At 45.9% G+C, this 53,697-nt stretch overlaps 1 pseudogene; it reads right to left on the bottom strand.

The window, feature by feature from the left end:
- Positions 1-20,152: 20,152 nt before the first annotated feature.
- LOC130472944 (zinc finger protein 345-like) lies at positions 20,153-53,251 on the bottom strand (annotated as a pseudogene).
- Between the last annotated feature and the right edge of the window lie 446 nt (positions 53,252-53,697).

Here is a 53,697-nt window from a genome sequence, read left to right as displayed (position 1 = left end):
ACACAGAAATTTTATTAAAGGTGCTAAATATTAGAGCTGTATAAGTAAGATACCCAATAGCCGATAACGTAGTCTAATGTAGCCTGATTATCGATTATAGACTATAGCATTATAAAATTTTGTAACAGAAGATAATGAAGAACATAGAGATTAATAGAAAAAGTTGAGGATATTATGAATACTGATTTTAGATTAAAAACGCAATGTGTCAAGTATCAGATGTGGTGGTTTGTCACAGAAATTTATGTTCACAGAAATATGTTTATTTTACTTTCTCTCCTTTCCCGTTTTATTTTGTACCACCCCAAAAACCCCAAAAAAAACCAATAAAAATTTTCAAAAAAATAATAATAATTAGAAACGGAAGGTGAGGCGGTTAAAAGATCCCTTCCAGTAAATCTCAAGCTTCCTCAAATGTTACTGGACCCTGGAAAAAGGAGGAAACAGTTTCTTCTAATGGACAGTTAATGCAAGTCTAATTAGAAAGGGAAGGTGAGGTGGTTAGGAGATCCCATCCAGGAAACTCAGACTTCTTGCAGGGTGTTCACGGTTTTTCTGGAGGGCATGTTGGACTCAAGCAAAAGGAAAGACTCCTTCAGCTGTAGGGCATAGTTCAAGAGACAGGAACAACGGGGTTTTCCAAGACCTTCTACCTAAAAATCCCTTCCATACCTCATCTGGGTGCACCAACAAAGCTTCTGCTTCACCATGAAGACAGGGAGGCCCAGAACAAGCAGGCAGGATCCTCCCACTACCTGTGAGGGTCAGAAGAGAGGTTGGAAGATACTGTTGCTGATAATTACCTGGATGAATTTCAGGGGCAGGTTCTTTTCCTCTAGAGGAGACCTCTCAGTTTCTTCCTCTTGTCCTTCTACATTTATTTCCCTTCCATGAAGGAAAGGCCTTTCCTAAGAGACCATCATAAACCACCACATTCCAAAACCAGAGGGGGAACATTTTAACCTTCCAGGACATTCAGTTGCTGATTTAAGAGTAACAGTTCTCTTACAAAGGGATTTCAAAGAGAGATTAGAAAGAGAGACTGTTGAATTACAACTAATGATGAAGCTCTAGATTATCCATCCTGCTGGATTGAATAGAGACCTGGAATTCCTCTCTCATTACCAATGCTAATTTCTCAAAGCCTACTACCCCTCTGCATATCACACGTAATCCAATCACTCCTGCTAATGTCATTTACTTGCTTTTGAGATTTACATTGCCATTGTGTGTCTAATTTACTCTTCTCTATTTAAGGATAGATGGACTCACATTCTAGATGCATCCGTAGCTTAGGAAAACTCATACTCTGCCAGAGGTTTTTAGTCTTTAAGGTGCTACTGGACTCTTGCTCTTTTCTACAGTAAGAGAAAAGAGTTTCCTCATTCATTATACTAAACAGAAGTTTAACACAGAGAGAGACACAAAGCGCTACTAGGGAGAAAATTATGTGAAACTCTAGGGAAAGGGACAATTCTGCAGCCACCACCTGAAAAGCCCCAGACCTTGTGGGAAACCACCTAACACCAGCACTGGAAGTCAAACATCCTTGGTGGATCATAATTCAAGGGAGGGAATCACAGAGGGCTGATGAGCAAAGAGGATTTCCATAAGATGAAGTCTAAAATAAAAAAAAATATTTTTTTCTCTCCTTATCCCTGCAAAAGATGCTTGCAGTCTTTGCCATGTTTGCTCTGTCATGGCTTTTATGCTGCAGAACTGCTTTCAGGTGCACCCACATGAATTTGACCTCTATTCATTCTGTTTCCTTGTTTTATCATTAACAGCAGAAGAAAATATTGCAACAACCTACTCATTCCCAGCTTTCATTTCTTGAAAAATTAAATCTCTAGCCCTTATTATTGCTGAGTTACAGCAGGGAATGTTGAGCTTGTACCTTCCTCCTAATAACGCTGTCTCTAAAAAACTATTCGATGACCACAAAGCACTCTAGGAGGGGCTGCCCTTGAAGAGTGTTCAGATTGATTAGTACAAAATGCTGCAGGTGCCCCAGAAGGTCAGACCAGACCCAACAGGTTGAAATTAAATCAAAAGAGTTTTTGGCTAAACATTAGGAAGAACTTCCTGACAGTTAGAGTGGTTACTCAGTGGAACAGGCTTCCTCAGGAGGTGATGGGCTCTCCTTCTTTTGAGGTTTTTAAGCAAAGACAATTAAAGGTGCTGGTGTTCAAATTCCTAAACAGCTCTTGAGAACTGTATATGTTACAGATCACCAATTCCCATATGAATCTACCTGACCAACAAGGTCACCTTTGGGGCCATGATTTAGGAGCCCATCACCTGGGGATAAATGGGTGCCAACCTGAGAAAGGGCACCAAACCTGAGGAACTCCCTCCCCTCTACTGTCATTTTCTGCTAGTGGGCAAAGACTTGGTTTCACCTGGCAGTCACTTGAGGATACTAACTGGCCAGCATAGTAATGGTAGCAAATCATCCTTACACCATTGTTGCACTATACTGATCAGTCAGGGATGGATATTTTTCAAAAGCTGTCCAAGTGGCACTGAGGTAGGTGGTTGGGTAAGTGCAGAAATGGGTGCCACATGGCCAGAAAAGTGAGAAAACCCAATTTAGATCACCAATTACCAATACCTCTGCAACAAGAGCTACATGAACCATCACTGCCATGTGGAAGCACCACATCCTTACTTCAGAGAAAGAGACCACCCTGAAACTGGACCTCTTAGTCCTTACCCAGAGGGGTGGCAATTCCATTACCCTCCAATGGAATCACCCCGAAGGGTAATCCTCTCCCCAGCTCTAATGGATCCTTCTCAGCTTCTGGAAAATCAGCAGTCCCTTCGGATAGCCCCTATAGGACAGGGCAGAAAGAGAGAGAGATGAGAAAAATAAGAGTGTCTTCTAAAGCTGGGAAGAAGGGGATCAGATCTGAACATCAGTTAAGCATTTAAAAAAGTGGGGATTTTTAGTATACACACTTTGGAAGTTTCCAAACGAAACACATGCTCACCTTCCCTTCCTGCTGCTTGGCCTCCGCCTGGCTCAAGAGAAACCCTTCTGCCAGGGCCACCGCCTGGGAGCTGGTCTCTGGCCTGCATTCTCTCACCCAGCTCTGCATCTCTGGGGGCAGGAAGCTCAGGAACTGCTCCAGGATCACCAGGTCCAGCATCTGCTGCTTGCCGTGCCTTTCCGGCTTCAGCCACCGACGGCAAAGATGGTGGAGTCGGCTGCAAACCTCTCGGGGCCCTTCAGCCTCCAGGTAGGTAAAGCACCTGAAGCGCTGGCACCCTGCATCTGAGCTGAATGTATCCTCATCGTTCTGGATCTTAGCTGCAGATCTCACCCAGAATGCCTCCCTCTTCACAGCCCAGAGAGCAGGAGATCCTTCTCCTGATTTAGGGACAGAAAATTCCTGCTCTTCCATGTTATCAAGGCAGCTTCCAACCAGGCTGATGGAATGCCTTGCTCTGCCACAGTTTTTTCTGTTAAGTCTAGGACTGGTGAACTGGGCAGGGCTCCTCAGTCCTGCAAAGGAAACCAGGTCTTTTGTGAGCAAACTGTGATCTCCTTAGGCAAGAGAGCATAGAGGCTCCTTTTTGCCACCACAACCTGTTGTCCATCAATCTGTCTAGCCCCCCCCCTTAAAACTATCTAAGCTAGTGGCCCCCACCCCTTCCCCAGAGAACAAACCCCACAAGCATAGAGAGGGATGTTTCTGTTTCATCTACTGCTTATCAACTGCATCGCATGAGGGACCTCAATTATTATTTGAGAGAGAGAGAGAGGAAGGTTTAGCCCTTCCCCACATCCTGCACACTTTACTGTATCTCTGTCCATCGCATTCTTCTTTTCCTTGCTGTATTCTAAGTGAGGCAGCCCTGTGTTCAGCTGCACTGACAGTTATGTAAAGAAATTACGTCACAATATGTTTCATTTTTCCTGACAGAACCTGTCATTTTTCATTGCGTCTCTGCACTGTTTTCACTGAATTTGCCTCTCAGCCTCAAGATTCCCTTTCTCGGGCAGTCACCGCCACCTCAGGTCACGGCAGCGCATTCATGAAGAAAAGAAAGTGCAAATAACGAACTGGGAACCAACCAGCCTCGCTTCAAAGGCGCTGCTTTTAAAGCAGATTTCTCAGGGATTCCCACTCCCTCCATGGGGAAAAAAAGTGGGCATCTATTCCTCTGCGTTCTGCTCTTTAGCAGCTTTAACCCATAAGCCATCTTGCCAATGGTCGATCCCTAGGAATCCCCGCTGTCCACGCTTCCTTCCCACCTTCTGCCTCTCCCAAAGATCCCATCTAGCATGGGGGGGACCCCCCCCCACACACACACACCCCTAAGTCTGGGCATGGCGGGCAGCCCTCTCGCCGCTGCTGCAGTCCTTGCGTAGAGGCCCCCGCACCACCTTGCAAACTTCCCATAGCTACAAAATCCCTCTTTGCCCAAATGCGTCAAACTCACAAAAGCTGCAAGGGACGGAGCAGCAGCTGCTCCTCCCGGGCGCTTGGGAAGAGCGACACCCGGATTCCTAGAAGGGTCAGGAAGTGACTTCGGAATCTTTCTTCCTCGCTGCCTCTCTAGGAATCCGCACCCTCTCCCTTTAACCCTTCCTCCCTCGCATCTCATCGCACCCGAAAAGGGAAGAGCCGTGCAGGCTTCGCGGCTACAGAGAGGGAGGGGGAGAGAGGGAGGGGGAGAGAGGGAGGGGGAGAGAGGGAGGGGGGGAGGGGGAGAGAGGGAGGGGGGGAGGGGGAGAGAGGGGGAGGGGGAGAGAGGGAGGGGGGAGGGGGGGAGGGAGGGAGGAGGGAGGGGGGAGGGGGGGAGGGAGAGGGAGGGGGGAGGGGGGAGGGGAGAGGAGGGGGAGGGAGGGGGAGGGAGGGGGGAGAGGAGGAGGGGGAGGGAGGGGGGAGAGGGGGAGGGAGGGGGGAGAGGGGGAGGGAGGGGGGAGAGGAGGAGGGGGAGGGAGGGGGGAGAGGAAGAGGGGGAGGGAGGGGGGAGAGGAGGAGGGGGAGGGAGGGGAGGAGGGGGAGGGAGAGGAGGGGGAGGGGGGAGGGAGGGGGGAGGGGGGAGGGAGGGGGGAGGGGGAGGGGGAAAGAAGAGGAGGAGGGGAAGGAAGAGGGGGAGGGGGAGGGGGAGGAGGGGAGAGGGGAGGAGGGAGAGGGAGAGGGGGGAGGGAGTCTGAAAGAGACTTGGCTGCTCCTGGTGTGGACATGCTTGCAAGGGATGTGTGTGTTGTGTTGCTGGGGAGGGTTGCGACCCCGTGATTAAAGAGAGGGTGTGAAAGGAGGTGTTTTTTAAAAATCTCTGTGCAACCAGAAGCTTCAGCTGCCCGTTCCCACACCTTAAGCCTTCTCTGGACAAGTACATTTTTTTCCTCCATGCGGTTGGCAATGCTCAAAACGGGGCTGGTTCTCTGAGGACAAAACCAATTTCCCCTAAGCCGTTTCAGCCTAGCCACACCTCGTCCCCACCCCCATGTCCCCAAGATTTGTAGTTCAACAAAGCCTGGGTTGAACCACCACTTTGCCTCTGGCTGTTGGGTGACAACTGTGTGATGACAGGGAACGCCATGCCCGTCTCGGCCCCACTCTCTGCCCACCCCTGCTGTGAGCTGCCCTTAGGGATGCCCAATGTCCAAGATGTCGGTCTTTGACCCAGGGATGCCCAGGCTTGGCTGGCTGTGCAGGTGCCACTGGTCCTCAGTTGCGGGCATCTGCCAAGCATTGCAAGGGTACAGCAACCCCTCCAGGACTGACCTCATACCTGCCCCCCACTCACCTTGCTGGTTCCAGTGTGAAGGGAGAATGGGCCAGTGGGTGGACCGGGTGAATGTCTTCTTGCTCTAAGAAGGGGGCTCTGTCACCTGGGGGCAGACATCTGGATGAGGGTATTAATGTGGGGGCAGCGGGGACACAGGGACCAAGCTAGCCCTTGGCCCCATAATGGCCCCAGGGGCTGGGTAGTGATGTGCCTATGGAAACCCCCCTTCTCCCCTTTCTCCCTTGTCACTTCAGTGCCTGAAAGCAGAAGCCCTCCAACCCCCCTTCCTTTTCTGCACCGAAGTAGCCCTCTCTACTTCCCCTCTCCAAGGAGAGCTCATTATCTCTTACCTGAAGGAAAGTACAGTCTGTAGCTGACTAGTGAAACTGACAAGCTACAGCCAGGGCTACACATCAGAAATGCTGATCTTTGCAGTATGTAACGCTGGTAGAATAACAACGCAAGCAATGACATAATTATGGGCTGATCAGAAATTGTATCTATTTGTAAACGTGATTGTTGGAAGTCTATAAACTTTGCTCTTGCCTATTTCCGCATGTGACACTTTCTCTCGACCTCTTGGTCGTGGGTTTTGTGCACCCAGCTTTCTGTTGTTTTCTGGCCAATAATAAAAGTAAGCTGTTAAGTTTCATCCGACCTCCTCTCAATTGTCTTAATTGGGCTCAAGAGAATTGAGGCACAACAGTAGCAGGGCATCAATTCCACCATACATGTTCCCGTACTCATGTTCAGTGTTGCCCCTGACATCTTGCCCCACTACTGCTTCCTCCTGCTGCCCATTGCCCTGCTCCCCAGTCCAGGGGCCCTCTGACACCTCCCTTAGAGGGTCCACCAGCAGCTGTTAACAGGTGGCCATGTTGTGGAGAGTGGCACAGATCTCAAAGAGCTTGGCAATTACCAGGGGCTGCACAGCCCTGTGGCCTCCTTTGGGGTGGAGGCAACAGAGACACATCTTCAGCCGGCCAAGTGTATGTGTCCGGCGGTGGGCTTGGTTGTAGGCAGCATGGTCTGGTGGCTCATCTCTGGGATACGGCATCAGTAGGTATGAGAGGAGGGGGTATCTATGGTAACCTTTCTAGGCATTTGATTTAATTATTTCACTTCCTTTATACTCCACTTTTTTGCCAAATGTAAATCCAGTATCACCTTAGAGACCATCAACATTTTTGGGATGTAAGTTTTCAAGAGTCAAAGCTTCCTTTGTCTATGTTTGGGTCTGCTAATTTTGCCCACGGTCAATTGATGGAGTTGAAGGAAGTGATTACATCTACAAATGCCACGAATATCGACTTGGTGGGACCCTTAATACTCCGTTGAGCCAGCTCATAAAGAGTCAAGCAACGATCAATGGTACCTAACCCTTTCCTGAAGCTTGTTTATTCAAGATGGATAACATTATTGGAGACCACCCAAATCTCCAACGTGCACAGCAAAAACTGGCTGTACAATTTGGAGGCTGCGTGCAACAAACTAATTGGACAATAGTTCTGTGGAAACAATTTGCAAGCAATCTCGTCAGATCTCAGAAGCTAAGTAGGATCGGCCTTGGTCAGTATTTGGATGAGAGACCACCAAGGAATACCAGGGTCATGATGCGGAGACAGACAATGGCAAACCACCTCTGAACATCTCTTGCCTTCAAAAGCCCACCAAGGGTTGTGCTGCGACTTGATGGCAAAAAACCAGAACCAATAAGACCACCAATCTGAGACTCTGAAATGGGGTAAGAAGAAGGCATACCAAATTCCTGGCTATATTGTGCATGCCAGTCTCACTCTGTCCTTACATCTCATGTCCCACAGTTCATCGTACAGCAATGCTTAGGGACTGCTGTAAATAAAAGATGTTTCCAACTGCTCTTAAAAATGAAGTCATTTTAATGTTATTCTAGTATTCTTATCTGGGCTCCCAGATATTGCTCATTTTCATCAGGCTGTGTGTTAAAAGACAAGGAGGAGTAGATGGGAAGCAGTTTTTCAGTACAAGAACTGAAGGACTCTTTGGCAGCATCCTGAATAATGCTTAGAGAAGCTCAAGGGATACATGGTATCAGGCTGCATCCTCAGCGTGCTGGAAGCAGGAAGCAAAACCTGGGAGGTCTACCAGCTTAAAAGGTCAAAGCGACTAGTGGATCTGTTCTCTCATGGATGCCCAATAGATCACACAGGGGCCCTTTAAAGACCCACTGAACAGGACCTTCCATCCTGCTATTTGATGTGAAGCTACATTTCCTCCAACAAACAAAATCCTCCTTTGGAATGATAGTTATGCTCCAGTAGAAAACAAACCATGTCAGTCCCTCTACTGACTCAAACATCTCATCACGCTTTTTATTAGTTCTCTTGTACTTTTTGACACGCTCATCAAAACCTATAAAAACCAGTTTGAAAACCTACAATATTATCTTCATGTCTTCATAACAACGCTTTTTGCACACTTGGAAGTTTTATGTGCTTTTGGCTGTATGTATTCTTCGATGGCAACCCAGGGTTCCCCTTCTGAGAGATGCTTTCCACATTCAGAGCAGTACTAGATAAGACTTTTCCAGGAAGTAAAAATTATGTCTCTTTTAATTTAGAGAAAGCAGTTTTCTCCCTATCCCATACTATTATGACCTGGGTCCCAAAAGAAGTCAACGGGCAATAGAATCAGGACAGACAAATTAATTCTTTACTACTAATTAAACTGGAAAATTGACTGTGTGTGTGTTAAGTGCAGTCAAGTGGCTTCCGACTCATGGCGACCCTATGAATGAAAGTCCTCCAAAATGTCCTATCTTTGACAGCCTTGCTTAGATCTTGCAAATTGAAGGCTGTGGCTTCCTTTATTGAGTCAATCCATCTCTTGTTGGGTCTTCCTCTTTTCCTGCTGCCTTCAACTTTTCCTAGCATGACTGTCTTTTCCAGTGACTCTTGTCGTCTCACGACGTGATCAAAATACGATAGCCTCAGTTTAGTCATTTTAGCTTCTAGGGTCAGTTCAGGCTTGATTTGATTTATAACCCACTGATTTGTTTTTTTGGCAGTCCAGGAAATCCGTAACACTCTCCTCAAACACCACATTTCAAAGGAATCCATTTTCTTCCTATCAGCTTTCTTCACTGTCCAGCTTTCACACCCATACATAGTAATAGGGAATATGATAGCATGAATTAATCTAGTCTTGGTGGCCAGTGACACATCTTTACACTTCAAAATCTTTTCTAGCTCCTCCATGGCTGCCCTTCCCAGTCTCAATCTCCTTCTGATATCTTGGCTGCAGTCTCCCTTTTGGTTGATGGTGGAGCCAAGGAATAGAAAGTCTTGAACCATTTCAGTTTCCTCATTGTCAACCTTAAAGTTGTGTAATTCTCCTGTAGTCATTACTTTTGTTTTCTTGATGTTCAGCTGTAGTCCTGCTTTGGCTACCACTGGAAAAATAATTGTGAGCACAGATGGCTTTAAAAGAAGGATAGATTCATGGATTAGAGTTTCATTTGTGGCTAAAAGGCATGGTGATTAAAAGGGAACTTCTGTATACGCAGCCAGCAAAACAGGCACCAGCACTAGGAGACAAACATCAGGGGAAGGTCTGGGCCTTGATACCCTGTGAGTTAGCCCTCCAGAGCAACTGGCTGGGCACTGGGTGAAATAGCATTATGGATTAAATGGATCACTGCACTGATCCAGCAGCACAGTTATTATGCTCTTGTCAAAGTGTTTACATTGGAACTCTTGTTCCAGATTAAATAATTGGAACTTTCCTGGGGTATAATGGCCTATGTGAGAGGCAACACCCCCCCTGGATGTTAGTAAGATTATTCAATTTAATTATTAAATTTATTAAATAATGCTTTATTTAATGCATTCAATTATTTAATATGGAATGAGACTTGGAGCTTGGGGGAGGGAAAGAGCTGAGTTTGGGGGAGGGGAAGAATGGTTTGGGAGAGGCTTTATCCCGATGCTGCACAGAGATGCTGATTTTCTCCCACTGCTGCCAACAATCATGGTTTTGAAGAAGAAGAGGTGGTTTTTATATGCTGACAATACATGAGTGGAGGGTTCACAGTGCCGCTCCTGACCGCTAGGAATCCAGGCAGAAGCTGGGTCAGTCACAACCGCTCAGCGGCAGAGTTGACAGTGGAAGAATGTCTCAGACTCTCTAGCCCGCCCCCCCTTGATTTGGACTAAGAGAGTCTCGTACAGATAACAATAAGACTACCGGCTTATCTAGAGATCAGGCACGAAACACTGTACTCTCTATTAACATACTGTTATACCATATTGTCGCCCAAACTGTTCATATGAAAGCAACATACATGTCCTTGATAATACGGTACCCAAGAGAATCAGTATTTGAATCAACAGGCCGTCCTGCATAAAGAGGTTCAGGCTAATCATTTTGAGTGAGTAAAACCTTGCCTTAAAACAATTTGCCCGTTACAATACAGAAAATATTTAAAAGAACTGGCATAATACTTCATAGTGGTTTGGTAATAGTTGCCCGAATGTGGTAATTTTTCCATTGGAAACAAACTAAGCAACAACCACTTTTTGTGTGTGTCGTCCAGTCACAGATAATTTATGGCAACCCCATAGGGTTTTCATGGCAAGAGACATTCAGAGGTGGTTTGCCATTGTCTGCTTCCACGTCATGACACTGGGGCTCCTTGGAAGTTACCCATCCAAATACTAAGCAGGGCTGACCCTGCTTAGCTTCTGAGATCTGACGAGATCAGGCTAGCCTTGGGCTATCCAGTCAGGGCAACCACAATTTAGGTCCCAGCAAACAGATGGCCCATCTTGATGGCCCAGATGGCCCAATTAGAAGGGTCTCCTTTTATTTGGCGGGATTCACTAAGGAGACTATGAGCTTCCCAAGAGGCTGGCGCTTGGGATCTTGGAAATCTATTTTTATGGGGATGAGCACACCAGTGGAAATACTGTCAATAAAGAGGCGTTTTATAAAGTTGAAGGGTTTTTAATTAAAGAACTTACACAGCATACACTTACACAAAAATGTACACCATAGATAAACACAAGGCCTAAGGGATAAAAGCGAAAAGGGGGGAAGTTATATTTACCTATCAGAGGAGGACGTGAAAAATGGCAGCTGCAGAAGGGGGAGGGAAAAGGACCCACAGCAAGTGGGGGTGCATGCAGAGTCCAGGACACACACAGTGCCATAGCGAGAGGGGAGAAACCTGTACCTCAAAAGTAACCCAAGGCGTAATGACTTTACCAGCAATGACAGTGATAAATTCTGAGGACTAAGTTATTAGTTAATACTGCTACCATTCAGAGGGATGAGATCGTTGATCATGGCTTATTGCCATTAAGATCAGTCACACACACGCACAGAAGACACAAGACGTCTGTCTTGGTTTAAAAACAATCTTTACTAGATTAAACTCAAGGGAGGGTTCATTGGGAGATAAAACAAATAAACCTTTCTACATTCTAAATTTCCTAAGCTTGCCAGAAGCCTCTGGCAGGCGCTACGCTTACTCTCGAGTAGGCATTCTTAAAGGACAAGATTGCCTCTCCATACTTCCAGGCTGGCATCAAAACTCGAACTGGGGTACTGCTTTCACTTCTTAACAAAGGATATAGGAAAGCAGAAAATGCAGATTATTTGTGTACGTGACAAGCAAACACGTCCGCAGTGGAAACTGTGCTGACCATTTGTTAATTAACATTAATCCTTGACTGTCGGACATGCAACAAAAGCTCGCCACTAAATACCCAACAATCCCCTTTTCGAGGTTCTGTTACATTCAGACATGCAAACACAATGCATCACGTAAGTATTCAAATTGTTGTCTAGGCAGTGGCTTCGCCAGAATGTCAGCCACCATACTTTCACAGTACTTCACTTTTACAAGTCCGCTTTCTTGTCTGTCCTTCACTGAGTCCATGCTGAGTCGAAGAAGCTTTTTTCTTTTTCTAGAATTCTCGCCTTTCAGTAGCGCTATGCATGCTTGATTGTCCTCATACATTGTAGCAGGAGTCAGTCCATCTATTCCAAAGTCGCGTAGCAGTTCAATTATCTCTTCTAGTTCTATACATGCGCATTTGGCTGCTATGCATTCAGCTTCCGTTGAAGATGTCGCTACAATTTGCTGTTTCTGGCTGGTCCAGGAGATCAGGTTTTCTCCAAAGTAGAACAGGTATCCACTTGTAGATTTGCTGTCTGTTCTGTCACCATCTAAATTAGCATCCTTGTATCCTGCCAGTTTCAGTTCAGCATTTGGAGTTATCTTCAACTTCAAATCGATAGTTTTCTTTAAGTATTGTGTGAGATGTTTAATTGCGTTCCAATCATGTTCTGCGGGTGTGCTGGTCCTTCTGCTTAGGATTCCAACTTCTGCACTTATGTCTGGTCTACTAACATTGCTCAAGTATAGAAGTTTTCCAATAGCTTCTCTGTACTTGTGATTGTTAGGCAATAGTTCACCTCCATCTAGATCAGTGGTTCCCAACCTTTTTTTGACCAGGGACCACTAGGACTTTTTTGTTCGGTGCAGGGACCCCAAGGTTCAAAATAAAAATTCTGAGAATTTGAAAATAAAGTTTAATCATAACTGTTAGTTAAACATTAAACTTAGAATAATCTTTGAATATATATTTTTATAATAGAGAACTTTTAATTGAAAATATTAATTTATTATGGGTTTATAACTTTGTTTCGCGGACCTTAATTTAGTTCTCGCGGACCCCTGGGGGTCCACGGACCCCTGGTTAGGAACCAGTGGTCTAGATCCAGATATGAAGGGTCAAGTGGAGTGTTCTTGGTCTTGCACTCCTTCATGTTCATGAATTGTAGAAATTAAAGTATTTTGTTCCTTTGACTGATTGAGAATCCGTAGTCTTGGTTTCTTTCAATCTCCATTCCAAGATAATTCTTTACTTGTCCAAGTAGTTTAACTTCTACTGATTCATTCAGTTTTTCTGCAATTTGCTTTGCAGATGTTTCAGTGTCACAACATATAAGAATGTCATCCACAAAGGTCAGTATGTATTGCCATCGATCATCCATTTTCCTTCTGAATAAACATTTTTCTATGTTTCCTTGTGTGAAGCCTTGAGCTTCCAATAATGAGTTAAGTTTGTGGTTCCATGCTCTTGCAGATTGTTTAAGCCCATACAAAGTCTTTTCAAGTTTACAAACTTGATTCTTAGTGTCACAGTCCTTTAATCCTGGTGGAAGTTCCATGTATATTTTCTCTGATAAGTCACCATTTAGGAAGGCTGTTTTGACATCCAGTTGCAGTACCACTTTATTCCTAGAGGCGGCTATACTCAGCAAAGTCCTTATAGCCGTGTGACTAATCACAGGTGCGTAGGTTTCTGTGTAGTCAGTTCCATACTTCTGGGTAAATCCTTTTGCAACTAGTCTTGCTTTGTATTTGTCAACAGTTCCATCAGCATTCTTCTTTACCTTGAAAACCCACTTACATCCCACTGCTCTCTTGTTTGGTGGAAGTTTGGTTAGTTTCCAAGTATTATTTTTCTGCAGTGAGTCTAATTCTTCTTGGATTGCGTTCAGCCATCTTGACTGCTCCCCATCGGGCAACTTTTGCAGTTTGCCCCAACTTGAGGGTTCCACATGGCTGTCCATTCCAGTGAAAAGACTCAGTTTCTCTGCTGGTATTCCTTTTGTAGACCTTGTAGATCTCCTTAAGGTTTGAGAGGGTTGGACTGTTCCATCAGCACCAAGATCAACCCCTTTTGTTTCTGCAGTCTCTTGACGTTCTGCAGGAGCAGGTGCATTGTAATCCCATGCTGTAAATGGAATCTCATTGGTTTCCTCTTCACAAACCTCTGGATCATCAAAGTTATTAATTTTTTTATTATTAATAACATTTCTTTCATCTATGTATACTGCATTCAACGCTTGTACATTATAAGTCTTTATGTCCATCACTCTGTACCCTTTTGAGAAGGGATGGTACCCTACGAGAATCCCAAGTTCTGTAGTAGGATCCATTTTTCCTCTTTTCTCCCTTGGGATGTATGCAAATACATGAGATCCAAATGCTTTCAAATGCTTCAGACTAGGCGTCCTGCCATTCCATTTCTCATATGGAGTCATGTTGATAGCACTTGAAATTGTCCTGTTGTAAAGGTAGGCTGCTGTATTTACACATTCTCCCTAGCAGGGGTAAGGCAAGCCTGCCTGTAGCAAAAGACATCTTGCATTCTGCATCAGATAACTGTTAAATCTCTCTGATAACCCGTTGTGCTTGGGGGTATAAGCAACTGATGTTGCATGCTCTATTCCTTCAGATTCAAGAATTTCTTTCATTTCACTATTAAGGTACTCAGCCCCATTATTAGTGTACAGCAATTGTATTCCTCTATTGCGCTTATTCCTCATCAGACCGACATAAGCTTTGAATCTTTCAGCTACTTCAGTCTTTGATTTCAACAAATACACTTTTGCAAATCTTGAAGTGCTGTCTATGAAATGAAAAACATATTTTGCCCCTCATGCTGTTGGCTTGAGTGGGCCAATCAAATCAGAATGTATTTCTTCTAAAAATCTCTGCCTTAACATTGCTTGGCCTCTGCACATGTCTAGGCGCTGTTCCTTTTCCTCTGAGACAAACTTCACAACGTTCTTTATTTTTAAAGCATTCTTTTACTGGCATTCCACAATCAATCAGCAATTGTTTCACAGACTTAAAGTTTTTGTGAGCAAGCTTTACATGCCATTGGAATAAGCAGTCTTTATGATCACAATTTGCAGCCTTCTGCTCTGTTAATCCTTATCCACATCATCATCTTCATTCTCATAAAAATCATCTTCATCATCATTAACATTGTCCTCAGAATCACTATAGTCAGAGTCCACTATCTGACCTGCAACATTTTCCAAGCAAAAATGAGAACCAACTGAAAGAACTTCATATTCTCTGCCTTGAGAGTCAAATAAACAGCATCCGTCCTTCCTTATTGTCACTTCAAAATTAGCATTCACTACCCTTTTCACAGATAGTAGACATTCCTTAGAGTTTGGCAAATAACACACATTTTGCAATTTCAAATCCATTACAGTTCCACAGAGACTCTGGATGGAAACTGAAACTTCTCCCTTCTGGGTGCATACATATCTTTCACCATTCGCCATTATGAGCGTTTCATTGCAAGGCTTCATAAAATCAAATGCTTCCATAATACCACATGTATGGCAGTCCGCCCCACTGTCCAGTAATAACCTTTGTACACGCCTTGAATCATTTCTAGCTGAGAAAACATTGTTAAACTGATTTTTAATCATCAACGCTGTAAGTTGCTGTGGTCTTTTAGGTTTGCCATGGCTTTGGCTCCCTCTTGTGGCTGACTGGCGCTGATGCCTGTCCTCTCTTTGTCTGGAATTGACGGGCTTTTCGCCTTGGCTTGGGCGAGGGGGGGGAGTTCCCCCTTTCGAATCCATTTGTCTGCATTCAAAAGATTTGTGGCCAAGTTTCCCACAGATGAAACATTTAATTCCTCTTTTCTCATTCACAAGCATACAGACATTCCATTAGATAGTTCACTCTCTCGGCTCCGGTCCGTTTCAAACTATTTAAGAGCCGTTATCAGCTTAGTAAGAGTTAAATCCTCTCTGCCCAAAAGGTTCCGCTTTTCGGCATTAAACTTTGGGTGCAGGCTCCCAATAAATATTGTGAGAAAGTCCGCTTCACTTATTTCCCCTCCTGCAAACATCAACTCTGATTCCAAATCTTGCATATTCTTTAAACGTTGCAAGAGAGTAATATTTCCTGGCATTCTACTTGAGAATAGGTTTGCCTTCAGAATCATTTTCTGGTTATCAGAAATAACTCCAAACTTTTCATTCAGTGCAGCAATCATCTCTTTTGCGGAATTACTTTTCAAAATGATGCTGCTTTCATTTGGGGCAATTGCATTCACCACTAGGCAAAGAGCTTGCACATCAGCCTTTTTAAAGTTTTTAAAGTCCACACTGTCCTTATCTGCGGGCGGGTCCTGTTCAAGGACATGGCTGACCCCAATTGCAGTTAAAGCAAATTCTACTGTCCTTTTCCATACTGGAGAGGAAGTTTGGCTGATGTGTGGTATTGCTACGGATTGGGTCCCTTTTGAACTCACGCCTCCCTGGTCGTTGCTCATCTCTCTGGCACGGGGCTGCTCTCCTCAGGATACAAGCGCGGGGTGATTTTCTCTGTCGTCCTTTGCAGACCGGGCTGCTGGCTCCGTCACAGGAAAATTCCTTAGGGCGTTTGTAAGATCCTTTTGTCTCCAGTGAAAAATCCCAAAGCAAAAAAAATGTGCGGTGTGACTTTTATTTCAATAGCCAATGATCTAACCGTCTGAGGCTACCGTTTGATAAATTCTGAGGGCTAAGTTATTAATTAATACTGCTACCATTCAGAGAGATGAGATCGTTGATCATGGCTTATTGCCATTAAGATCAGTCACACACACGCACAGAAGACACAAGACGTCTGTCTTGGTTTAAAAACAATATTTACTAGATTAAACTCAAGGGTAGGGTTCACTGGGAGATAAAACAAATAAACCTTTCTACATTCTAAGTCTAAGCTTGCCAGAAGCCTCTGGCAGGCGCTACGCTTACTCTTGAGTAGGCATTCTTAAAGGACAAGATTGCCTCTCCATCCTTCTAGGCTGGCATCGAAACTCGAACTGGGGTACTGCTTTCACTTCTTAACAAAGGATATAGGAAAGCAGTAAAATGCAGATTGTTTGTGTACGTGACAAGCAAACACGTCCGCAGTGGAAACTGTGCTGACCATTTGTTAATTAACATTAACCCTTGACTGCCTGACATGCAACAAAAGCTCACCACTAAATACCCAACAGGCAGACATTGCCAGGGACAAAAGGCTTGATTACGGTGCTTCCTCTGAAGTATCATTAAGTATTTAGTGATAGATTTTCAGATGGTTTGGATGAGGATGCATTAGGAAGAAGGTGACACAGAGGGGATTGACATTACCTGCGTTGCAATCTGATGGGCGTAGCTTAAGAGGTTTCCCAATCCATTTCCAGGTGGCTGCCAGCAGCTCTTCATTACATATGTGAATGAGGCTGCCTCTTCTTCATTGTTCTAAGTCTTTATTTGCCCTGTCAGTTCCAGAGTTGTTCACAACATGAATTCCAAGGGGCCTTCCATTTTGGCCCCCTTGCACAGCAGTGCCTGTGTTAGCTCTGGTCCTATATACCTACAAAGGCATAAAAGGTAGCTGAGGACAGTTCCGTGGGGTAACATTCCCCCTGCTTGGGAAGACTTGTGTCTAAGTCGTAAGGCGTCCCAACATTGTTGCTGTAGACTGAACACAAGGATGGTTTCTAGGGACTGCTCAGGCATTATAGCAAGTATCTCTGACAGTGAGTGGGAGAATGGGGCAAGTGGAAAAGAGAGGGGAGAGAGAGAGAATGAAAAGACAGCAGAGTAATCGATCCACAACCTTTGTCTCAAGATTTACCCAAAACTAACTGTAATTTCACAGCTACCATCACTGTATGAAGTTTAGGGTTAACAACTCAAACTATACTAACTTAAACAGATTATAAGCAATTCTAATAATATCTAATAACAGAAATAAAAAAATGGTTAAATACTGGTTTTGAATAATTCTAACTGGGTATATAAGCAAACAAGCAAATAACTACAGCTACAATAAAAAAGTAAATCTAAGACCTAACTAAAGGAGCAATTCAATAGGAAAGAGTTCACCGTATTGCAATTAAAAAGGTTTGTGCTCATCTCATTAGAGTGGTGGACTCTGACTTGGAGAACTGGGTTTGATTCCCCACTCCTCCACAAGAGCAGAGGAGGCTAATCTGGTGAACTGTATTTTCCCCCCTGCTCCTACACATGAAGCCAGCTGGGTGACCTTGAGCTAGTCATACTCTCTCAGCCCCACCTACCTCACAGGGTGTTTGTTGTGGGGAAAGGAAGGTGATTGTAAGCCAGATTCTTTCTTAAGTGGTAGAGAAAGTTGGCATATAAAAACCAACCCTTCTTCTCTTCTTCATATGGTGGGAGGTCCCTTATGGGGATCTCCACTGCCTGCGGTAGAGGCTAGCAGTAACAGCTGGAAAAGAGCTTCTAGGACGGTAATAAAATAATTCTCTTGCTCCAGAGGCCATAAGAACATAAGAAAAGCCCTGCTGGATCAGACCAAGGCCCATCAAGTCCAGCAGTCTGTTCACACAGTGGCCAACCAGTGTTGGCCTCTATGAAGCCACCAAACAAGACAACTGCAGCAGCACCATCCTGCCTGTGTTCCACAGCACCTAAGATAATAGGCATGCTCCTCTGATCCTGAAGAGAATAGGTATGCATCATGACTAGTATCCATTTTAACTAGTAGCCATAAATACCCCTTTCCTCCATGAACACGTCCACTCCCCTCTTAAAGCCTTCCAAGTTGGCAGCCGTCACCACATTTTGGGGCAGGGAGTTCCACAATTAAAAAACAACTTCCTTTTATCTTTGGTTCTTGTAGGTTATCCGGGCTGTGTGACCGTGGTCTTGGTATTTTCTTTCCTGACGTTTCGCCAGCAGTTGTGGCAGGCATCTTCAGAGGAATAACACTGAAGGACAGTGACCACCCTAAATAATTTGGGGTCATCTGCAAACTTGGCTGCTTTGCTGTTCAACCCCAACTCCAGGTCATTGATGAACAGGTTGAAACGCACCAGTCCCAACGCAGATCCCTGAGGGACCCCACTACTCACATCCCTCCATTGGGAGAACTGACCATTGATTCCTACTCTCTGCTTCCTATTTTTCAGCCAGCTCTCAATCCATAAGAGGATTTGTCCTCTTATCCCATGACTATGAAGTTTGCTTAGCATTCTTTGGTAGGGGACTTTGTCAAAAGCCTTCTGGAAATCCAAATACACAATGTCCACAGGCTCATTCCTGTCCACATGCTTATTGACACTTTCAAAAAACTCTTAAGTGGTTAGTGATACAGGACCAACTTTTACAGAAGCCATGTGTCAGCGAGGGCACCCAGTCGGACCCCGGATATGCAAGCCCCGTGTTCTCCCTCCCCTCCCGGTCTCATGGGAAAGTCTCTTCAGTTTGAGAGGAAGGGGCGAAGGCAGTAATACTTCTACTTCAAAGCCTTCCTATTGTAAATCAACTATCTGTTCTCAAGGTGTCAATTCTGCCAGAAACCTGGCACCTCTAGAAGCTTGAAAGAACCCTGATGTTTTGAATTTCAAAGATTACGTGTAATCAATTCTAGTGTGTGTCCCCTGTAAAGATAGCCTGTATTCTCCCCATCAATATTCTGACCTTAAGTTTGTGTAGATCTACTGAACCCGTTTGCTTTCTTAATAAAACTTTAAACTCTCTGCAACGTCTGGAGTGGAGTTTACTATTGCTGAGATGCAACGAGGTACTGAAGTCTGACAGTAGGTCAGAATCCCTGAATTTCTTAGCCTTCTTTTTTATTTTTGTGTTAGTAAATAGCTAGTGTTAGTATGTCTGCACAATCCACACACTCGCTCCTTACGGGGAAGACCTCCGCCAGAGCGAAGAACAGGAAGCAATCCTCCTTATTGATGTGGTTGGGAGGAAGCGACCCCGGAGCAGTGTCAGCCCGGGCTTCCCGACTTCCCTAGGATGCCAAGGTGGACCTCCTTGCCCACGCTAGCGGAGCTAGCGGAGCAACGATGGAGGATCGGGGCCAACAAACAGGCGGCGTCGGATCCTTGTGGCGGTTTCTACCAGGGACCGCTGACCGCCTGGTATGGTGAAGGGGGAGAGCGGGACCAAGAGGTCGTACCTAGAGAATGGTTGGAGGGGCCCTCGATCATCCGCATTCTGACCACCCCAGCTGTCATCGCCACGGAGGAGACTACCCTGCTACGCGACCAGAATCAGCAGTTAACCCTACAGAACCAGGACCTGCAGGCACAGCTGAATGTTTTGCAGAGGGATTTGTCTGCAGTTTTGGGGGCAGTGAGAGAGCTTGGACAGCCCTCGCAGCAACCACAAGCCGGCTCCCTACCTGCCACAGAACCACCCGTCTATAGCGAGTCGCCCCTACACAGGCGCCCTACTGCCAGGGAGCTGAAGGTGTCCTTCGACGGATCCAGCACTCAGCTACCCCATTTCCTGCTCCAAGTGTCCGGTTTCATGAAGGATCAAGGACAGCCCTTTCCCTCGGAGGAAGCCAGGCTCAGGTACGTGATCAGCCTGCTAGAAAAGGAGGTGGTGGAATGGGCAGTGACGGTGGCAGAGACTATGCCCAGGGTCTTGATGTCCCTGAATGACTTTATGTCTGCTTTGCGACGCCGTTTCGAGGACCCTCATAAGGGGGAGAAGGCAAAGTTTGCCATGCATCTTTTGAAGCAGGGGCCCGCTCTGTGAGTACGCACAGGATTTTCAATCCCTATCCTGCAAGATAAGGGAATGGAGTGAGGCCACCAAGGTCCAGCACTTTTGCGAAGGACTGCGTTGGGAAGTGCTGGACGGCTGTTTAACCCTGGGAGACCCAGAGTCGGTAGAGGATTGGATTAAGCTGGCGGCCTTGATGGAAAATCGCAAGCTAACCCTTCAGTTTTCCAAGGATAGCCCGTCAAAGATACCCCCAGTGGCACCCGCCAAAGGGGACAATACAGAGGAACCGCGGCGAGGCGGAAGGAACCGAGGGGGCTTCAGCCTGGAAAAGGCGCACCTTTTCAAGGAAGGAGCATGTCTCCAGTGCAGGAGGATAGGCCATTTCGTGGCGAAATGCACCAGCTCATCGGCGGAGTTGTCAGGCAACCGAGCGCCCCGGGAGCGGGAAACCACCCCAACTGGGACCCTGGATCAGAGAAGAGCAGAGGGGACTGCCAGCAGACGCAGGACGGTGGCCCTGCAAGTGGAAACGGCATATGATCCAAGCAGCCTTAGCCCTCAGGATTGCTCCAGAGATTCCTCACCGGCAAAAAACGAGGACGGCCTTCTGTGAGAGAGCCGGCACGGAGGGCACCCTCGGAAGAAACCAAACCGGCTCAGAGTAGGGTGAGTGACCAGGGGGAAACACTGCTGATGCCTGTTGTGTTGCGGAACCCCCACGGAGGAGAACCTGTGGCTGTCGTTGCTATCCTGGACTCCGGGTGTTCCCGGACCTTGATTGATCAGGCTGTAGTGGAACGCCTAAAGGTCAGGACTCGAGAACTGGACCAGCCCTTGCATTTCCATCAAATGGATGGGAGGTTCATACGACCGTCCAAAGCCGCGTTCTCTTTGCCCTGCTTCTTTATGAAGAAAAAGGGGACCTCTGATCTGAGACTGTGTGTAGACAATAGGGGGCTAACACAATTACTGAGACTAACGCCTATCCCATTCCCTTGATCCCGGACCTCCTGAGTGCTATGTTGTATCCTCCCACAGTTTGATTATGGACCCCGAGAAGGTTCAGGCGGTCTGGGAGTGGGAACCCCCCAGAACTCGCAAGCAGGTTCAGCAGTTCTTGGGGTTTGCAAATTTTTATAGAGGTTTTATCCAGGACTTTGTCAAAATAGCCTTGCCAATCACCGATCTGCTCAAAACCAAGGGGAAGGGGCAGGAGGCTACCTTTGCGCAATACCAAGTACCTTGGACTGACCGATGTCAGGCGGCTTTTGAGACTCTGAAGAGGCGCTTTACCTCCGAGCCCGTTCTGGCTCACCCAGATTGTTCTAAGCCGTTCACCCTTCAAGTAGACGCCTCGAAGAAGGCAATGAGAGGTGCGCTCCTTCAGAGGGATGACCAAGGGGTGCTTAGACCCTGTGCCTATTTTTCTAGGAAATTCTCCGGCCCGGAGCTAAACTGGCAGATTGGGGAAAAGGAAGCCATGGCTATTAAGCATGCCCTTATGGTCTGGTGGCAGTTCCTGGAGGGGGCAGCTGAACCTTTTGAGGTCTGCACTGACCACTGAAATCTTGAGGTTATATTGGGTCAGCGGAAGCTATCGGTAAACAGCTGTGCTGGGCAGATTTTTTTTCCAAGTTCCGTTTCACCATTAAACACATGCCCGGGAAGGAAAACTGCCTGGCCGACGGGCTGTCCCGGATGCCACAATATGAATGTAGCGTCGAACGGCCAGTGGGATCCCTCTTTACCCAAGAACGCCTGGGCTTAACTAAGGAGGGGAGTAGCGCGGGAGTTCTAACCAGAGCCCAAACCCACGCAGCGGTGAGTCAGTCCTGGATTCCCCTCAGGTGAAGGCTGCCCCTGCCCCCCCATCCCTGGTGGTCCCCAGGGGATCCTCTGGGCGCAGTCACAGGGGAGGGGAGGGAGTCCTCTCAGCAAGAGCAGGGAGACAGGGCGGAAGAGCCGATCCCAATCTCCCCTCAGGAGTCGGCTACCTCTACCTCCCAGTCCGTGGCAGTCCCAGAGGACCTCCCAGAGGAAGTCAAACGAAGGTGGGGGGAGGCTCTTCAGCGGGAGCGGGGGGATAAGTCTCTCACATCCCAGGTAATGGACGGGGATGGTCCCCACAAGGATAAACACTACGTCCCCCTGGAGCTGTGGCGGGAGGTGTTGGAATGGAGCCACAGTTCCAAAGGGGGGGGCATTTCAGGTTCGTGAAGACCTTGCACCTAGCAAGAAGGCAGTTCTGGTGGCCGGGATTGCACCAGGACATCGATGTGTTCATTAAATCTTGTCCCGTGTGTGCAACAAGCAAGCGCTTAATGGGGAAGTCTCCTGGATTGTTAAGGCCCCTAGAGACCCCAGAAGCACCCTGGCGGGTAATCGGGATGGATTTCATAACCGACCTCCCATCTAGCCAGGGGAAGATGGTTTTGTGGGTGATCACGGATCTTTTCTCGAAACAAGTCCATCTCGTTCCGTGCGACGGGATGCCCTCTGCACACAAACTGGCTCGCTTGTTTGTGCACCAGGTCTTCAGATTACACGGCTTCCCATGGAAGGTCTTGAGTGACAGGGGGTCCGTTTTCGTGTCAAAGTTTTGGAAAGCGTTTTTAGGACTTGTGGGTGTACAACAGGGTTTGTCTTCGACCTATCACCCGCAGACAGATGGGCAGACCGAAAGGGTTAATGCTGTAGTCGAATTTTAAATGCGCTGTTTCATGAATTACCACCAGAACAATAGGGTCGACCTGCTGCCTTTGGCGGAATACGCCTATAATAACTCGGTACACTCTGCTACTGGTATAAACCCTTTCAAAGCGGTCTACGGAATGGAATTCAGGCCCTTGGGGGCCGTACCCCTCCCACCGGGCGGCGACTCCCTTCCCCGAGGTGTCAGTGTGGGCCAACACAGTGAGGAATACTTGGCCCTGGCTTATAAAGAATATGGAGCAGGCAAAGGAGAGATACAAGGCGCAGGCAGACAAACACAGGGCGCCCCAATGGGAATTAAAGGTCGGAGGGAAGGTTTACCTCTCCATCAAGAATCTCAGGTCTTTACGTCCGTACAAGAAACTGAGTCAAAAATTTGTGGGGCCGTTCCCAATCTCCCGGGTTATCAATGAGGTTACTGTGTAGTTGGAACTGCCGAAAACCTTACAGGGGGTGCACCCGGTATTCCATGTGAGTCTGTTAAAACCCTGTATACCGGCACCTGAATGGCACCCTGAACCCGCAGCTGCAACCTCAATTATGGTGCAAGGGGAACAGCACTTTGAGATCTCCAAGGTGTTAGAGTCTTGGGTGCGAAGGGGCCAGCTGGAGTATCTCGTACATTGGAGACACCTGAACTCCAGCCACAATGAATGGGTGTCCGCTATGCACGTAAAGGCCCTCACCCTGGTAACGGAATTTCATCGGCACTACCCCGCCAAACCAAGAAAACCCAGGGAGGGGTCTTTGGGGAGGCGGAGTGTCAGCGAGGGCACCCAGTCGGGCCCCGGATAAGCAAGCCCCATGTTCTCCCTCTCCTCCCGGTCTCGTGGGAAAGTCTCTTCCATTTGAGAGGAAGGGGCGAAGGCCGGAGGCAGTAATACTTCCACTTCAAAGCCTTCCTATAGTAAATCAACCATCAGTTGTCAAGGTGTCAATTCTGCCAGAAACCTGGCACCTCTAGAAGCTTGAAAGAACCCTGGTGTTTTGCATTTCAAAGATTACATGTAATCAATTCTAGTGTGTGTCCCAACGTCTGGAGTGTTTACTATTGCTGAGATGCAACGAGGTACTGAAGTCTGACACCATGTTGGTTTTGCTCAGCAGGCCTTGCCCTTCTATATGCTTGACAATTCTATCTTTAATAATGCTTTCCATCAATTTACCTTGAACAGATGTTAAACTAACTAGCCTGTAATTTCCTGGGTCCTTCCTGGAATCTTTTTTATAAATGGGTGTTACATTGGCCAATCTCCAGTCCTCTGGTACAGAGGCTGATCGAAGGGACATGTTACATATCTTTGTTAGTTCAGCAATTTCCCATTTGAGTTCTTGAAGAACTCTAGGATGAATCCCTGTGACTTGTTAGTTTGCAGTTTGTCTAAACGATCTAAGACTTCCTGCCTTGTTACCACTATTTGCCTCAGTTCCTCATTTTCCCCTCTCCAAAATCTCTGTTCAGGAGAAGGAATCTGCCCTGTATCTTCAACAGTGAAGACAGATGAGAAGAATTCATTTAGTTTTTCAGCAATCGCTTTGTCCTCCCTTAGTGTTTCTTTATTCCCATTGTCATCCAATGGTCCAACTGCTTCTCTAGCTGGTTTCCTTCTCCTAATATACTTAAAGAATTTCTTATTGTTTGTTTTGATGTGTTTAGCGATATGCCCTCAAAATCTTTTTTTTGCATCTCTAATTATCTGCTTGCATTTCCTTTGTGCAAGCTTGTGTTTGCTTTTGTTTGCCTCGTTTGGGCAATCCTTCCAGTCTCTGAAGGAAGCCTTTTTTTCTCGAATTGCTTGCTTCACCTCATCTATTAAGGCCACATGTGTGTACTCCATCTTATGCGTTAAGGAGCAGTTAGTTAACTCCCAGTCATAGAAATCATACATTGCGTGAAATGCATTAGAAGTCCAAGGGGTGGTCATATTGCATATGAAATTAGACAGTAGTGCCTTTGATTTGGCACTCCCAGTCCCAGGACAGTAGGGGTGGTACTGAGGTGATCATTTGAGCAACAAACATTTCTAAGCAATTAATGATCACAAACCAGAAGAATAAAAGGTTCATAGTGACTAGCCCAAGGTCACCCCGCTGACTTCATGCTTAGGAGCGGGGAAACAAATCCAGTTCAACAGTTTAGCCTCTGCCGCTCACGCGCAGTGGGGAATCAAACCCGGTTCTCCAGATTAGAGTCCACTGCTCCAAACCACCACTCTTAACCACGACACTACATTTCAAGTACTTGAAATGTTCAAGTACTTGAAGGGCTGTCATATAGAGGAGGGTGCCGAGTTGTTTTCTGTTGCTCAAGGTCGGACCAGAACCAACGGGTTGAAATTAAATCAAAAGAGTTTTCATCTAGACATTAGGAAGAATTTTTTAACAGTTAGAGCGGTTCCTCCGTGGAACAGGCTTCCTCGGGAGGTGGTAAGCTCTCCTTCCCTGGAGGTTTTAAAGAAGAGGCTAGATGGCCATCTGTCAGCAATGCTGATTCTGTGACCTTAGGCAGATGATGAGAGGGAGGGCATCTTGGCCATCTTCTGGTCACTAGGGGTGTGGAGGGGGGAGGTAGTTGTGAATTTCCTGCATTATGCAGGGGGTTGGACTTGATGGCCCTGGTGGTCCCTTCCAACTCTATGATTCTATGATTTGCCCTCTTTAGCAAGAGTGATAAAGGTAAAGGTCCCCTGTGCCAGCACCGGGTCATTCCTGATCCATGGGGTGACGTCACATCTCGACGTTTCCTAGGCAGACTTTGTTTACGGGGTGGTTTGCCAGTGCCTTCCCCAGTCATCTTCCCTTTACCCCCAGCAAGCTGGGTGCTCATTTTACCGACCTCGGAAGGATGGAAGGCTGAGTCAACCTTGAGCCAGCTACCTGAAACTGACTTCCTTCGGGATTGAACTCAGGTCGTAAGAAGAGCTTGGACTACAGTACTTCAGCTTACCACTCTGCGCCACAGGGCTCCTTAGCAAAAGAGATACTACTTGTTAAAAGCTCCATGGCAAACAGTCCCTCCATTGTCTGGACAATCTAATCACACTCAGGAAGCCAGATTAGAAGTCACAGATTGGAAGTCACTTAAAGCTTGAAATCATCTGTAATACTTACGTGGCCTCTCCTTAAGTGGGGAGGACAAAGGCCTCAGTGATCTTCTGAAGTACAGAAAACCAGATATTGCAGTAGATATCAAAGTCATGAAAGGGACAAAAATTGGCACAATACACCTTCCATAAATGCTCCAAGGAAAATCCCCTCCTTCAAAGAGGCATTGATAGATTGTCTCTCTATTCTATAACTTCCCTTGCTACGATTTGACCAAAAGTGATTCTCTGATAATGAGCAAGGTGGTCAATCCCACTAAAGCTATTACTACACCCTGAAGACTGATAGGTATGGCTGTTCCCCTAGTGTGAGCTGACTCTGAAGGTGTTTCCACACTCTGAACATTAAGATGGTTTTCCTGTAGTGTGGATTTTCTGATGTGAAGCAAGTTTTCTGATGTGAGCTATCATTGAAGCCCTTTCCACACTCTGAGCCTTGACACAGTTTGTCCCTTGTGTGGATACTCTCATGGGAAGTTGGGAATTTTGATTGAAACACTTTCCACACACTGAGCATTAAAATAGTTTTCCCACAGTGTAGATTCTTTGATGGGAAGGTGGCAACTTTGAAGCATTTCCCACATTGTGAGCATTGATACGGTTTCTCCCCTATGTGGAATCTCTAATGGGAAGAAAGGTGGGAACTGTGACTGAAGCATTTCCCATACTCTAAGCACTGAGATGGTTTCTCCCCAGTGTGGATTATTTCATGGGAAGCAAAAGCCGATCTGTCACTGAAGCTTTTTCCACACTCTGAACATTGATATGGTTTCTCCCCAGTGTGGATTCTCTTATGGGCAGTAAGGCTTGATCTGTCACAGAAGGTTTTTCCACACTGTGCATTAATATGGTTTGTGCCCTGTGTGTAGTCTCTGATGGGTAGAAAGACAGGAACGTTGACTGAAACACTTTCCACACTTTAAGCATTGATACGGTTTCTCCCGTGTTGGGTCTTTGATGGGTAGAAAGGTTGCAACTTTGACCGAAGCACTTTCCACACTCTGAGCATTGATACGGTTTCTCCCCAGTGTGGATTCTTTTATGGGAAGCAAGGGCCGATATGTCACTGAAGATTTTTCCACACTCTGAGCATTGATATGGTTAGTCCCCGTGGGGATTCTTTTATGGTAAGCAAGTGCCGAACTGTCCTTGAAGCTTTTTCCACACTCTGAGCATTGATAAGGTTTCTCCCCAGTGTGGATTCTTTTATGGGAAGAAAGTGGGGCACGGTGTCTGAAGAATTTTCCACACTCTGAGCATTGATACGGTTTTTCCCCAGTGTGGATTCTCTGATGGGAAGAAAGGTGGGAACTTTGATTGAAGCACTTTCCACACTCTACGCATTCATATGGTTTCTCCCCAGTGTGGACTCTTTTATGGGAAGCAAGGACTGAACTGTCACTGAAGCTTTTTCCACACTCTGAGCATTGATATGGTTTCTCCCCAGTGTGGATTCTTTTATGGGCAGCAAGGCTTGATCTGTCTCAGAAGGTTTTTCCACAGTGTGCATTAATACGGTTTGTGCCGTGTGGAGTCTCTGATGGGTAGAAAGACAGGAATGTTGACTGAAACACTTTCCACACTCTAAGCATTGATACGGTTTCTCCCCTGTGTGGAGTCTTTGATGGGTAGAAAGGTTGGAACTTTGACCGAAGCACTTTCCACACTCTAAGCATTGATACGGTTTCTCCCCAGTGTGGATTCTTTTATGGGAAGCAAGGGCCGATATGTCACTGAAGCTTTTTTCACACTCTGAGCATTGATATGGTTTTTCCCCAGTGTGGATTCTTTTATGAACAGCAAGGCTTGATCTGATACCGAAGGTTTTTCCACACTCTGTGCATTGATATGGTTTGTCCCCTGTGTGGATTCTTTTATGGTAAGCAAGGGCCGAACTGTCCTTGAAGCTTTTTCCACACTCTGAGCATTGATATGGTTTCTCCCCAGTGTGGATTCTTTTATGGGAAGCAAGGGCCGAACTGTCCCTGAAGCTTTTTCCACACTCTGAGCATTGATATGGTTTCTCCCCAGTGTGGATTCTTTTATGGGAAGAAAGGGGGGCACGGTGTCTGAAGAATTTTCCACACTCTGAGCATTGATACGGTTTTTCCCCAGTGTGGATTCTCTGATGGGAAGAAAGGTGGGAACTTTGATTGAAGCACTTTCCACACTCTAAGCATTCATATGGTTTCTCCCCAGTGTGGATTCTTTTATGGGAAGCAAGGACTGAACTGTCTCTGAAGCTTTTTCCACACTCTGAGCATTGATATGGTTTCTCCCCTGTGTGGACTCTTTTATGGGTAGCAAAGGATGAATTGTCACTGAAGCTTTTTCCACACTCTGAGCATTGATATGGTTTCTCCCCAGTGTGGATTCTTTTATGGACAGCAAGGTTTGATCTCTTACCGAAGGTTTTTCCACACTCTGTGCATTGATACGGTTTGTCCCCTGTGTGGATTCTTTTATGGGAAGCAAGGCTTGATCTGACACTGAAGCTCTTCCCACACTCTGAGCATTGATACGGTTTCTCCCCTGTGTGGACTCTTTTATGGGTAGCAAAGGATGAGCAGTCACTGAAGCTTTTTCCACACTCTGAGCATTGATATGGTTTCTCCCCAGTGTGGATTCTTTTATGGACAGCAAGGCTTGATCTCTTACCGAAGGTTTTTCCACACTCTGTGCATTGATATGGTTTGACCCCAGTGTGGATTCTTTTATGGTAAGCAAGGCCTGATCTATCACTGAAGCTTTTTTCACACTCTGAACATTGATACGGTTTCTCCCCTGTGTGGAGTCTCTGATGGGTAGAAAAAGAGGAATGTTGACTGAAGCACTTTCCACACTCTAAGCATTGATATGGTTTCTCCCCGGTATGGATTATTTGATGGGAAGCAAGGGCCCATCTGTGACTGAAGCTTTTTCCACATTCTGAGCATTTGTGTGGCCTTCCATCTGTGCTCCATCTTCTAGGTAAAACAGGTTTGTTGCTAAGACTACAGATCTTCCTATGCACTGACAATTTCAGCAGTTTCTCCTCCTTTCTTATTTTTTGATGGGCACCAATGCTTGATTTACCAACTGAGAATTTTGCATGTACAAGGAATTTATTCCCTTTGCCCCCTGTGTGACTTTCTTTTGCAGTTGCAATTCCAGACAAATGGGAACTTTCAGAAAGAATAGATTTCTTTCTCCTTTGCATTCTAGCTTTAGTTTTTCTTCTGAGTCGTTTTCCTCTCTTCTGACTCTCCTCCTCTGTTGGAATAAAAAGAAAAACCAAATGAGGGAGAAATACAGCTTTCCACCACTGAACAAATCCTTTCGGCCTCACAATAGAAACATTCTCCCTTCTTTCAGACAGAGTCTCTCAACAAGTCATTACAGTATGTCTATACTTCAGGGCCAAATGAATGCCCATGTCCTGTTTAAGGAGTCAAGTATTGGGCAGGAAAAGACCCTTCCTGCTTGAGATCACTGTAGAAAATGGGGTCTTAGGAGAGTCACTGGCAGATCAAAATGCTGATATGACTTTTTACAAAAAAGGCTTTGTTTTTGAAACCTCAGTTCCCTCCTCCTCAGCCCTGAACTCCCCATCTGGCTAACAGCTGAGAAGTCTGATGTTCTTGAGACTCTTCTTTTGGGTAGTCTGCTACCTGCAACAAAACTTTTTAAGGGATCAACTGATGTTTCCTGTTGCTGCTCCTGTCTAGGGCTCCCAGATAAAGGTGCTTTGTCCCTGTGAAAAAACCCCACAATCCTGCTCACCAACAAGACACAGAATGACACCAGGCAGAAAGCACCCGAAGAGCCTGGGGGGTGTTTTATCAGTGCCTCAGTCTTATCAATAGAGTTATAGCTACGCTGCCTTTGTGACTCCAGCATGAAGAGCTACACATCAACTTTACAGCCAAACAAAGAATGTTAAAGGAACATGGGAGTGTTGTGTCTGTCCTCAATGACATCCCTCCAGTGCATGAACAACAGCAGGAATTTCAGCTTTCCATGGTGTCAGAGATAAAAGCAAAGTGGGAGCCATACCCAGAAAGGCCAGATTCCGGATGTTCTCCATCATAACTTCCCTGTGCAGAGCCTTTTGGTCCAAATCCAGCAAAGCCCACTCCTCCTCTGAGAAATACACAGCCACGTCCTCAAATGTTAATGGACCCTGGAAAAAGGAGAAAACGGTTTCTTCTAATGGACAGTGAATTCAAGTCTAATTAGAAAGGGAAGGTGAGGTGGTTAGGAGATCCCTTTCAGGAAATTACAAACTTCTTTTGGGGGGTGTTCACAGTTTTTCTGGAGGACATGTTGGACTCAAGCAAAAGGAAAGACTCCTTCAGCTGTAGGGCACAGTTCAAGAGACAGAAACAATGGGGTGTTACAAGACCTTTCCCCTAAACATTCCTTCTATACCTCATCTGGGTGCACCAATGAAGCTTCTGCTTCACCACGAAGACAGGGAGGCCCAAAAGAAGCAGGCAGGATCCTTCCACTACCTGTGAGGGAGAAGAGAGGTTGAAAGATACTGTTGCTGATAATTGCCTGGATGAATTTCAGGGGCTGGTTCTTTCCTCTAGAGGAGACCTCTCAGTTTCTCCCACCTGCACTTCCACATTTACTGAGGTCACACACCTTCCCTCCCAAAAAGAAAACCTCCCTCTCTCTCCCGTAAGACATTTCTGAAATTTATTTCATTCTGAAGATATAAGTTGTTATTCTTTGTGTCTTTAAAGACCGGTATGTCTCAGTCTTTCAAAAATTTTGTTTCTGGATTGCCTTTCTAACAACAATTCCAAAGAAATAAAAACTATCAGGTTAAAACTGTCAAAAACAGTGATGCTAAATCAACAGCAGTTAACATAGTACTACCACTCAGAATCACAAACATGAGGCATAAAAACTGCCAGAGCAGAAAATAAACCCTTTCCTAAGAGACCATCAGAAACCACAACATTCTGAAATTAGTGGGGGAACATTTTAACCTTCCAGGACATTCAATTGCTGATTTAATTTAGTTGCTGATTTAATTCACTTACAAAGGGTTTTAAAGGGAGATAAGAGAGAATGCTGAATTACAACTAATAATGAAGCTCTCGATAATGCATCCTCCTGGATTGAATAGAGACCTGGGATTCCTCTCTCATTACCAAGGCCTATTTCTCCAGGCCTACTACCCCTCTGCATATCACACCTAATCCAATCACACCTGCTGATGTCATTTACTTAATTTGACATTTACATTGCCATTGTGAGTCTAATGTACTAATTTACTCTTCTCTACTTAAGGATAGAGGGACTCACATTCTAGCTGTGGCTCATGAAAACTCATACCCAGCCAGAAATTTTGGTAGTCTTTCAGGTGCTTGCTCTTTTCTACTGTAAAAGACCATCAGTTCCTCATTCATTTTACTAAACAGAAGCAGTTTTACACACACAAACAGAGCTACAAGGAAGAAAATTATGCAACGTTCTAGGGGAAGGGACAATTATGCAGTCACCACCTAAAAAGCCCTAGGCCTTCTGGGAAACCGCCTAACACCAGCAATGGCTAGCATTGGAAGTCGAGCTTTTTTGGTGGATCATAATTCTGGCAAGGGAATCATGGAGGGCTGATGACCAAAAAGCATTTCAATAAGATGAAGTTTAAAATAAAAAAAAAAATTTTTCTCTCTCCTCACCCTTGCAAAAGACACCGGCAGTCTTTGCATTTTTGCTCTGTCATGGCTTCTGTGCTGCAGCACTGTTTTCAGGTGCACCCACATGAAGACCACCTCTATTCTTTTTGTTTCCTTGTTTGATCAGTAACAGTAGAAGAAAATATTGTAACAATCTACTCATTCTCAGATTGCATTTCTTTAAAAATGAAGTCTCTATCCCTTATCATTGCTGAGATACAGCAAAGAATGTTGAGGTTGCACCTTTCTCCTTGTAACTCTTTGTAAAAATTATTAGATTACCACAAAGCACTTTAGGAGGGGCTGCCCTTGAAGAGTGTCTGGACAGTATGATTAGTAAAAAAAATGCTGATTGATCAGTATAGCGCAACAACGGTGTAAGGAGAGTTTCTTACCATTAGTATTCTGGCCTTTCACCCAGTTTAGGATTCTCAAGTAAATGCCAGGTGAAACCAAGTCTTTACCCACTGGAAAAAAGATGACAATAGAGAGGGACAGATGGATCTCCTTGGGCAGGGAGTTCCAAAGGTTGGTGCCCTTTCTCAGGTTGATATCTGTCTAGGCTCAAGTGACAGGCTCCCAAAGCAAGGCCCCAAAAGATGACCCTGTCGGTAGGGTATATTCATAGGGAAGTTGGTGATCTGTAATGTATACAGTTCCTGAGTCATTTAAGTATTTAAATATCAGCACCTTTAATTGCCTCCAGAAGCAAATTAGAAGGAAGTGTAGTTTGACCTGCTTTGAGTGTGGGGTCCTGCAAGGCCGTGGGTTGGACTGGATGGCCCTTGTGGTCTCTTCCAACCTTGTGTCATTTGGGGCGGGGGAGGTAATTGTGAATTTCCTGCATAGATGACCCTGGTGGTCCCTTCCAACTCTATGATTCTATATAGTGATTAGGCCTGTGCATATCAATAAACGCGAACCAAAAATAAACCCAAAATTAGCCATTTCGGCAATATTCGGATTTTGTTTTGGCCAAATACCAAAACCTGGGAATCTACCCAATCCAAACAGGCGATTCCTGAAAAGCCGAATAGATAGTCTGTTTTTTCGGGTTTCAGCTACTCGCCTTTGCGCAGATGCTCAGCTGTGTGTTCTCTTCCATTTTCTATCTTTAACTGGTTTTGTTAGGGCCCATAGTTGGGGCCCCTTTGAGGCTGGGGTCATGCAATCGGAGGCAACTTGGTCTGACCAAACTATCCATCACCACTCAGTGGATTAATCCGGATTTTGATAGTCTGCAGAAGGGTCCTTTAAAAGACTGGGCTCACCCATTGCCACCCAGGGGGATATTCCGTCCAACTAAAAAACACCAGCTTCAACAGCTACAGACAAGGCTTCTGAAGAAGACTCCTCACCCGTGTGGATGAGCAATCTCCATCACAAGAGCTGCCTTGGTCATGACTTCGGCTGGCTCCGATATCATCTCCTCCCCCATGAAAACCTGCTCTCAAACTGAAGGTAGCCCCAAATAGTGGCTTTGTTTCCCTATTCATAGAGTTGGTAGGGACCACCAGGGTCATCTAGTCCAACCCCCTGCACAATGCAGAAAATTCACAACTACCTCCCCCACCCACACACCCAGTGACCTCTACTCCATGCCCAGAAGATGGCCAAAATGCCCTCCCTCTCATGAGGAGGAGAAGGAGAAGAAGAAGAAGAGTTGGTTTTTATATGCCGACTTATTCTACCACTTAAGGCAGAATCAAACCGGCTTACAATTGCCTTCCCTTCCCCTCCCCACAACAGACACCCTGTGAGGTGGGTGAGGCTGTGAGGGCATGACTTGCCCAAGGTCACCCAGCTGGCTTCGTGTGGAGGAGTGGGGAAACAAATTCAGTTCACCAGATTAGCCTCCGCCACTCATGTGGAGGAGTGGGGAATCAAACCCGGTTCTCCAGATCAGACTCCACCACTCAAAACCACCACTCTTAACCACTACACCATGTTGGCTCTAAGGTCGTAGAATCAGCATTGCTGAGAGATGGCCATTCAGTCTCTGCTTAAAAACCTCCAGCGAACGAGAGCTTACCACCTCCCATGAAAACCTGCTCTCAAACTGAAGGTCGCTCCAAATAGCGTGGCTTTGTTCCCCTGCCATCCACTGGCACTTGGGTCGGTGGGTGGGTAAATGCAGATATGGGTGCTACAGCGGCATGAGGTAAGGAAAGTGAGAAAAACCAATATTTAGATGACCAATTACCAATACCTCTGCAACAAAAGCTACATAAACCATCACTGCCGTGTGGAAGCAACACAGTCTTACTTCAGAGAAAGAAAGAGACCACACTGAAAGTGGACCTCTTAGTCCTTACCCAGAGGGGTGGCAACTCCATTGCCCTCCAGTGGAATCGCCCCGAAGGCTGACCCTCTCCCGGGCTCTGATGGGTCCTTCTCAGCTTCCAGAAAATCAGCCGTCCCTCCTGAGGGACCCTAGAACAGCACAAAAAGGGGAAAAAGAGAGAGAGAGAGAGAGAGAGAGAGAGAGAGAGAGAGAGAGAGAGAGAGAGAGAGAGAGAGAGAGAGAGAGAGAGAGAGAGAGAGAGAGAGAGAGAGAGAGAGAGAGAGAGAGAGAGAGAGAGAGAGAGATGAGAAAAAGAAGAGTGTAGCCCAAAGCTGGGAAGGGGGTGCCAGCTTTCCAGAGAAAGCAGGGCATTTGAAAAGGCGAGGATTTTAAGGATAGTTGCTTTGGAGGTTCCCGAAGGAAACCCATGCTCACCTGCCCTGCCTGCTTCCTGGCCTCCGCCTGGCTCAGCAGGAACCCTTCTGCCAGGGCCACCGCCTGGGAGCTGGTCTCTGGCCTGCATTCTCTTACCCAGCTCTGCATCACCAGGTCCAGCCTTTCCGGCTTCAGCCACCGATGGCAAAGACAGTAGAATTGGCTGCAGACCTCTCGGGGCCCTTCAGTCTCCAGGTAGGTAAGGCACCTGAGGAACTGGCACTCGGGATCTGAGCTGGATTTGTCCTTATCACTCGGGATCTTGAGTGCAGATCTCTCCCACAAGGCCTCACTTTTCACAACTTGGAGGGTAGAAGATCCTTCTCCTGATTCAGGGACAGACAATTCCTGCTCTTCCATCTTATCAAGGATGCTTCCAACCAGGCTGATGGTGTGCCTTCCTCTGCCCCACTTTTTTCTGTCAAGGCCAGGACTGGCTGACTGGGTGGGGCTCCTCAGTCCTGCAAAGGAAACCAAGTAAAAAAAAAAAAACACCTAAAACTGGCTAAAAAAACTGGATTCTATTAGAGAATCCTAAAATATTAGAATTAGAGGGGTTTAATTTACGCTTTGGGTGGTATGCATATTTATGGTATGAAAAGGAGAAAGTAAACAAAGAATTTATTTCCCATATTATTAGAGGTGGTCTACTTCAAATTTGGAAGATATATAAAGGATTTTTGGAATGTAAAACCCCTGGCTGGATTAACCCTGAAGAAGCTTTTATGAAGAGAGGTGTACAACTAAATCTGGATATTGATATTTATAGAGAAATTGTGGAATGTAAAGAAGGGGTTTGGATGTTGAAGAGTAGAGAAGGGCTTAAAATTAAAGACTGGTTTATGTATTATAAATTAAGGGATATATTTAATAAAGATAATTTGAGGGGATTTAATCAAAATAAATCTAAACTAGAAATTATATTAACTAAGGGAAATAAAGGATTGATAGGAAGAATTTATGTTATTAACTGAAGTGAATTTACAAAAAGAAAGGATAAAACCAGTGATGGTGAAATGGATGAAGGAGTTAGGTTATAATATTGATTTGGAAATATGGGAAAACTTGTGGAAGAGGGAATACAAATTTACAATCACTAATGAAATAAGAGAAAACTTATATGTTTTATAGATGGTACATAATCCCGGAACTGCTAAGTAAAATGAAGAAAGACGATATGGATTTATGTTGGAAGTGTGGAACTGAAAAAGGCACGTTTATGCATGTGTGGTGATTTTGTAAAAAAAGCAAGAGATTTTGCAGACTATTATTAAAGGAAACTAATAATTTGATTAATATAAAAGTAAAAAAAGATCCTGCTTTTTTGTTTATTGGGAATCCCCAAAGACAATATGGATAGATGTGATAGAGTTATATGTCAATACAGCTTTGTGGTAGCAAGAATTAGAATAGCAAAAAACTGGAAGCAAGTAAATAAACCTTCAATTAAGGACTGGAGAAATTGTGGATGTATATTCGGATGGCCAAACTTACAGATTCTTTACATGGTAAAGATATGGAAGAGTTTAAAAAAACATGGTTAAAGGCTGTCGCATTTTGGGATAAACTGGTGAAAATGAATTTTACAAGTATAGTTAATGAATTATAGATAAAATGTAATGTTTTTATAATAATAATAGTATAAGGTAATTTTAAATACTGTCAAAACACTTCTCCGGAAGTCTATTGGTGTAGGGGAAACACTGTTAAGGTGGGTGGTGGGTATTAGAGCACTGTGTATTTTACAATTTATATTATATGGTGTAATTTTTGACGGTTGTATAAGTGCTCTTTTTTATTTTTGTATCTTTTATGTTTTTTTGTTTTTTTCTTTTATGATTTTTATAATTTGTTTTGTTTTTCTTATCATCAAAATAATAAAAATTTATTTTAAAAAAAGAAACTGGCACACGGGATCTGAGCTAGATTTGTCCTTATCACTCAAGATCTTGAGTGCAGATTTCTCCCACAAGGCCTCACTTTTCACAACTTGAAGGATTAGAAGATCTTTCTCCTGATTCAGGGTCAGACAATTCCTGCTCTTCCATCTTTTCAAGGATGCTTCTGACCAGGCTGATGGAGTGCCTTCCTCTGCCCCACTTTTTTCTGTCCAGGCCGGGACTGGTGAACTGGGCAGGGCTCCTCAGTCCTGCAAAGGAAACCAAGTCATTTGTGAGCAAACTGTGACCCTCCTCAGGCAAAAGAGCACGGAGGCTCCTTTTCTCCACCACAACTTATTGTCCATCAATTTGTCCAGTCCCCCCTTAAAAGCATCTAAGCCAGTGACCCCTAATCCATTCCCAGAGAACAACCCCCACAAGTATAGCGAGATTGTCCCTGTCTGACTTTCCTCTACTGCTCATCAACTGTATAGCATGACTGTCAGGCCTGGTCACTGTATCAGAAACAGTTTCAGTTCTCAGACCTCGCTCAAGGACTCTGTTACCACAGGATATATTAATCAGTTTTGATGTTGTATCCCTCTTTACCAAGGTTCCAGTTAAAGACACAATCTCATTGATTAACCAGATTTTTCCAGAAGATATAACAGCCTTATTTCACCATTGTTTGACAACAAGTTATTTCCTATGGGATCAAGAATTTTATGAAAAGATTGATGGAGTAGCTATGGGAAGTCCACTCAGTCCAGTAATAGCAAACTTTTACATGGAATATTTTGAAAAAACAGCATTAGAATCGGCACCTTACAAACCTACAGTCTGGTTCAGGTTCGTAGATGATACATTTACTATTTGGAGCCATGGTGAAGAAAAATTAATGGACTTTCTAAACCATCTTAATAATATCCATCCAAACATTCAGTTTACCATGGAAAAGGAAATTGAGGGTAAACTCCCATTTCTTGATACCCTTGTCATCCGTAAAACAAACTTTCAGTTAGGTCACAAGGTCTACCGGAAACCAACTCACACAGATCGCTACTTACACAAAAACTCCAACCACCACCCCCGACAGAAAAGAGGAATAATCAAAACATTAATGGACCGTGCAAGACGGATCTGTGAACCACAGTTTCTCAAGGAAGAAACTAATCATCTAAATCACGCACTGCTAGCAAACGGCTACTCCAAGAATGAAATCAGAAGGGCCATTAAACCAAACAAAAATCAGAAAACTCAGGAAAAACAGTCTCCCATAGGAAAGGTATTCTTGCCATTTATTAAAGGAGTCACTGATAGGATGGAGAAACTTTTGAAAAAACATAACCTACAAACAGTGTTTAAACCCACCAAGAAAATACAACAAATGCTACGATCAGCCAAAGACAAAAGAGACCCCCTCACCTCTGCAGGAGTATATCGTATACCTTGCAGCTGTGGACAAGTTTACATCGGGACCACAAAACGCAGCATACAAACAAGGATAAAAGAACATGAAAGATACTGCAGACTTGGCCAACCTGGGAAATCAGCAGTGGCTGAACATGGACTGACACAAACAGGACACAGGGTCTTATTCCAAGACACTGAAAGACTGGACAATTCTACCAACTATTTTGTCAGATTGCACAGAGAAGCCATTGAAATTCATAAACATCAGCACAACTTTAACAGAAAAGAAGAGAGTTTAAGAATGAATAAGGCTTGGCTTCCTGTCCTGAAAACCTCCAGACTAACAAAGACAACATTCAACAATAGCCATGCAGATTAGCTTTGGATTTCACACATTAACAGATCACTTCAGGATACAATGGTTCCATATTAACATACCACACCCTCATTAGCACATTATTTTGATACTTACAGGACAATGATTAGCACATTACCTTTGCAGGACAGTACTCAGCTCAAACCCAACCCCTTTCTGACTATATATTACTCTTCCTACACCCTTGACACTGAGAGACACTGTCCTTCAGTGTTACTACTCTGAAGATGCCTGCCACAGCTGCTGGCGAAACGTCAGGAAAGAAAATTCCAAGACCACGGTCACACAGCCCGGATAACCTACAAGAACCAATGAACTCTGTTACTTTGTTGCACACATTCCTTTCTCCCCCCCCTTCCCTTTGAAGCTGACAGGTGCCCGTGGGAGCTTCGCTGAACTGTTGAGGGTTATCTCATAAGACTGTATTGTGACTGCCTTTCTAGTGAACTCATATAATCCAGTGTATTCCCCTTTCCCGGCATTCCTGCCTTTGGATCTTTGTGCTCCGTTTCCCTGTGTTACCATTAAAGCATCTCTTTGGGACTTTTCCGTCTCCTAGTGTGCCTTTGTGGGTTTCTATCAGGACAGGTGCTCCCAATGACGGACTTCTGTGACTATCAGAGAGGGAGAAGATGGCTTAGCCGCCACACACACACACACACACACACACACTTCCTCCACACTAAACGGTATACACCTTCATCACATCCTTCTTCTCCTTGCTAAGTGAGGAAGCCCAGTGTGCTGCAGCCTTTTCTCCTAGGGAAAATGCTCCGCCCTCTCGAGCCTTTGGGGTGCCCTTCTTGGTACCTTTTCCAGCCATGCTACGACTTCCTTTCTGAGGCAGGCCAAGAAGAAACATCCACTGCCTTTCCAGCTCAGCTGCACTGACATGTATGCAAACAAATTGCGTTGCTAGAAGATGCAACATTTTTCCTGACAGCCCCTCGAACAGGACCGGGTCATTTTTGTCTCATTGTGACAATTCACCGCTTGAACCAATCAGCGCCCTTGCCAGGGGCCTCTCCCCAGTCAACCCCTCCCGGGCTGTCAATGCTCTCCCCCCCCCCTTCTGCATCTCCAAAGACCCCATCTTGCACGGGGACCACCCCCCTCCCTAGGCCTGGCCGTGGTGCACCGCCCTGCACAGAGGTCCCCCCGCCTCCCTCCACCTGCCCAGAGCTACCCAATCCCCCCCCCTGCCCAAATGCGTCCAGCTCACCTGCGCTGCAAGGGACGCAGCAGCAGCTGCTCCCGGGCGCTGGGAGAAAGAGATACCCGGATTCCTAGAAGGGGAGGGGCTGGAAGCGCCTCCGGAGTCTTCCATGCGGCCTCTCTAGGAACCCGCACTCTCTCCCTTTAACCCTTCCTCCCCTGCAGGTCATCGCCGCCCCCAGATACCCAAGAGCCGCGCAGGCTCCGAGTCTACAGAGAGAGGAACTCTGCGGTGGGACTTGGCTGCTCCTGGTGGGGACGCGCCTCTCGCAATGCAATGCAATATGCAATGCAATATAATATGCAATGCAATATGCAATGCAATGCGGAGAGAGGGAGGGAGGGTGTTATGATGGTTATTGCAAGCTCTGAAGGACTGAGCTGGGACTCACGGAAGCTCATACCCTGCCAGAAATTTTTGTTAAGTCTTTAAGGTGCTACCGGACTCTTGCTCTTTTCTACTATTGCAAACTCTGTTGGGCCCAAAGACAGACTGCGGATAGAGGAAAAAATCCGCCGCGGGGGGGCTTCGGGCTTCTGCCCTCTGAGCCCAGGGCTGCTATCTAGAGAGGAAAAAGGCCGCCTCCGCGCTCGCCTGGCTGCAAAATGGACTTTGCATGCCCTTTTGGAGGATCCGGGCCTTTGTTCCTGCTGCAAAGTCAGGGCGGGGAAAGTTGCGACCCCCTGAAGGAAAACGTGCCCTGCCCCCTGGAGAGGGTGTCAAAGGAGGTGTTTGTCTTTTTAATCTCTGTGCCACGTGTCCCATTTCCACACCTTAAGCCTTCCCTGGACAAGCACATTTTTTCTCTCCACAAGGGTGGCAATGCTCAAGTGGGACTGGTTTTCTTGGGACAAAACGAAGTTCCCCTAAGCCGTGTCAGCCTGGCAACCATCCCGCCCCCATTTCCAAGATTTGTAGTTCAATAAAGTCTGGGTTGAGCCAGGACTGTCTCTGGCTGTTTGGTGACAACTGCATGATAGGGAACGCCATTCTGGTCTCTGCCCCACTCCCTGCTCACCCCAGCTGTGATCTGCCCTTAGGGATGCCCAATGACATGGTCTTTGACCCAGGGATGCCCAAGCTTGGATGGCTGGGGCTGGCTGTGCAGGAGCCACTAGTCCCCAGTTGTCATCTGCCAAGCATAGTAGGGGTACAGCAGCACCTCCAGGACAGACTTCATACCTGCCCCCTACTCACCTTGCTGGCTCCTGTGTGAAGGGAGGATGGGCCACTGGGTGGACCGTGTGAATGTCTTCCTGCTCTAAGAAGGGGGGTGGCTCTGTCACCCCAGGCAGATATCTGGATGGGGGTATTAATGTGGGGGGTAGGGGGTGCAGAGTGGAAATCTGCAGTATTGCAGTCCATGCTCTGCTCACAACCTGAGTTCGATCCCAGCAGAAGTTGGTTTCAGGTAGCCGGCTCAAGGTTGACTCAACCTTCTATCCTTCTGAGGTCGGTAAAATGAGTACCCAGCTTGCTGGGGATAAGGAAAGATGACTGGGGAAGACACTGTGTAAACAAAAGTCTGCCTAGTAAACGTCGGGATGTGACCTCACCCCATGGGTCAGGAATGACCAGGTGCTTGCACAGGGGACTTTTAGCTTTAGGGAGACACAAGGACCAGTCTAGTCCTTGGCCCCCAAATGGCCCAGTGGGCTGGGTGGCACGGCGGCCCTTCCACCATACATGTCCTGTACTCATATTCAGTGTTGCCCTGACATCATCTTCTGGAAGCAGAAGATGGAGAAGCTCTATTCTCTCGGCCAAAACAAGACCAGGAGCCGACTGCGGTACAGATCATGAATTGTTAATATCGAAAATCAAGATAAAGCTTAAGAAAAACACCAAACCATTCATAGCACCAAAATACAATCTAAGCACTATTCCTGAAGAGTTTAAAGACCATGTAAGGAACAGATGTGCATTACTGAGTGTATTCTTCGATGGCAACCAAGGGTTCCCCTTCTGAGAGATGCTTTCCATATTCAGAGCAGTACTAGATAAGACTTCCAGGAAGTAAAAATTATGTCTTTTTTAATTTAGAGAAAGCAGTTTTCTCCCTATCCCATACGACTATGATCTGGGTCCCCAAAGAAGTCAAAGGACAATAGCATCAGGACAGACAAATTAATTCTTTACTTACTAATTAAACTGGGAAATTGACTGCCACTGGAAAAATAATTATGAGCACAGATGACTTTAAAAGAAGATTAGATAGATTCATGGATAAGAGTTTCATTTGTGGCTAAAAGGCAAGGTGATTAAAAGGGGACCTCTATTTACACAGCCAGAAAAACTCTGGCACTAGGAGACAAACATCAGGGGAAGGTCTGGGCCTTTATACCCTGTGAGTTAGCCTTCCGGAGCAACTGGCTGGGCACTTGGTGAAATAGCATTATTATTTAAAGGGGGGGGGGAGAAATCCCAAACAATTATCGCCCAGTCAGCCTGACATCAATACCACGTAAAATACTAGAGCAGATAATTAAACAGACGGTCTGTAAGCACTTAGAAAGAAATGCCATGATCATAGACAGTCAACATGGGTTTCTCAAAAACAGGCCATGCCAAACTAATCTCATATCTTTTTTTGAAAGAGTGACAAGTATGGTAGATGACGGGAATGCTGTAAATGTAGTGTACCTTGATTTCAGTAAAGCCTTTGATAAAGTCCCCCATGATCTTCTTGAAACAAAGCTAGTAAAATGTGGGCTGGACACTGCTACTGTTAGGTGGATTGGTAACTGGTTGACCAACCAAACCCAAAGGGTGCTCATTAATGGCACAACTTCATCCTGGAGAGGAGTGACCAGTGGGGTGCCACAGGGGTCTGTCCTGGGATCGGTACTATTTAATATTTTTATAAATGATTTAGATGATGAAATATAGAGCATGCTAATCTAATTTGCAGATGACACCAAGTTAGGTGGGGTAGTTAATACCCCGGAGGATAGGGTCAGAGTTCAGAACGACCTTGATAGACTGGAGAGCTGGGCCATAAGTAATAAAAATGCATTTCAATAGGGAGAAGTGTAAGGAACTTCACCTAGGCAGACACAACATAAGGCACAGGAACAATATGGAAGGTAGTCGGCTTGACTACAGTACATGTGAAAGAGATCTGGCAGTCTTAGTGGACCACAAACTGAACATGAGTCAACAGTGTGATATGGCGGCTAAGAAGGCCAATGCAATTCTGGGCTGCATCAATAGGAGCATTGTATCTAGATAGGTATGGCTGTTCCCCTAGGTGTGAGCTGACTCTGAAGGTGTTTCCACACTCTGAACGTTAAGATGGTTTTCCTGTAGTGTGGATTTTCTGATGTGAAGCAAGTTCTGAGCTATCATTGAAGCCCTTTCCACACTCTGTGCCTTGCCACAGTTTGTCGCTTGTGTGGATACTCTGATGGGAAGAAAGTTGGGAATTTTGATTGAAACACTTTCCACACTCTGAGCATTAAGATGGTTTCCCCCCCCCCCCACTGTGGATTCTTTGATGGGAACCAAGGCTTGATATTACACTGAAGCTTTTCCTACACTCTTGAGCATTGATATGGTTTCTCTTTAGTGTGGATTCTCTGACGGGAAGAAAGATTTAAGCTGGTACTGAAGCCCTTTCCACAATGTGTTATTTGACAATCAAGAGAATTGTAATTTGTTTTTGGAACAGCTTAACCAATACAATGAGCATATTCAGTTTGATTTTCAGACGGGTCATGACAGTCTACCATTTCTTGATGTAATTGTTAATGTTGACTCAGTGGGAAAGCTTTGGGTAGCTCCCTATAAAAAACCCACAGATAAGGGAGCCTTGTTACATTATAATCTCATCACCCTTCCTTTATGAGGAATAATTTACCTTATGGCCAGTTCTTAAGGTTAAAAAGGAATGCAACACGCACAGAGGACTATACAAAAGCAGCATCAGAATTGGAATACACCCTTTTAAGCAGAGGTTATCCACCACATATCAATAATGCACGCCTTCGAGCTGATGGGATAGATAGGTCTACTCTTTTTACTTGCAAGAAACGTGATAAACAGAATTTAACAGCTTCTTTACAATATACACATTTGGCAACTAAGATAAAACGGATCATTTATAAACACTGGCACATAGTACAGAGCATTGCAGGATGTACAATACCACTCTTGATTGGTTTTAAAAGAATGGGCTCTTTAAAAGACGCGCTAATACATACAGATCTTAATGTAGCACCTCCCACCACAGGGGCTGTTGGATATCACCACTGTGGATCATGCGCAGTCTGCCGGTTCTCCCTCCCAGTAAAGAGTTTCACAAGGCTTCACAAGGCTTTCACAAGGCTTCACATATGTCCTGCGGCAATTCACAAACTGCACCTCTGCAAATGTTATTTATTTAGTCATTTGTAAGTGCAAATTAATTTATGTTGGAAAAACCACACGCCCCCTAAAATTAAGAATCGGGGAGCACAGATCCAGAATAAAAAATCAAGTATTAGAAGCACCCCTAGTGGAGCATTGGTTGAAGTGCAAACATACAGATAGTGACTTTCAGTTCTTTGCGGTTTGGCAAGCAACACCTAAGAAGTTCCAGAGATCTAACATAGAACGAATTTTAAGTCAGCAGGAAGCACGCTTTGTGCAACTCTTTGACTGCATATCCCCTAAGGGGTTAAATATGGCCAATGATCTTACCTCCTTGTAAATTAACACCTGTACCTGGGATCAATCCTAATGAGTAATGCAGTAAGCATTTAAGTATACTGCCTGTATGGAATTTAATTGACTGGAAACAAGAAAGGATTCTTGTCGGGTCGACACCACACAAGTCACTGTGTATGAAAATTCATTTATAATTGTAAGTATAATTGTAATTATATATGTGTAAAATAATTAATATTACAATGTTTAGAAAATTTATAGTTTAATTTAAATAATTTATCAACAGACCAGCATTCTGACATTACAGACAAATGCTGAGGATATAAGGGACGTTCTGAGGATCCAGACGTCATAAAAATATATGTCCTTCAGGGTAGCTGAAGAAATATTGAAACAGGCAAAGATACCGGAATCCTGTTCTACCCAACTGGACTCAAGGACATTTATGGACAATATATACATAACTCAAGAAAGAAAGACACCACAAGTCAATTGCTAATTTCTGTTGAATTTTATTTCTTATGAATTTTGCCTTGTTGTATATATAATACTGTACATTTAATTTTGTTGTTTGAAAAAGCACTATGAAGCAATAGTGCAATCTGAGGAAATTATATTTATAAACATTGATATAAGTGAATTGTTAGCCTACATCTGTGATTTTTGAATACTACCAATTTACAGTTGAATTTATATTTTTTTGAATACTTTCCACAATGTGAGCATTGATATGGTTTCTCCCCAGTGTGGATTCTTTTATGGGCAGAAAGGCTTGATCTGTCAATGAAGCTTGTTCCACATTCTGAGCACTGATACAATTTCTCTGCAGTGTGGATTACTTTATGGGAAGCAAGGCTTGATCTGTCACTGAAGCTCTTCCCACATGCTGTGCATTGATGTAGTTTCTCCCCTATGTGGAGTCACCAATGGGAAGAAAAGGGTGAACTGTGACTGAAGCACTTTCCACACTCTAAGTACTGATACAGTTTTCCCCTGTGTGGAGTCTCTGATGGGAAGAAAGGTGGGAACTTCGATTGAAGCACTTTCCACACTCTGAGCATTGATATGGTTTCTCCCCAGTGTGGATTCTTTTATGAGCAACAAGGCTTGATCGGTCGCGGAAGGTTTTTCCACACTCTGTGCATTGATATGGTTTGTCCCCTTTGTGGATTCTTTTATGAGAAGCAAGGCCTGATCTGTCACTGAAGCTCTTTCCACACTCTGAGCATTGATACGGTTTCTCCCCAGTGTGGATTCTTTTATGGGTAGCAAAGGTCGAACTGTCTCTGAAGCTTTTTCCACACTCTGAGCACTGATATGGTTTCTCCCCAGTGTGGATTCTCTTATGGGTAGCAAAGGCCGAACAGCCACTGAAGCTTTTTCCACACTCTGAGCATTGATATGGTTTCTCCCCAGTGTGGATTCTTTGATGGGAAGAAAGGTGGGCACTTTGTCTAAAGAATTTTCCACACTCTGAGCACTGATACGGTTTCTCCCCTGAGTGGAGTCTCTGATGGGTAGAAAGATGGGAAGGTTGACTGAAGCACTTTCCACACACTAAGCATTGATATGGTTTCTCCCCAGTATGGATTATTTGATGGGAAGCAAGGGTACATCTGTGGCTGAAGCTTTTTCCACACTCTGAGCATTTGTGTGGCTTTTCATCTGAGCCCAATCTTCTAGGTAAAACAACTTTGTTGCTAAGACTACAGATCTTCCTATGCACTGACAATTTCAGCAGTTTCTCCTCCTTTCTTATTTGTTGATGGGCACCAATGCTTGATTTACCAACTGAGAATTTTGCATGTACAAGGAATTTATTCTCTTTGCCCCCTGTGTGACTTTCTATTGCAGCTGCAATTCCAGACAAATGGGAACTTTCAGAAAGAATAGATTTCTTTCTCCTTTGCATTCTAGCTTTAGTTTTTCTTCTGAGTTGTTTTCCTCTCTTCTGACTCTCCTCCTCTGTTGGAATAAAGAGAAAAACCAAATGAGGGAGAAATACAGCTTTCCACCACTGAACAAATCCTTTCGGCCTCACAATAGAAACATTCTCCCTTCTTTCAGAGTCTCTCAACAAGTCATTACAGTATGGCTATACTTCAGGGCCAAATGAATGCCCATGTCCTGTTTAAGGAGTCAAGTATTGGGCAGGCAAAGACCCTTCCTGCTTGAGAAGATCACAGTAGAAAATGGGGTCTTTGGACCTTCACTGGCAGATCAAAATGCTGATATGACATTTTACAAAAAAGGCTTTGTTTTGTGAAACCTCAGTTCCCTCCTCCTCAGCCCTGAACTCCCCAACTGGCTAACACCTGAGAAGTCTGATGTTCTTGAGACTCTTCTTTTGGGTAGTCTGCTACCTGCAACAAAACTTTTTAAGGGATCAGTTGATGTTTCCTGTTGCTGCTCCTGTCTAGGGCTCCCAGATAAAGGTGCTTTGTCCCTGTGAAAAACCCCCACAATCCTGCTCACCAACAAGAGACAGAATGACACCGGGGGAGAAAACACACGAAGAGCCTGGAGAGTGTTTATCAGTGCCTCAGTCTTATCAATAGAGTTTTAGCTACGCTGCCTTTGTGGCTCCAGCATGAAGAGCTACGCATCAACTTTACAGCCAAACAAAGAATGTTAAAGGAACATGGGAGTGTTGTGTCTGTCCTCAATGACATCCCTCCAGTGCATGAACAACAGCAAGAATTTCAGCTTTCCATGGTGTCAGAGATAAAAGCAAAGCGGGAGCCATACCCAGAAAGGCCAGATTCCGGAGATTTTCCACCATAACTTCCCAGTGCAGAGCCTTTTGGTCCAAATCCAGCAAAGCCCACTCCTCCTCTGAGAAATACACAGCCACATCCTCAAACGTTACTGGACCCTGGAAAAAGGAGGAAACGGTTTCTTCTAATGGACAGTGAATTCAAGTCTAATTAGAAAGGGAAGGTGAGGTGGTTAGGAGATCCCTTCCAGGAAATTTCAAACTTCTTGGGGGGGGGTGTTCACAGTTTTTCTGGAGGACATGTTGGACTCAAGCAAAAGGAAAGACTCCTTCAGCTGTAGGGCACAGTTTAAGAGACAGGAACAATGGGGTGTTACAAGACCTTTCCCCTAAAAATTCCTTCTATACCTCATCTGGGTGCACCAACGAAGTTTCTGCTTCACCACAAAGACAGGGAGGCCCAAAACAAGCAGGCAGGATCCTTCCACTACCTGTAAGGGAGAGAAGAGAGGTTGGAAGATACTGTTGCTGATAATTGCCTGGATGAATTTCAGGGGCTGGTTCTTTCCTCTAGAGGAGACCTCTCAGTTTCTGCCACTTGCACTTCCACATTTACAGAGGTCACACACCTTCCCTCCCAAGAAGAAAACCTCCCTCTCTCTCCCGTAAGACATATTTCATTCTGAAGATATAAGTTGTTATTCTTTATGTCGTTAAAGACCGGTATGTCTCAGTATTTCAAAATTTTTGTTTCTGGATTGCCTTTTTAACAACAATTCCAAAGAAATAAAAACTGTCAGTTTAAAACTGTCAAAAACAGTGATGCTAAATCAACAGCAGTTAACATAGTACCACAGAATCACAAACATGAGGCATAAAAACTGCCAGAGCAGAAAATAAATCCTTTCCTAAGAGACCATCAGAAACCACAACATTCTGAAACCAGTGGGGGAACATTTTAACCTTCCAGGACATTCAGTTGCTCATTTAAGAGTAGCAATTCACTTACAAAGAGGTTTAAAGGGAGACAGGAGAGAATGCTGAATTACAACTAATAATGAAGGTCTAGATAATGAATCCTCCTGGATTGAATAGAAACCTGGGATTCCTCTCTCATTACCAAGGCCTATTTCTCCAGGCCTACTACATCTCTGCATATCACACCCAATCCAATCACGCCTGCTGATGTCATTTACATGACATTTACATTGCCATTGTGTGTCTAATTTACTCTTCTCTACTTAAGGATAGATGGACTCACATTCTAGCTGTGGCTCACGTCGTCTTTCAGGTGCTTGCTCTTTTCTATTGTAAAAGACCATCAGTTCCTCATTCATTTTACTAAACAGAAAGAGTTTTACACACACAAACAAAGCTACCAGGGAGAAAATTATGTGAAGTTCTAGGGGAAGGGTCAATTATGCAGTCACCACCTAAAAAGCCCTAGGCCTTGTGGGAAACGGCCTAACGCCAGCAATGGCTAGCATTGAAAGTCGAGCTTTTTTGGTGGATCATAATTCTGGCAAGGGAATCATAGAGGGCTGATGAGCAAAAAGCATTTCAATAAGATGAAGTTTAAAATAAAAAAATATATTTTTTTCTCTCTCCTCACCCCTGCAAAAGGCACCGGCAGTCTTTGCATTTTTGCTCTGTCATGGCTTCTGTGCTGCAGCACTGTTTTCAGGTGCACCCACATGAAGTAGACCTCTATTCTTTTTGTTTCCTTGTTTTATCAGTAACAGTAGAAGAAAATATTTCTCCTTGTAACTCTAGAAGGGGCTGCCCTTGAAGAGCGTCTGGACAGTATGATTAGTCCAACCTCCTGCACAATGCAGGAAATTCACAACTACCTCCCCCACCCACACACCCAGTGACCCCTACTCCATGCCCAGATGGCCAAAATGCCCTCCCTCTCATGAGGAGGAGGAGGAGAAGAAGAGTTGGTTTTTATATGCAAACTTTATCTACCACTTAAGGCAGAATCAAACCGGCCTACAATTGCCTTCCCTACCCCTCCCCAGAACAGACACCCTGTGAGGTGGGTGAGGCTGTGAGGGCAGGACTTGTCCAATGTCACCCAGCTGGCTTCGGGTGCAGGAGAGCGGTAACAAATCCAGTTCACCAGATTAGCCTCCATCACTCATGTGGAGAAGTGGGGAATCAAACCCGGTTCTCCAGATCAGACTCCACCGCTCTAAATCACCACTCTTAACACCATGCCGGCTCTAAGGTCATAGAATCAGCATTGCTGACAGATGGCCATCCAGTCTCTGCTTAAAAACCTCCAGCGAAGGAGAGCTTACCACCTCCCAATGACTTCGGTTGGCTCCGATATCACCCCGCCCCCCATGAAAACCTGCTCTCAAACTGAAGGTCGCTCCAAATAGCGTGGCTTTGTTCCCCTGCCATCCAGTGGCACTGGGGTCGGTGGGTGGGTAAATGCAGATATGGGTGCGACAGCGGCATGATGCAAGGAAAGTGAGAAAAACCAATATTTAGATGACCAATTACCAATACCTCTGCAACAAAAGCACCACAGCCTTACTTCAGAGAAAGAAAGAGACCACACTGAAACTGGACCTCTTAGTCCTTACCCAGAGGGGTGGCAACTCCATTGCCCTCCAGTGGAATCGCCCCGAAGGCTGACCCTCTCCCGGGCTCTGATAGGTCCTTCTCAGCTTCCAGAAAATCAGCCGTCCCTCCTGAGGGACCCTAGAACAGCACAAAAAGGGGAAAGAGAGAGAGAGAGAGATGAGAAAAAGAAGAGTGTTGCCCAAAGCTGGGAAGGGGGGTGCCAGCTTTCCAGAGAAAGTAGGGCATTTGAAAAGGCGAGGATTTTAAGGATAGTTGCTTTGGAGGTTCCCGAATGAAATGCATGCTCACCTGCCCTGCCTGCTTCCTGGCCTCCGCCTGGCTCAGGAGGAACCCTTCTGCCAGGGCCACCGCCTGGGAGCTGGTCTCTGGCCTGCATTCTCTCACCCAGCTCTGCATCTTCGGGGGAAGGACGCTCAGGAACTGCTCCAGGATCACCAGGTCCAGCCTTTCCGGCTTCAGCCACCGATGGCAAAGACGGTAGAATTGGCTGCAGACCTCTCGGGGCCCTTCAGTCTCCAGATAGGTAAGACACCTGAGAAACTGGCACTCGGGATCTGAGCTGGATTTGTCCTTATCACTCGGGATCTTGAGTGCAGATCTCTCCTACAAGGCCTCACTTTTCACAACTTGGAGGGTTAGAAGATCCTTCTCCTGATTCAGGTGGTAGGTATTAGAGCACTGTGTATTTTACAATTTATATTATATGGTGCAATTTTTGAAGGTTGTATAAATGCTCTTTTTAATTTTTGTATCTTTTCTGTTTTTTTCTGTTTTTTTCTTTTATGATTTTCATACTTTGTTTTGTTTTTCTTATTATCAAAATAATAAAAAATTATTTAAAAAATAAAGAAACTGGCACATGGGATCTGAGCTAGATTTGTCCTTATCACTCAAGATCTTGAGTGCAGATCTCTCCCACAAGGCCTCACTTTTCACAACTTGGAGGGTTAGAAGATCCTTCTCCTGATTCAGGGACAGACAATTCCTGCTCTTCCATCTTATCAAGGATGCTTTTGACCAGGCTGATGGAGTGCCTTCCTCTGCCCCACTTTTTTCTGACAAGGCCGGGACTGGCCAACTGGGTGGGGCTCCTCAGTCCTGCAAAGGAAACCAAATCATTTGTGAGCAAACTGTGACCCTCCTCGGGCAAAAGAGCACGCAGGCTCCTTTTCTCCACCACAACTTATTGTCCATCAATTTGTCCAGTCCCCCCTTAAAAGCATCTAAGCCAGTGACCCCTAAGCCATTCCCAGAGAACAACCCCCACAAGTATAGCGAGTGGTGTTCCTGTCTGACTTTCCTCTACTGCTCATCAATTGTATTGCATGACGGACTTCTGTGACTATCAGAGAGGGAGAAGATGGCTTAGCCGCCACACACACACACTTCCTCCACACTAAACGGTATACATCTTCATCACATCCTTCTTCTCCTTGCTGAGTGAGGAAGCCCAGTGTGCTGCAGCCTTTTCTCCTAGGGAAAATGCTCCGCCCTCTCGAGCCTTTGGGGTGCCCTTCTTGGTACCTTTTCCAGCCATGCTACGACTTCCTTTCTGGGGCAGGCCAAGAAGAAACATCCACTGCCTTTCCAGTTCAGCTGCACTGACATGTATGCAAATAAATTGCGTTGCTAGAAGATGCAACATTTTTCCTGACAGTCCCTCGAACAGGACCGAGTCATTTTTTTCCATTGTGACAATTCACTGTTTGCACTGAATTAAGATCCCTCAAGATCCCTTTCTCGGGCAGTCACCACCATCAGTGGATTCATGAAGAAAGAACCAGGAAGTGCAAATAACGAACTGGGAACCAACCAGCCTCGCTTCAACGGCACCACTTTTAAAGCCGATTTCCACGGGGAAAAGGTTGCATCCATTCCTCTGTGTCCTGGTCTTTAGGTTGTTTCCCCCATCATGGATCATGGGGGAGTGGCTGCGGGCGGCCAAGGGAGCATATAAGCAGGGCCGTTTGCACCAAGTTCTCCAGTTCTGTTCTGTACTACAATAAAGCGTGTTGGAACTCTGTCTCGACCTCGTGTGTCCTCCCCACGCGGACTTAACAGGCAGGAACTGCCGGGGGCTGAAAACAGAAGCCAAAGTCATCAAGCTGAGTCAAGGTCAGTCAGGCCAGTCCAAGGGGTCAGAAATCCATAGGGTCATTGCTGAGAGCCCTGACATGGATGGCCCAGGCTAGCCTGATCTCGTCAGATCTCAGAAGCTAAGCAGGGTCAGCCCTGGTTAGTATTTGGATGGGAGACCACCAAGGAAGTCCAGGGTTGCTGTGCAGAGGAAGGAACTGGCAAACCACCTCTGTTAGTCTCCTGCCATGAAAACCCCAAAAAGGGTCGCCATAAGTTGGCTGCGACTTGAAGGCACTTTACACACACACACACACATTGCTGAGAAGCGTCAGCAGCAAAAGATTCAGGCTCTTTTGCAAAGTTGCATCCACAAGTTGCCGCCTCCCTTTTCCTTACGTCTTCATCCCACAAAGACTCACTCTTCTCCAAGCGACGCCTTTGAGCCTCCAATCTGGTGCTGCACCTTGCAATTCTTCTCCGTAACACTGTCTGAGTCGCTGAACCTGTTCAGGTGAGCTGGTTGGCTGTTCATCTGAGGAGCAGCTGGGGCTGAGTCAGAGGAGCCAGGTGCTTCACCATTCTGCGCGCTTGCCAGTGGCCTGTCCCTAGTCAACCCCTGCAGGGCTGTCTACGCTCTCCCCCCCCCCACCCGCCTTCTGCGTCTCCAAAGACCCCATCTTGCACGGGGACCACCCCCCTCCCTAGGCCTGGCCGTGGTGCACCGCCCTGCACAGAGGTCCCCCCGCCTCCTTCCACCTTCCCCTAGCTACCCAATCCCCCCCCCCTGCCCAAATGCGTCCAGCTCACCCGCGCTGCAAGGGACGCAGCAGCAGCTGCTCCCGGGCGCTGGGAGAAAGAGATACCCGGATTCCTAGAAGGGGAGGGGCTGGAAGCGACTCCGGAGTCTTCCATGCGGCCTCTCTAGGAACCCGCACTCTCTCCCTTTAACCCTTCCTCCCCTGCAGGTCCTCGCCGCCCCCAGATACCCAAGAGCCGCGCAGGCTCCGAGTCTACAGAGAGAGGAACTCTGCGGTGGGACTTGGCTGCTCCTGGTGGGGACGCGCCTCCCACATGCAATGCAATATGCAATGCAATATACAATGCAATATGCAATGCAATATGCAATGCAATGCGGAGAGAGGGAGGGAGGGTGTTATGATGGTTATTGCAAGCTCTGAAGGACTGAGCTGGGACTCACGGAAGCTCATACCCTGCCAGAAATTTTTGTTAAGTCTTTAAGGTGCTACCGGACTCTTGCTCTTTTCTACTATTGCAAACGCTGTTGGGCCCAAAGACAGACTGCGGAGAGAGGAAAAAACCCGCCGCGGGGGGCTTCGGGCTTCTGCCCTCTGAGCCCAGGGCTGCTATCTAGAGAGGAAAAAGGCCGCCTCTGCGCTCGCCTGGCTGCAAAATGGACTTTGCATGCCCTTTGGGAGAACCTGGGCTTTTGTTCCTGCTGCAATATCAGGGCGGGGGAATGCATTGCTGGGGAGGGTTGCGACCCCCTGGAGGAAAACGTGCCCTGCCCCCTTGAGAGGGTGTCAAAGGAGGCGTTCGTCTCTGTGCCATGGGAAGCGTGAGCTGCCCGTTTCCATACCTTAAGCCTTCCCTGGACAAGAACATTTTTCTCTCCACATGGTTGGCAATGCTCAAGTGGGGCTGGTTTTCTTGGGACAAAACCAAGGTCCCCTAAGCCCTTTCAGCCTGGCAACACCCTGCTCACCCCTTTCCCCATGATTTGTAGTTCAACAAAGTCTGGGTTGAGCCACCACGTTGCCTCTGGCTGTTGGGTGACAACTGTATGATAGGGAACGCCATACCCGTCTCTGCCCACTCCCTGCTAACTCCAGCTGTGTTCTGCCCTAAGGGATGCCCAATGACATGTTCAAGATGTCGGTCTTTGACCCAGGGATGCCCAGGCTTGGATGGCTGCGGCTGGCTGTGCAGGAGCCACTGGTCCCCAGTTGTGGTCATCAGCCAAGCATAGAAGGGGTACAGCAGCACCTCCAGGACTGACCTCATACCTGCCCCCCCACTCACCTTGCTGGCTCCTGTGTGAAGGGAGGGTGGGCCAGTGGGTGAACTGGGTGAATGTCTTCCTGCTCTGAAGAAGGGGGGCTCTGTCACCTGGGGTAGATATCTGAATGGGAGTATTAATGTGGGGGGTAGAGGGTCACAGGGACCAAGCTAGCCCTTGGCCCCAAAATGGTCTGGGGGTTGGGTAGCAGAGCAGCAATTCCACCATACATGTTCCTGTACTTGTGTTCAGCGTTGCCCCTGACATCTTGCCCCGCTGCTGCTTCCTCCTGCTGCCCATTGCCCTGCTCCCCAGTCCAGGGGCCTTCCGACACCTCCCCTATAGGGCCCACCTGCAGCTGTTAACAGGTGGCCGTATTGTGGAGCCACATCTTCAGCCGGCCAAATGTACTTATCTGTTTGTGGGCTTGGTTGTAGGCAGCATGGTCAGG

Source organism: Euleptes europaea, chromosome 1, assembly GCF_029931775.1.
Source record: "Euleptes europaea isolate rEulEur1 chromosome 1, rEulEur1.hap1, whole genome shotgun sequence".
NCBI lineage: Eukaryota > Metazoa > Chordata > Lepidosauria > Squamata > Sphaerodactylidae > Euleptes > Euleptes europaea.
This window is presented reverse-complemented; position numbering and strand designations above follow the sequence as displayed.